Here is a 72,089-nt window from a genome sequence, read left to right on the forward strand (position 1 = left end):
AAGTGTGGGCATCCAAAAAATATCTGACATACAGTGTAATTTTTCCATAGACGGTGTCCGCTGAGGACAGTGACATTAGCTGCGCCACATCTACAGTGTAAAGTGTGGGCATCCAAAAAATATCAGTGACATACAGCGTTCTTTCTCCGTGGACGGTGTCCGCTGAGGACAGTGACATTATCTGCACCACATCTCCTGTGTAAAGTGTGCTCATCCAAAAAATATCTGTGACATCCAGTGTACTTTTTCCGTAGACGATGTCCGTTGCGGACAGTGACATTAGCTGCGCCACATCTCCTGTGTAAAGTGTGCTCATCCAAATAATATCTGTGACATGCAGTGTTCTTTTTTAATAGACGGTGTCCGCTGCAGACAGTGACATTAGCTGCGCCACATCTCCAGTGTAAAGTGTACGCTTCAAAAATGTATCTGTGACATACAGTGTATTTTTTCCGTAGACGGTGTCTGCTGCGGACAGTGACATTACCAGCGCCACATCTGCAGTGTAACGTCTGCGCTTCAAAAATGTATCTGTGACATACAGTGTACTTTGTCAATAGACGGTGTCTGCTTCTGACAGTGACATTACCAGGGCCACATCTACAGTGTAACGTGTGCGCTTCAAAAATTTATCTATAACATACGGTGTACTTTTTCCTTAGACGGTGTGTGCTGCGGACAGTGACATAACCAGCACTACATCTGCAGTGTAAGGTGTGTACTTCCAAAATTTATCTGTGACATACAGTGTACTTTGTCCGTAGGTGGTGTCCGCTGCGGCCAGTGACATGACCAGAGCCACATCTGCGGTGTAACGTGTGCCCTTCTAAAATTTATCTGTGACATACAGTGTACTTTTTCCGTAGACGGTGTCTGCTGCGGATAGTGACATTACCAGGGGCACATCTCCAATGTAATGTGTGCGGTTAAAAAATGTATCTGTGACACCCAGTCTACTTTTTTGCGTAGCCGCTGTGTACAGTGACATTACCGGTGGTACCTTTCCTGTATAACGTTTCCTCATCCCAAATACCTGTGACATTCATTTTTCATTAGCTGCTGGTGACAGCATTGATATTTTCTGCGGGATATCTCCTGTGTGATGTTTCCACATCCCAAATACCTTTTTAAATTTGTTTGCTCACACATTTCCAAATCCTACACTACTGTACGTGTGACAGACTTTAAATCATACAGTTGTGTTCAAAATAATAGCAGTCAGACATCGCTAACCGGATCAATCACTGTAGAAATAATATTCAACATGGCAAATAATTTACTAGCAGGTGTAGTAGAGTAATAGAAATCCAACAGACCGAACAGTCATGACATGCATGCTGCTGATTCTGTGTAATTGAATCATTAATTAAAAGGGGCATGTTCAAAATAATAGCAGTGTGGAGTTCAATGAGTGAGGTCATTCATTCTTTGAAAAACGGGTGGCAATTATTGCCCTTATTTAAGGAAGGAAGGCAGCAAATGTTGTACATGCTGGTTACAGTGCATTTCTCTCTAAAATTCTGAGGAATATGGGTTGTTCCAGCCATTGTCCAGAAGAACAGCGTACCTTGATTAAAAAATGTTGATTGGAGAGGGGAAAACATAAACAAGTGCAGAAAATGATAGGCTGCTCAGCTAAAATGATCGCAAATGCTTTAAATTCTGAAAGACATGGAAGAAAGTTAAAAACTACCATTCAAATGGATAGAAGAATAGCCAAAATGCCAAGGACTCAGCCAACAATCAGCTCCAGCAAGATGAAAGAAGGTCTAAAGTTACCTGTGAGTACTGTTACAATTAGAAGATGCCTATGTGAAGCCAAGCTATCTGCAAGAAGCCCCCGCAAAGTCCCACTGTTGAAAAAAAGACATGTGCTAAAGAGGTTACAATTTGCCAAAGAGCACATTGACGGCCTAAAGAGACATTTTATGGACTCATGAAAGTAAGATTGTTCTTTTTGGGTTTAGTGGCCGGAGACAGTTTGTCAGACGACCCCCAAACACTAAATTTAAGCCACAGTACACTGTGAAGACAGTGAAGCATGGTGGCGCAAGCATCATGATATGGGGATGTTTCTCATACTACGGTGTTGGGCCTATTTATCGCATACCAGGGATCATGGATCAGTTTGAATACATCAGAATACTTGAAGAGGTCATGCTGCCTTATGCTGAAGAGGAAATGCCCTTCAAATGGGTGTTCCAACAAGACAACGACCCCAAACACACCAGTAAACGTGCAATATCTTGGTTCCAAACCTACAAGATTGACGTTATGGAGTGGCCAGCCCAATCCTCGGATCTTAATCTCATAGAAAACTTGTGGGGTGACATTAAAAATGCAGTTTCTGAGGCAAAACCAAGAAATAGAGAAGAACTGTGGAATGTAGTCCAATCATCCTGGGCTGGAATACCTGTTCACAGGTGCCAGAAGTTGGTTGACTCCATGTAACACAGATGTACAGCAGTTCTCAGAAACACTGGTTATACAACTAAATATTAGTTAAGTGATTTAAAGGAAAGCAAAATCTTCAAACATTTTTCAGTTTATATAATGAATACTTAAAGGGCTTCTGTCACCCCACTAAAGTCATATTTTTTTTTTGGGCTAGTTACATTCCTTATAGCGCGATATATGAGAATATAATGTTGTCACTTACTTTCATTCGGCCGTTTCTTAAGAAAACAAAGTTTTATAATATGCAAATCAGGTCTGGTAGCCACCGCAAAAAACCGCCCCCTCGTCGTGTTGATTGACAGGACCAGCCGCGATCTCCTCCTCCGGCCGGCCCTGTCAGTATTTCAAAAATCGCGTGCCTCTGTTCATTCGGCGCAGGCGCTCTGAGATAAGGAGGATCGTCTCCTCAGAACTCCCTTAGTGCGCCTGCGCCGATGACGTCTTCTCTTTCGGTGATGTCATCGGCGCAGGCGCACTGAGGGAGTTCTGAGGGGACGAGCCTCCTCATCTCAGAGCTCCTGCGCCGAATGAACAGAGGCGCGCGATTTTTGAAATACTGACAGGGCCGGCCGGAGGAGGAGATCGCGGCTGGTCCTGTCAATCAACACGACGAGGGGGCGGTTTTTTGCGGCAGCTACCAGCAAGTAGACGCCCTACTTGCTGGTAGAGACCTGATTTGCATATTATAAAGCTTTGTTTTCTTAAGAAACGGCCGAATGAAAGTAAGTGACAACATTATATTCTCATATATCGCCCTATAAGGAATGTAACTAGCCAAAAAAAAAAAAAGGACTTTAGTGGGGTGACAGAAGCCCTTTAATTTTGTAAAGAAGAATACAAACACTGCTATTTTTTTGAACAGTCTAATATCCACTTTTCTTCAATTTTGTTTTAGAGGAACAACACAAATTTGATAGATTTTTCTTCATGTTTTGATTTGGAATAGAATGTGTAGTGTTCCCAATGCATTTGTGTGTATGGAAATAAAAGCTATTAGAAGGATTTTGAGCTTTATTCACTTTTTTGAACACACTGCTATTATTTTGAACACAACTGTTACATACTGTAGTTAATAGAGATGTCGTGAACATAAAATTTTCCGTTCGCGAACGCGAATTTCTGCAAATGTTCGCGAACGGGCGAACCGCCATTGACTTTAATTGGCAGGCGAATTTTAAAACCCTCTTTCTAGCCACAGTAGTGATGGAAAAGTTGTTTCAAAGGGACTAACACCTGGACTGTGGCATGCCGGAGGGCGATCCCATGGAAAATTACATAGTTGACGCAGAGTTGGATTTTAATCCATAAATCACCTAACAATCCTAAATTTATTTGAACAACATGGTTTAAAACATCTAGTTTGTGTATACGATCAGGTATGATGTTGTATCGGTCAGGTAGTGTAAGGGTTACGCCCGCTTCACAGACATTGACAGACCAAACTCCCCTTTTAATGCACCGCAAACAACTGCAAACAGTCCATTTGCCCAACCGCAAACTTCCCATTTGCACAAGGTTGAATACCAAGCTAGCCATGTCCCGTTGATGTCATTGAAGGTTTCTTCCTCCACCCAGCCACGTACAACACCAAGGGTCCCGGAAAGGTGAATTGAATTGATTTTTAGAACAGGGAGATGGTTAAAAAACGCTGGCTCCCTCCCCTTTGTTTGAATCCACACCACGGTCACTGCGTCTGCGCCGTGCAATTTACTGTCACACCCGATATGAGTGGTATTTTCTGTAGTACTGTTCTCATCAGTTTAATCCCTGTTACGTCCCATAACAGGGATTGCCTTTTGTGAAAAAATAATTAGGCCGGGTACCTTCGACTGCCTTCACAGTGACAGACCAAACTCTGATACACCAAACTGAATTGATTTTAGGAACAGGGAGATGGAAAAAGCAGCTTGGTCGTTCCTCTTACTCCCAAGTTGGGGCACTGCGCGTGCACGGAGCAATGTGCTGTGACACCCTATATGAGTAATATCTTAACTAGTACTATTCCTATCAGTTTAATCCCTGTTATGTCCCCTGTCTGGGGACGTGTGTCAAATTTATTAATCATTGTCGAATAAACGACATCCTGAAATAATTTTGTTCTGAGCTCTGTACTTGCTTTGTATTGGAATTAATGGGGATTTTTTAAATTGTCTGCATTATTTCTAATAAACTATTAAGAGACTTTATTATGATTTTTTTATTTTATGTATTAAAAACCCATACAACTAAAAAAAAAAAAAATAATAATGTTTTTTCTACGAAAAATTATCCAGCCGATTGCTTTTAGTCTGATCATAATGAAGCAACGGCCTTATCTGGGGTGTGGCAACATTGCCAACACACTCATAGAGGTGATGATTGCTTCATTGTGATATGCAAGCCCCTTCAACACAACAAGGTATCTATCACGAAGGGGAATTGACACATGTATGTGCCTTTTTTTTTGTTTGTTTTTTGCAGCCACAGTGCAGCACTAGAGGCCAGAAAAATTAGGCATGTACACATGCCTGAAAAAACAGGTATTGTTGCATCCACAACAATTGATGTTTTCCAGGCAGAAAGGTGACTAAAACATTGCGGCTTGAACCCTAGTTGGTGGCGGAGAATTCACGAAAGTCATCCGGTATGCAGACATTAAATACAGCAGCGTGGGGACCATTTTGAGGCCAAGGCATGTCATCAGGCCTTTTGTTAGTCAAACGTATCCCCCACTGTCAGTCCCTTTGGGATCTATGCCTCATTCATCTTAATAAAGGTGAGGTAATCAACACTTTTTTGACCGATGCGACTTCTTTTGTCAGTGACAATGCCTCCTGCTGCACTGAAGGTCCTTTCTGACAGGACACTTGAAGCGGAGCAGGCCAGAAGTTCTATCGCAAACTGGGATAGTTCAGGCCACAGGTCAAGCCTGCACACCCAGTAGTCAAGGGGTTCATCGCTCCTCAGAGTGTCAATATCTGCAGTTAAGGCGAGGTAGTCTGCTACCTATCGGTCGAGTCATTCTCTAAGGCTGGATCCTGAAGGGCTGTGGCGATGTGTAGGACTGAAAAAGCTCTGCATGTCCTCCATCAACAACACATCTGTAAAGCATCCTGTCCTTGCCGCCGTGGTCATGGTAGGAGGAGGATTACTTTCACCTCTTCCCCTTTTAGATTCCCGTTGTGCTGTGACATCCCCCTTATAAGCTGTGTAAAGCATATTTTTTAGTTTGGTTTTGAACTGCTGCATCCTTTCTGACTTTTGGTAATTTAGTAACATTTCCGCCACTTTCTGCTTATACCGGGGGTCTAGTAGCGTGGCCACCCAGTACAGGTTGTTCTCCTTCATCCTTTTTTATACAAGGGTCCCTCAACAGACATGACAGCATGAAAGACCCCATTTGCACAAGGTTGGATGCCGAGCTACTCATTTCCCGTTCCTCGTCCTCACTGATGTCATTGACGGTCTGTTCTTCCCCCCAGCCACGTACAACACCACGGGTCCCAGATAGGTGACAACAACAAGCACCCTGGGATGCCTGCTATGGTTGGTCTTCCTCCTCCTAAAAGCCACATTCCTCCTCTGACTACTTTTCCTCATACTCCTCTTCCAGCGTTGCCGCAGGTCCGGCAAGAGATGATGACAAGGCTGTTTCTGGTGGTGATGGTGACCACAACTCTTCCTCTTCACGCTCATCTGCAGCCTGATCCAGCACTCTTCGCAGGGCACGCTCCAGGAAGAAAACAAATGGGATGAGGTCGCTGATGGTGCCTTCGGTGCCACTGACTAGCTTTGTCACCTCCTCAAAATGACGCATGAGCCTACAGGCATTGCGCATGAGAGTCCAGTAACATGGCAAAAAAATTCCCAGCTTCGCAGAGGCTGTCCTAGCACTCCGGTCATACAAATACTCGTTGACGGCTTTTTCTTGTTGTAGCAGGCGGTCGAACATTAGGAGTGTTGAATTCCAACGTGTCGGGCTGCCGCAAATCAATCGCCTCACTGGCATGTTGTTTCGGCGCTGAATGTCAGAAAAGTGCGCCGTGGCCATGTAGGAACGCCTGAAATGGCCACACGCCTTCCTGGCCTGCTTGAGGACGTCCTGTAAGCCTGGGTACTTAGACACAAAGCGTTGTACGATGAGATTCAACACATGTGCCATGCACGGCACATGTGACAACTTGTCCAAATTCAATGCCACCAACAAATTGCTTCCATTGTCACACACCACTTTGCCGATCTCCAGTTGGTGCGGGGTCAGCCACTGATCCACCTGTGCGTTCAGGGCGAACAGGAGTGCTGGTCCGGTGTGGCTCTCTGCTTTCAGGCAAGTCAACCCCAAGACTGCGAAGCTGGAAATTTTTTTGCCACGTTACTGGACTCTCACGCGCAATGCCTGTAGGCTCATGCGTCCTTTTGAGGAGGTGACAAACCTAGTCAGTAGCACCGAAGGCACCATCAGCGACCTCATCCCATTTGTTTTCTTCCTGGAGCGTGCCCTGCGAAGAGTGCTGGATCAGGCTGTAGATGAGCGTGAAGAGGAAGAGGAAGAGTTGTGGTCACCATCACTGTTGTATCCGGGATGTGGAATAGCCCCTGGGGAGCTAAGGGGATTCAGTTGATGTACAGCCAGACGCCGCTGCAGAAGAGGACTCAGCCGAGGAGGTTATGGAAGAGGATGGAGTAGGAGGCGTAAAGGAGGTGGCAGTAGGCCTGCCTGCAAGTCGTGGCAGTTTCACCAACTCCGCTGCAGAGCCACGCATTCCATGCTGCAGCCGTCAGCAGGTTGACCCAATGCGCAGTGTAGGTAATATACCTGCCCTGACCATGCTTTGCAGACCAGGTATCAGTGGTCAGATGGACCCTTGCCCCAACACTGTATGCCAGAGATGCCATGACTTCCTTTTCAATCACTGAGTAGAGGTTTGGGATTGCCTTTTTTGAAAAAAAAAATCGTCTGGGTACCTTCCACTGTGGTGTCCCAATAGCGACAAATTTTTTGAAGGCCTCAGACTCCACCAGCTGGTATGGTAAAAGCTGGCTGGCTAAGAGTTACGTCAAGCCAGCTGTCAGACGCCGGGCAAGGGGGTGACTCTGTGACATTGGCTTCTTACGCTCATCATTTCCTTTACAGACACCTGACTGTGGGCAGATGAGATGGAACTGCTGAAGGTGAGAGGCGGAGTGGCAGGTGGTTGAGAGGGGGCAAGGGGAACAGCAGTGGTTGACGTGGCTGAAGATGCTGGACCAGGAGAAGGATGGTGGCTTTGAGCTTGTGTGCTGCTTCTACTCGTCTCCTCCTTCTCTCTGTCTCCCCTTCTGAACTTTCCCCCTTCTTCTTCTCTTTGACCAGGCACCCACGTGGCATCCACGTACACATCGTCATCATCAACCACTTCACTGGTATCTGACACCTCAGCAAAGGAAGCAGCAGCGTGTACAACATCATCATCATCATCACACTGTACGTCCATGTGTGTAATGCTGCCTGACTGAGACATATCCCTGTTATCTACATCCTCTGGCAATAATGGTTGCGCATCACTAATTTCATCCAACTGATGTGTAAATAACTCCTCTGAGGGATCAAGTGAAGCGGCTGTGGTGGCTGTGGTGCTAGTGGTGGTGGTGGTGGCGGGCGGGAGAGTGGTAACTTGAGAGCAGGTGACCAAAGATGAGCTGGAGGAGGATGGTGCGTCAAGGTTCTTGGCTTACACAGGACACCCAATCTTTGGTGGCACACTGTGCCACCAAAGATTGGGTGTCCTGTGTAAGCCAGTCAACTATTTTCTCTGAATTTTTTGGGTTTAGGGTACGTGGCCTCTGAACACTGGGCATTATTCCAGGGCCAGTGGAAATCACAGCACCACAATCACGACGGCCCCTTCGGGGTGGTCTGCCTCTGCCTGTCATTTTTCTTTTAGATATGTGGTACTATGCGTGCAAGGTACTTTGCCACCCTATATAAGTGGTGGGCAGTGGGCACAGTACAGTCTGTGTGGGCCTGACACACACAGGCTTGCAACTGTGATTATATCACAGAAAATTTGTAAATATATTTTTTTTTTATCTGCAAGGTATTTGAGTGAATGACACTCTGTAACGGTATGAGTGGAGGCCTAGCCAGTGGCCACAGTACAGTCTGTGTGGGCCTGACACACACGGGCTTGCAAATGTTATTATATCACAGAAAAGTTTTAAATATAATTTTTTTTATCTGCAAGGTATTTGAGTGGATGACACCCTGTAACGGTATGAGTGGAGGCCTAGCCACTAGCCAGTGGTCACAGTACAGTCTGTGTGGCCCCGACACACACGGGCTTGCAAATGTGATTATATCACAGAAAATTTTAAATATATTTTTTTATCTGCAAGGTATTTCAGTGAATGACACCCTGTAACGGTATGAGTGGAGGCCTAGCCAGTGGTCACCGTACAGTCTGTGTGGGCCCGACACACACGGGCTTGCAATAGTGATTATATCACAGAAACATTTTAAATATAATTTTTCTGTGAAAAAAAAATATTAAAAAGATATTTTTTTTATCTGTGAGGTATTTTCTGTCACACCCTGTATGAATGGTGTGCACATAGTGCTGTCTGTGACTGAGCCTGCAGCCTCTCACACATGGGCAGCCAGGCAACTGCAATATATATATATAAAAAAAATATAAAAAAAAGCACACTGATGTACCAGCCCTGAAAAGGGCTTTTTGGGGTGCTGTCAGGACACTGTCCTTACAGCAGATGAGTCTGTGGACATAGAACAATGCCCTAGCTAACGTTTTCCCTATTGAATCAGCAGCAGCAGCACTGTCCCTCCTCTCACTGAGAATGCAGCTTCCGAATGAATCTAAAATGGATGCTGTCCAGGAGGTGGGAGGGTCTGAGAGGGAAGGCCTGCTGTTGATTGGTTGAAATGTGTCTGCTGACTGTGAGGTACAGGGTCAAAGTTTACTCAATGATGATGTATAGGGGGCGGACCGAACATCGCATATGTTCGCCCCGCCGCGGCGAACGCGAACAAGCTATGTTCGCCGGGAACTGTTCGCCGGCGAATAGTTCGGACCATCACTAGTAGTTAATACGGTTGAAAAAAGACATACTGTAAGTCCATCAAGTTCAACCAAGGCATAGGTGGGGACGCGAATCCCAGAAGGAAGTGAAAATCACTGCAAAAAATGCACCAAAATGATACGCAACTGACAATACTAACTAATTCCTCAGACCGATGTTAAAAACTGAGAACTTTGCCAATATCTTCCAGTCAGGAACATATCGGAGCCCCTCATGCACCACGTCACGGTGTCTCAGTGCACATGGGGTCCTACCACTCAACTGCCCGTGGGGTGTGAATGGTGCATGAGGGGTTAAAAGTCCAAATAGTGTTTTATTTTCCACTCAGTACAGCACAATACAGGGCATCCAAGTTAACCATCACTTGTGTGAAGACAAAGCATGTTAAAGGAGTTGTCCGCTTTTTACTATTGATAACATAATAAATCATCAATGTCAGATCGGTGGCAATCCGACTCCAAGCACTCCTGCCGATCAACTGTTTGAATGGAATGCATACGGAGTACATTCAGGTTTTTTTGCGGACCCATTGAAATGAATGCAAAAAAAAAAGAATTTGAATTCCAAAGTGACTTAGGCCTCATGCACACAACAGTATTTTTTCACTGTCCGCAAAACAGGGTTCCATTGGTCCGTGATCCGTGACCGATTTTTCATCCGTGGGTCTTCCTTGATTTTTGGAGGATCCACGGATATGAAAAAAAAGTTGTTTTGGTGTCCGCCTGGCCGTGCGGAGCCAAACGGATCCGTCCTGAATTACAATGCAAGTCAATGGGGACGGATCCGTTTGACGTTGACACAATATGGTGCCATTTCAAACGGATCCGTCCACATTGACTTTCAATGTAAAGTCTGGAGTCCCTTTTATACCATCGGATTGGAGTTTTCTCCAATCCGATGGTATATTTTAACTTGAAGCATCCCCATCACCATGGGAACGCCTCTATGTTAGAATATACTGTTGGATATAAGTGTGCGCCCCCCCCAGCCCCTCCTTCCTCCCTCTATTGTAATAATTCGTTGGTGGCACAGTGTGTGCCCCCCCCGGCCCCCCCCCCCTTCCTCCCTCTATTGTAATAATTCGTTGGTGGCACAGTGTGCACCCCCCATCGGCCCCCCTCCCTCTATAGGATTAACAACATTGGTGCCCCCCCCCCCCATCATTGGTGGCAGCGGATTTCCGATCGAAGTCCCAGTTTAATCGCTGGGGCTCCGATCGGTAACCATGGCAACCAGGACGCTACTGCAGCCCTGGTTGCCATGGTTACTTAGCAATAGTACAATAGTAAAAGATTCATACTTACCTGGGAGCTGCGATGTCTGTGTCCGGCCGGGAGCTCCTCCTACTGGTAAGTGACAGTTCATTTAGCAATGCGCCGCACAGACCTGTCACTTACCAGTAGGTGGAGCTCCCGGCTGGACACAAACATCGCAGCAGCCAGCAGGTAAGTATGAATCTTCTACTATTGTACTATTGCTAAGTAACCATGGCAACCAGGACTGCAGTAGAATCCTGGTTGCCATGGTTACCGATCGGAGCCCCAGCGATTAAACTGGGACTCCGATCGGAACTCCGCTGCGACCAATGATCGGGGGGGGGGGAGATGGGAGGCTGCACACTGGCCACCAATGTTGTTAATGCTATAGAGGGAGGGGGGGCCGATGGGGGGCGCACACTGTGCCACCAACGAATTATTACAATAGAGGGAGGAAGGGGGGGCGGGGGGGGGGGCGCACACTGTGCCACCAACAAATTATTACAATAGAGGGAGGGAGGGGGGGGGGCGCACTGGCCACCAATGATATTCAAACTGGGGAGGGGGGGGGTCTGCCCCCTGCTGCCTGGCAGCCCTGATCTCTTACAGGGAAATATGATAGTACAATTAACCCCTTCAGGGGCCGCACCTAAAGGGGTTAATTGTGCTGATCACGGCCCCCTGTAAGAGATCGGGTGCTGCCAGGCAGCAGGGGGCAGTCTTGTACACAGTTTGTAGTGTATTCTAACTAGAGGCGTCCCCATCACCATGGGAACGCCTCTGTGTTAGAATATACTGTCGGATATGAGTTTTCACAAAGTGAAAACTTAGATCTGAAAAAGCTTTTATGCAGACGGATCTTTGGATCCGTCTGTATGAAAGTAACCTATGGCCACGGATCACGGACACGGATGCCAATCTTGTGTGCATCCGTGTTCTTTCACGGACCCATTGACTTGAATGGGTCCGTGAACCGTTGTCCGTCAAAAAAATAGGACAGGTCATTTTTTTTGACGGACAGGATACACGGATCACGGTCTCGGCTGCAAAACGGTGCATTTTCCGATTTTTCCACGGACCCATTGAAAGTCAATGGGTCCGCGAAAAAAAAATGAAAACGGCACAACGGCCACGGATGCACACAACGGTCGTGTGCATTAGGCCTTAATTATATAAAAGTGGTTAAACAGGAAAAAAAAAACAATGCAAATTTGGTATTGCCATAACCGTATCAACGCACAGATTAAAATTATCATATTAAATATACCACATGTAGGACCCCATAAAAAAATAAAATAAAATAAGCTGTGACAGAATTTCAATATTTTCACACTTCACCTCCCAAATAATGAAATAAAAAATGATCAAAGCATCATCTGTATCCCAAAATGTTACCAATACAAACTACAAGCCCTCACACAGCATTCCAAATTTATTACCACATAAAGTGATATTTATAAGATTTGAAAATTATGCTTGGCCAGGAAGGTGAAAAATGGTTTTGTCCTGAAGGGGTTAATACTCCACCTTTTATTTCTTTGTTGATCTACATAGAATCTAGATAAACTGCAAAAAGCATTGCTTTATTTGTATCTGCTTATAAAAGCTACATCTTGGCTGATCTAGTCAACAATTGCAGCGAAACAATAACCATTAAAAAGCACATTGTAACTTGCTGCAATGCTTATTTATTTGAGGGCTTCATCTGTAATTGGTACTGACCAGAGCTCCAGCTGTAGGTGCTGTTTCCCCCAGGACATAGATCAGGGGAGGGCTGGCAGCCTTAGTCCTGGGGGGGCAAATCCAGTCAAGTGTACCATTTTTATTTTGCAGACTTTTATTTTATTTTATAGAGAAACACATTGCATTTACTGCCCCCCAATGTGGCACATGTAGTGCGCTGCGCCAATTATTTTGCCTGCCCATTTTTCAAAGCCCCCTTCATATTTAAAAATGCGGCACTGCGTAGCGTGCTGCAGCGATTCTGTCGCCTGGCCATTTCTAAAAGCCCTGTAGAAATGCGGCACACAATTTATTGTAGCCCCGCCCATTATTAAAAGCCCCTCTTACATATAATAGGCCACTCCCAACAAACACTCACTGTACAGCTAAAATTCTATTGTTGAGGCCTGCCTCTACGCATCATACGGAGAGGGGAGGGTCTGTCCTGGCTGCACTGCCTGCTTCACGTTATACAATAAACAGCAGGCTACAGCCAGGAAGCTCCTCCACTCTCCTCCCTCCCCAGACCCTGCTCAAGGCCTGTGGTTCCCCCCACCATTGGCCACCTGCACAGCTGTATTCTACTTTGCCCATATTTCAAGCTGGAAAAGGCATGTGTAGGATATAGCTAGGTGCTACTTTGCCCAGATTGTAGGCTGTAAGCCCAGGAGAGGCATGTTAGAGTAGGACCCATCTGATTAGAAGTCACCTTGTTGTCTGGTAGATAGGCCCGACATATGTTTGATCAATTATATGCGCAAAGAGCTTCTAACTGCCCTTGCAGTAAGTATGGCCACCAAGCAGCTATTTTTTATTCAGTGTTTGCTTATATCTTTGTGCAATTGACTAGCAGTGTGCTGTTACTTGTAGTTCTACTCATCCAATTGTGTTTCAGCCAAGGTAGCGTGCACCTGCGTTCTCAAATTCACTTATTATGGAGGTGCTGGTTCGTTTGTTTTTCTTCCCTATTGTCACTGCCACTGGGGGGTGGTGCCTCCTGGTGGTGAGTTTGAACCATGCACCACCGCCCATTTACCATGTGCTTTTAATTTGATATATTGTACAAACCGGATTCCAAAAAAGTAGGGGCACTAAACAAATTGTGAATAAAAACTGAATGCAATGATGTGGAGATGGCAAATGTCAATATTTTATTTGTAATAGAACGTAGATGACAGATCAAATGTTTAATCCGAGTAAATGTATCATTTTAAAGGAAAAGTGCGTTGATTCAAATTTTCACGGTGTCAACAAATCCCCAAAAAGTTGGGACAAGTAGCAATAAGAGGCTGGAAAAAGTAAATTTGAGCATAACGAAGAGCTGGAAGACCAATTAACACAAATTAGGTCAATTGACAACATGATTGGGTATAAAAAGAGCTTCTCAGAGTGGCAGTGTCTCTCAGAAGCCAAGATGGGTAGAGGATCACCAATTCCCACAATGTTGCGCAGAAAGATAGTGGAGCAATATCAGAAAGGTGTTACCCAGCGAAAAATTGCAAAGACTTTGCATCTATCATCATCAACTGTGCATAACATCATCCGAAGATTCAGAGAATCTGGAACAATCTCTGTGCGTAAGGGTCAAGGCCGTAAATCCATACTGGATGCCTGTGATCTCCGGGCCCTTAAACGACACTGCACCACAAACAGGAATGCTACTGTAAAGGAAATCACAGAATGGGCTCAGGAAAACTTCCAGAAATCATTGTCAGTGAACACAATCCACCGTGCCATCCGCCGTTGCCAGCTGAAACTCTACAGTGCAAAGAAGAAGCCATTTCTAAGCAAGATCCCCAAGCTCAGGCGTTTTCACTGGGCCAGGGATCATTTAAAATGGAGTGTGGCAAAATGGAAGACTGTTCTGTGGTCAGACGAGTCACGATTCAAAGTTCTTTTTGGAAATCTGGGACGCCATGTCATCCGGACCAAAGAGGACAAGGACAACCCAAGTTGTTATCAACGCTCAGTTCAGAAGCTTGCATCTCTGATGGTATGGGGTTGCATGAGTGCGTGTGGCATGGGCAGCTTGCATGTCTGGAAAGGCACCATCAATGCAGAAAAATATATTCAGGTTCTAGAACAACATATGCTCCCATCCAGACATCATCTCTTTCAGGGAAGACCCTGCATTTTTCAACAAGATAATGCCAGACCACATTCTGCATCAATCACAACATCATGGCTGCGTAAGAGAAGGATCCGGGTACTGAAATGGTCAGTCTGCAGTCCAGATCTTTCACCTATAGAGAACATTTGGCGCATCATAAAGAGGAAGGTGCAACAAAGAAGGCCCAAGACGATTGAGCAGTTAGAGGCCTGTATTAGACAAGAATGGGAGAGCATTCCTATTTCTAAACTTGAGAAACTGGTCTCCTCGGTCCCCAGACGTCTGCTGAGTGTTGTAAGAAGAAGGGGAGATGCCACACAGTGGTGAAAATGGCCTTGTCCCAACTTTTTGGGGATTTGTTGACACCATGAAATTCTGATTCAACATATGTTTCCCTTAAAATGGTACATTTTCTCAGTTTAAACTTTTGTTCCGTGATTTATGTTCTATTCTGAATAAAATATTAGAAGTTGGCACCTCCACATCATTGCATTCAGTTTTTATTCACGATTTGTATAGTGTCCCAACTTTTTTGTAATCCGGTTTGTACAGCTGTATTCTACTTTGCCCAGCTGTATTCTACTTTGCCCATATTGGAGGCTGACAGCCTGGGAGAGGCATGTGTAGGATATAGCTGGGTGCTACCTTGCCCAGATTGTAGGCTGTAAGCACAGGAGAGGCATGTTAGAGTAGGCTCCATCTAATTTGAAGCCACCTTGTCGTCTGGTAGATGGGCCCGACATTTTGTTTGATCAATTATATGCGCAAAGAGCTTCTAACTGCCCTTGCACTAAGTATAGGCCACCAAGCAGCTATTTTTTATTCAGTGTTTGCTTATATCTTTGTGCAATTGACTAGCAGTGTGCTGTTACTTGTAGTTCTACTAATCCAATTGTGTTTCAGCCAAGGTAGCGTGCACCTGCGTTCTCAAATTCCCTTATTATAGAGGTGCTGGTTTGTTTGTTTTTCTTCCCTATTGTCACTTTTGTTCTAGACATTCTCTTTCTTTATCTTCTTCATACAGACCAGACCGCCATGATGATTATTCAGCAATCTCCCGTCTCTGCAGAGATTGACAAACACACATTAGTTTCCCACATTTCCATCAGCTTCACATCTTCTGAACACCATTTTTCTGCCACCCCCAATACTATACTGCAGAAACAGTCCCCCTGGAAATACTACTACCACACAGATAGTGCCCCCTTCAACAATTATTGCCATACAGTGCTCTAAACAATAACTGCGCCCAGACACTAAAAGTATATAGATAATGTCCCCAAAAAATAATTGTGCTAAGCTGATACTGTGCCAGGGAGCCCCTCCCCCCCCCCCCAAAGTAACAGTGCTCCCCAAAATCCCTCCGATAGAAGTAATTCTCTGCCAGAGTACATTTAGTAGTAATAATGCCCCTATAGTGCCCATACTAGTAATCATGTTCCTCATAGCCCCCCAGTGGTAGTAAAGCTCTGTGTAATACCCCCTAGTAGTAATAATTCTCCCTATAATATTACAGTACATGAAATACCCCCTCTTAGTGCCTGCAATTGAGCTAATGTCCCCATAATGTATGCTACTATAAAATACCCCTATAAAGTGCCCCAGTAAATGCCCTCATAGTGCTCCTCTCCCCCTTCCCCATAGTGTCCCCCATAATATGCCAGTAAAAAATGCCCCTTCTTAGTGCTCCCAGAAGATGCTCCTATAGTGCTTCTCTCCCCCATAATGTGCCAGTAAAAAATGCCCCTTCTTAGTGCCACCCGATGCCTCAATAGTGCTCCACTCCCCCATAGTGCCGCTCTCCCCTATAGTGCCTCCCATAATGTGCCAGTATAAAATGCCCCCTTAGTGCCCCCAGATGCCATAGTGCCCCATAATAGGCCAATAAAAAAGGCCCCTATATTGCCCCCACTTCCTCATAGTGCACCCAAATAATGCCCCTATAGTGCCAACAGATGCCCCACAGTGCCGCTCTCCCCTATAGTGCCCCCCATAATGTGCCAATTAAAAAAAAGCCCCTTTAGAGCCCCCAGATCCCCCTATAGTGCTTTTCTCCCCCATGGTGCCCCCCCCCCCCATAATGAGCCAGTAAGAAATTCCCCCATAGTGCCCCCCAAAATGGGCAAGAAATAAATGCCCCCAGAGTGCCACCCCAAAAAAAATGGTGCTGTAAGAAATGCCACATGCCCGCATAGTGCCAGCTCCCCCCACAAATAAAAAAAACCAAAAACATTGACATTGATGATAATGACGTCCTTGCGCCGCCTGAGCCGGCCTCTCCCTCTCCTGCCCCGCCGCAGCACAGTCATCTGTATCGCTGTCCTGAGGACAGCGATACAGAGGAATATGGAGATGAGCGTTCCACAATAAAAGTGCTCATCTCCTACTGCCCCCCACCGCCGCCGGAAACTAGAAGCAGGGCTGAGCCGCCTGTGGTGATCGGTGGTGCAGCCCTGAAGAATAAAAAAAAATAAAAAATATTCGGCAAGGACGGCCCAGCAGCAGTTTTTAACATGCTTTAGGGCAGCCTGGGAGGCAATTGCCTCCCTGCCCCCCGTCCTAGCCTGCCCCTGACATACATTCAGCCTGCGACTCCAGCTCTGAATCTAAACACCCTGGCCAGGTCAAAGTGACTTGCAGGAATCAGGCACCCTAGACGCTTGTCCTGTCAGCCCTCCCCTGGTACATGCTGACATTTTGTTCCCTTGTAAAGAGGAACTAATATTTGTTTATTATTACATTTATTTTCATTACATTTTCCTGGATTGTATCCCTTAAATAACACAATGGAGGTTGGCTCATTTTTTATTCTTAGTTAAATATTGGCACCACATTCACTTTATGCCAGGCTTGTGCAATAAATCCTTCTATAAAATAGCTGATTATTATACCCTATTTTTAAAGTAGATGTGGATAGCGTTGAGTGAATTGAAGCATTCGAAGTGGAATTCGATCCGAATTTCAGGAAAAATTTGATTCGCTACGAATGCAAATTTCCTTGCGCCTTATGGTAACGAATCACAATTTTTCCTAAAATGGTGGCTAAAGTGTCAGCTACATGTGTGAGGACATGGGGAAAGGAACTCTGGGAAGGCGGGATGACCCATAATTCTATGCATGCAGCCAATAAGCAGCCAGCCAGACCTGTGATGTCACAGCCCTATAAATAGCCTCAGCCATCTTGGATTCTGTCATTTTCTGAGTGCAGGGACAGATGTGAGAAGGCGCTAGGGACAGCAATAGGAAAAACCTCATTGTGAAGAAAAAACTGAAAAAAAGATTTATAAGTGCAGGGAAAGGATAGGGAGGAATCAGTTGTCTGTTGAAAAGCCTTTAGTGGCGTATATACGTGGAAAAAGAAAAATATACTCGGCGTTCACTGTTCCAGTTATATGTGGTAAAGCTTTTAGTGACGTATATCAGTAGAAAAAAAAAAGACATTCGGCGTTCAGCGCTGCAGTTATATGTGGTAAAGTCCTTTTTGCAGTATGGACCAAATTACATTGTAGTGAAATCTCAAACATGTTTTTTTTCGGGAAAATTGATGGGTGTTTGAAGAGCTCTTTTTTCTGTGAGGACGAAATTATGTTGTCATGAAATTTTTATTAAAATTTTATTTTTTTGGTAAAATTGATGGGTGCCCTTACCATCTATTTATAATTAAATCAAGCAGATTCAGAAAGTTGAAAATATTCATGTGCTGCCATCTCCACACTATCTGTTTGGGGGACAAACCCCAGACCACGCAGGAGCTGTGGGTGGGCCTTGAACAACAGACCGATGAGTGGTTGGTGCCAGTGAGCCTCAGGCCCGGCCTGGTGGTGTGTGATAACGGGCAAAATCTTGTAGCAGCTCTGGGCTTAGCCGGTTTGACGCACATCCCTTGCCTGGCGCATGTGTTGAATTTGGTGGTTCAGAGGTTCCTTAAAAATTACCCCAATATGTCAGAGCTGCTGCAGAAAGTGCGAGCCGTCTGTACGTGCTTTCAGCGTTCTCACCCTGCTGCTACTAGCCTGTCAGTGCTGCAGTATAACTTCGGCCTTCCCCCTCACTGCCTCGTATGCGACGTGCCTACAAGGTGGAACTCCACCTTGCACATGCTGGCCAGACTGTGCGAGCAGCAGCAGGCGATAGTGGAGCTTCAGCTGCAGCACGCACGGGTGAGTCGCTCTGCGGAACAGCACCACTTCACCACCAATGAGTGGGCCTCCATGCAAAACCTGTGTGCCTTGTTGCGCTGTTTGTTGCCTTGTTGCGCTGAGTACTCCACCAACATGGCCAGTGCCGATGACGCCGTTGTCAGCGTTACTATCCCACTTCTATGCCTCCTTGAAGAAACGCTTTGGGCGATGATGGAAGAGGATGTGGCACAGAAGGAGGAGGAGGAGGAGGAAGAGGGATCATTTCATAGGGTTTCAGGCCAGTCATTCACAAGTGGCTCCAAGGGTGGGTTCCTGCACCCACAAAGCCAGGTACACAATTGTCCAGCCAGGCCACAGTTTTGGAGGATGATGAGAAGGAGATGGAGGAGGAGGAACCGTGTTCACAGCAGGGTGGCACCCAAACCAGCTCATGGCCATCACTGGTGTGTGGCTGGGGGGATACAGAGGACATTAACGATACACCTCCCACAGAGGACAGCTTTTCGTTGCCTCTGGGCATCCTGGCACACATGAGCGATTACATGCTGCAGTGTCTCCGCAACGACCGCCGAGTTGCACACATTCTAACTTATGCTGATTACTGGGTGGCCACGCTGCTGGACCCCCGTTACAAGGACAACGTACCGTTCTTAATTCCCTCACTGCAGTGTGATCATAAGATGTGCAAGTACAAGCGCGCGCTGGTAGATGCGTTGCTGGTGGCATTCCCACGTGACAGGGGGGCACAGTGGAAGCACAAGGCGAAGGCAGAGGAGGAGGAAGAGGTCGCCAAAGCAGCTGGGGCACCACTGGCACCTCAGAAGGCAGGGTTAGCATTGCCAAAATGTGGAAAAGCTTTGTCAGCATGCCACAACAACAAGCACCACCAGCTTATAGGGAATGTCTTAGCAGGAGGCAGCATTTCAGCAACATGGTGGAGCAGTATGTGTGCACACGCCTACAAGTACTGAATGACAGGTCTGCCCCCTTCAACTTCTGGGTCTCCAAATTGGGCACATGGCCTGAGCTTGCCCTTTATGCCTTGGAGGTCCTGTCCTGCCCTGCAGCCAGTGTATTGTCTGAATGTGTGTTTAGCACGGCAGGGGGCGTCATCACAGACAAGCGCAGCCGTCTGTCCACAGCCAATGTGGACAAGCTCACGTTCATTAAAATGAACCAGGCATGGATCCCTCAGGACTTGTCCGTACTTTGTGCCATATAGACATGTATACCGGCCTTACCCAGCCATTGTTGTACTCCAGCGCAATTACTCATTGTTGTATTCTTTATATTTCCCACTCTTTTGGGGTGTACCCTAATTTAAACAAACAATTTTTAATAAAAATTAAAACCAAAAACCAGTGTTGGCTACCTCCTCCTCCTCCACCGCCGCTTCCACCTACATCGCCACGTCCACCGCTTCCTCAACCTCCTACTCCATATGGACCTCCACCTCATAGATCAAGATTATTATTTTTAATTTTTACGTATTTTATTTTAAGTAATTTCACTAATTTGTCTGATACATTGTTTTGTGACATATCCAACATTTTTGGCTGTGATATACCCCTTCTCTACATTGTGGACAGGTGTAGTGTCCCACTAGGTAAATGTGGGCACTACACAAGGGTCAATTGGGCCATGTGGTACTCCTAAGGGACAGTGGCAGTGTATTTTGCAGTCCATTTTAATATATTTCCATATGCTTTTATGTGCATTCTTCCCTGTGATGTGTGTAGCAGGCCTATTAGGGTGCAGTTATTTATCCTAGACACTAGAGGGAGATAGGGAGCCCCTAGTATGAATGTCCAGGCCCAGACGGGGAGGGGAGAGATCATAGTCAGCAGTCTGTGGAGAGACAAAAGTGAGAGGGCCTCAGCCAGAGACATGCTGAGGGCCTCCTGACATGCAGCTAGACAGCCCAGGCTTCTAGTTGCCACCAGGAGGCTAGTGAAGGATTCCAGCCTGCCTGAAGTTTTCCTGAGCATCAGTTAGCTCAGAAGATTCACCCCAAGAGAAGAGTTTACCTCCTGGGAGAAACCTGCAGTTCCCACAGAGCAAAGAGCGGAGCAGAAGAGTATTTCAGCCAGACAAGTAAGCTGAAGGGCAGAAGGATTATTAACTCAAAGAAAGGGAGATATACCTGAGGAAGAGTGTTACCAAGGATAAAAGCCAGCATTAGGGCATATGGGCCTTGGGACACAGACAGACAGGAGTTCTGAGGAATAGTGCACAGGATTTCTAAAGAAGAGTGCAGCCTGGTCTGTGAGTGTTGTCTTTACCCTCTGAGTATCTTGCAAAGAACAGTGTACCTGCCATTATTGTGTAAGCCTGCTTATTAACTGCTGCTGCAAAGTGGAACTGAACTCAAACTGTATAAAGTTGAACTGTTTCCAGTAAAGAAAGTTTGGTTCACCACAACACCATGTTCCTCACTTATTACTACTACCAATCGGTGTGCCACCGTTACAGGCACTGGCGTCACAAACCTTAAAGGGACCTTGCCCTAGGCACATTAAACACCTGCAACATCCAGGGCACCTCATCCGCCATCAGGCCTGATACCTAAATACAGAGAGTGCCCCAAAGGACCCCTGTGCCAGCCTCTCTATCACTGCTGTACGCCTGCCCAGGGTTTTCCTACAAACTGAGTAAACCTCGCTTGCCCATTAACCGTGACCTCACATCGCAATACCCTGCAGGTCTGCGTACTGCACAGGGAAATACCTTTCACAAATTTGTCTGTTACATTGTTGGGTGACACTGACATTCCCAAATATGTGGCTGTGATATACCCCTTCTCTACCTAGTACACAGGGAAATACATTTCACTAATTCGCCTGTTACATTGTTGGGTGACAAATGCTCATCTTTTGCACTTGAAAGTACATTTGCGGCTTACACTGCATTTAGGACAGTACGAATCAGGTGAAGCCAGAACATGTACAGACTATAGTAGATTGGGGGGCTGACAGTGCCTACAGTTCCTTCGCATTGTCTCCCACCCAGTCCCCTGCTGAAAGATGAGAGTTGGCACCTACAGGCCATTGCCATCTGTATTTCAACAGGCCCCCTTGCAAATCAGGCAAGCAGTCTGAGCCCGAAGTCATGCAGAAGTCTGTTATGCTTTTTGATGACTCTGCTGGCAGGGTTTCCGTGCGGCATCCACATAGCCCTGCACCAGAAGTGGAAGAGATTGAGTGCACTGATGCCCAACCACTTATGCTTCAGGATGAGGACATTGGAAGACGACCACAGAACATCTCTGATGATGACAAAACTCAGGTGCACACGCCTACACGTACTGACTGATGGGTCTGCCCTCTTCAACTTCTGGGTCTCCAAATTGGGCAGATGGCCTGAGCTTGTCCTTTACGCCTTGGATGTGCTGGCCTGCCCTGCAGCCAGTGTATTGTCTGAATGTTTGTTTAGCACGGCAGGGGGCGTCATCACAGACAAGCGCAGCCGCCTGTCCACAGCCAATGTGGACAAGGTCACTTTCATTAAAAATAACTAGGCATGGATCCCACCGGATTAGTTCGTACCTTGTGCAGAATAGACATGCATACCGGCCTCACCCAGCCATTGTTATACTCCAGCACACTTTCTCTTTGTTTTATTTTTTATATTTTCCAATGTTTTGGGGTCTACCTAAATTTAACCGCCTCCGGACTGCCTAACGCAGGATTGCGGTCCGGAGGCGGCTGTCTCAGGCAGAGTCACGCATATATGCATCATCTCGCGAGATGCGAGATTACGCTCACAGCCGGCCCACGCATGCGCATCGCGGGCCGGCAAAAGTTAGAGGAGTATTTTGTCATCAGCCTGCCAGCCAATGATCTTGGCTGGCAGGCTGATGATTTAAAAAAAAAAAAAAATCAGAAGCCGGTTAACACTTTATATTTATAAATTTAAGGTGTTAAATGTTAAAAAAGTTAACATTCTGTTCAAAAAGTTAATGTTTATATGTTCCGTTCAAATGTTATTATAAAGTTAATAAATTTATTGCGTTGTGGCCTGTTTTTTTTTTTTTTACCTTCCAGGTGGACCAACCGATCGACTAGCTGCAGCACTGATGTGCATTCTGACAGAAGCATTGCGCTTCTGTAAGATTGCACAAAAGTCGGTGTATGCGGCGCTGCAAGACGAGATTTCTCCTCTGCAGTAAAAGATACGTTTGCCGAGGCATATGAGCTGAGGGGGCGGCGGTGTTCATATGCTTTGGCAAACACTTTGTATATAAATAAAAATAAAAACATCCCGGCAATGATTTATTCATCCACATCGATTGATGTGAATGGAGAAATCGGGTTTGCCAGGGCATACGAGCTAAGTGGGTATGGATGTTGGGCGGAGCTCCTATGTCCTGGGAGACGCCTTTCCCCTCCTTTTTTTTTTTGGGCAGAGATTTTTTCGTCCACATTGATCGATGCGAATGAAGAAATCTGTGCCGTTCATTTTTTCTTTCAGCCCAGAGGCTGAACGGAAAGAAATATATATATATATCTCATTACCCGTATGCTCAATATAACGAGAATAGCAGAAACTCCTAATGCTGGCCATACATGTAATGATTGCGGAGACCCTCAAATGCCAGGGCAGTACAAACACCCCACAAATGACCCCATTTGGGAAAGAAGACACCACAAGGTATTCGCTGAGGGGCATATTGAGTCCATGAAAGATTGAAATTTTTGTCCCAAGTTAGCGGAAAGGGACAAAGAGGAGGACGCTCGCTCGGCCGCTCTTTCCTCAGTGAGCCTGCGCCGGTTGTAGATGTGACGTCATCGGCGCAGGCTCACTGAGGATGGAGCGGCCGAACGATCGGCCTCCCCTCAGTGCACATGCGCCGACTGAATAAAGGTACGGCTCAGGCGCCAGATTTTGAATGCAGACAGGGCCAGCCAGAGAACGAGTGCGTTCGCTGGCCCTGTCAATCAACATGAGGAGGGGGCGTCTTTAAAAAGGAGGATGCGGCTGCTACCAGCAAGTAGCCGCCCTACTTGCTGGTAGACAGGTAATTTACATATGATAAAAGTCTGTTTTTTAATTAACTACTGAACCAAAATGATTAATAACATTATGCATTGATATATCGGAGTATATATAAGTATAAGTAGCCCAAAAAAATAAATAAAAGACTTTAGTCGGGTGACAGAAGCCCTTTAAACAAAAAAATCTAATAAAAAAATAAAACAAAAAAACAAGGTTGGTTACCTTCTCCTTCTCCACCAGTGCTTCCACTTACACTGCCTCCTCAACCTCCTACTCCATATGGACCGCCTCCTTCTTAGATCAAGATTAATATTTTTTATTTTTACGTATTTTGTTATTTTAAGTCATTTCCCTATCCACATTTGTTTGCAGAGCACTTGCCATGCTCTTAACCACATTTTGCTGCCATTTGCAGCCCTCTAGCCCTTTCCATGACTTTTTTTGAGCCATTTTAGTGTTCAAAAGTTAAGGGCCCGATTGACTTCAATGGTGTTCAGGTTCAGGTTCGGGTTAAGTTCGGGTCCTGAACTCAAACTTTTTTGTGAAGTTCAGCCGAACCCGAACAACCAGGTGTCCGCTGAACTCTATTCACTGTCACTAGCGGAGTACCTCAGGGGTCAGTATTGGGCCCTAGTCTCTTCAATATATTTATTAATGATCTTGTAGAAGGCTTTCACAGTAAAATATCTGTTTGCAGATGACACTAAACTGTGTAAAGTAATTAACACTGAAGAGGACAGTATACTACTACAGAGCGATCTGGATAGATTGGATTCTTGGGCAGATAAGTGGCAGATGAGGTTTAACACTGACAAATGTAAAGTTATGCACATGGGAAGGAATAATGCAAGTCACCCGTACATACTAAATGGTAAAACACTCGGTAACACTGATATGGAAAAGGACCTAGGAATTTTAATAAACAGCAAACTTAGCTGCAAAAACCAGTGTCAGGCAGCTGCTGCCAAGGCCAATAAGATAATGGGTTGCATCAAAAGGGGCATAGATGCCCATGATGAGAACATAGTCCTACAACTTTACAAATCACTAGTCAGACCACACATGGAGTACTGTCTACAGTTCTGGGCTCCTGTAAACAAGGCAGACATAGCAGAGCTGGAGAGGGTTCAGAGGAGGGCAACTAAAGTAATAACTGGAATGGGGCAACTACAGTACCCAGATTATCAACATTAGGGTTATTCACTTTAGAAAAAAGATGACTGAGAGGAGATCTAATTAATATGTATAAATATATCAGGGGTCCGTACAGAGATCTATCCCATCATCTATTCATTCCCAGGACGGTGACTGTGACGAGGGGACATCCTCTGCTTCTGGAGGAAAGAAGGTTTGTACACAAACATAGAAGAGAAGTCTTTACGGTAAGAGCAGTGAGAATATGGAACTCTCTGCCTGAGGAGGTGGTGATGGTGAGTACAATAAAGGAATTCAAGAGGGGCCTGAATGTATTTCTGGAGTGTATTAATATTACAGGCTATAGCTACTAGAGAGGGGTCGTTGATCCAGGGAGTTATTCTGATTGCCTGATTGGAGTCGGGAAGGAATTTTTCCCCCCTTATGCCTCATGCAGACATCCGTGTCCGTGCTCAAATCCGTGACCAGGTGGTCAGTGTCAGTGATGCATTCATGAAGCTGTCCATGAAGGATCCGTGTTGGGTCCGGGTGTCCATTTTTTGTTGTCCATGTTGCATCCGTGTTTCACTGACACTGAACAGCTGAAAAATAATTTTCAAAGCATCTCTTCTTAATGATCTGTGAAACACAGATGCATCCGTGTTGGATCCGTGTTTTTCACGGACTCATTGACTATAATGGGTGTGAGGGATCCAAGAACACAAACCAAGTTAGGACATGCATCCGTGCTGAAAACACGGACCCACGGACCGTGCTAAAACGAATGGGGATGTGTGCTGTCCGCAGAGAACACGTACAGCACACGTCTGTAAAACACTGACGTGTGAATGAGGCTTTTTTTGCCTTCCTCTGGATCAACTTGCAGGATGAAAGTCCGAACTGGATGGACAGATGTATTTTTTCAGCCTTATATACTATGTTACTATGTTAGATGGTTCCGCAAAACGAAACGAATACGGAAGACATACGGATGCATTCTGTAACCGTTCCATTTTTTTACAGCCCCATTGACTTGAATAGAGCCATGAAACGTGATTTGCAGGCAATAATAGGATATCTTTGAACGGAACAGAAAATTGGAAATACGGAAACGGAATGCATACAGAGTACATTCCGCTTATTTGCGGTCCCGTTGAAATGAATGGTTCCATATACGGAACGCAAAAAAAGGAACGTAAGGCCTCTTGCACACAAACATAGTTTTTTTCCGTTTCAGTTCCATTTCTGCGGATTCCCTTTGCGGTCCATATGCGGAACCATTCATTTTAATGGATCCTCCAAAAAAAAAACGAAAGGTACTCCAATCCGTTAAAACATAGAACATGTCCTATTATTGCCTGCAAATGATCCGTGGCTCCATTCAAGTCAATGGGTCCCCAAAAAAAGGAATGCATATGGAATGCATCCGTATGTCTTCCGTATCCGTTCAGTTTTTGCAGAACCATTTATTAAAAATGTTATGCCCAGACCAATTTTTTATGTACTTACTGTTTAAAGGGGTTATCCCATCTTAGACAATGGGGGGATTATCGCAAGGATATGCCCCCATTGTCTGATAGGTGCGGGTCCCACCGCTGGGACCCGCACCTAAAAGGAGAACGGAGCAGAGAAAGTGGAGGAGGGCGCACTGCGCATGCGCAGCCGCCCTCCGTTCATTTCTATGGAGCCGCCGAAAAAAGCCGAGCGCTGGCTCGGCTATTTCCGTCGGCACCATAGAAATGAATGGGAGCATTGGCCGCGCATGTGCGGTGCGCTCCCATTCACTTCAATGGGAGAGGCGGGGAGCTGCGCCTTCGTGGTGGTCGGACCCGCACCTATCAGACAATGGGGGCATATCCTAGCGATATGCCCCCATTGTCTAAGATGGGATAACCCCTTTAAACATTATTGTATGCTTCCTTTTCTGTTTGCGATCAGCAAAAAACAGATCACAAATGGAAATTAAATGGAAAAAACGGAACAGAAAAATGGAATGGAAGCGTAAACACTACTGAAACAAAAAAACAGAAAAATAGATCCATGAAAAACGGACTGCAAAATACTGAAAATGCCATACGGTCGTGTGCAGGAGGCCTAAGCCCTGAGGGTCTGATCAGGCTTAGGGCTCCTGCACACGAACATGTGTTGCCTATTGCCGTATTGCGGACCGCATTTGCGGATCTGCAATACACGGGCGCCATTCCGTGGGCATTACGCACCACGGATGCGGACCCATTCACTACAATGTGTCCGCAAATCCGGAGATGTGGAACGGAAACGCGGAACGGAAACCCACGGAAGCACTACGGAGTGGTTCCATGGGTTTTCGTCCTGTACTTCTGTTCCGCAAAAAAACTAAAACATGTCCTATCTTTTTGTTGAATGGGCGGATCACGGACCCATTAAAGTGAATGGGTCTGCAATCCCCTGCCTGCTGCCCCACGGTCGGTGTTCGTGCATTGCGGGCCACAATTTGCGGGCCGCAGCACGGCCACGGGGTGTCAGTGTAAGGCCTCTTGCACATGACCGTATGGCTTTTTCAATGTTTAGCGGTCCGTTTTAAACTGAGCCGTTTTTCATTTTTTGGGGGTTCAGTAATGTTTCCGTTCCGTTTTACTGTTTTGTTTTTCCATTTGGTTTAATTTTGTGATCCTTTTTTTGCAGATCACAAACGTAAACGGAAGCATACAATAATGTTTAAACAGTAAGTACATAAAAAAATAGGGCTGGGCATAAAATTTCCAATAGATGGTTCCGCAAAAAACAAAACGGATACAGAAGACATACGGATGCATTCCAAATGCATACATTTTTTTTGCAGAACCATTGACTTGAATGTAGCCACGGAACGTGATTTGCGGGCAATAATAGGAAATGTTCTATCTTTGAACAGAACGGAAATACGGAAACGGAATGCATACGGAGTACCTTTTGCTGTTTTTGCGGACCCATTAATGTGAATGGTTCCGCATACGGAAAGCAAATGGAATCCGAAAAAGTGTAACGGAAACGGAAAAAAAAAAGGTCATGTGCAAGAGGCCTAAAAATGACCATACCGTGCATACAGTGCATTGCAATAGGTGACTATTGCAATGCACGGTATAACCATCAGGCCCTCTGGAACTCTGGAACTGCAAGATCCAAGTGGGACTTGATAAAAAAAAAAAATGTAAAAAATATAAATTATAAAAACATAAATAAATAAAAAATTCCATATCTACTCACTTATAATTAAAATAAATAAACTACACATAATTGGTGTAAGGACTTTATCTATAAAGCGATCACATTACTTATCCCGAGTGGTGAACGCCGTAAAAAAGAAAAAAAAAATGGATGATGGAATTGCTGTCTTTGTCTCCTCACCTCCCCCAAAAAATTTAATAAAAAGTGATCAAAAAGTCATATGTACCCCAAAATAATACCAATAAAAACTACAGCCCGTTTTACAAAAAAATAAGACTTCAAACAGATATGTTGATGGAAAAATAAAAAAAAGTTATAGGGTCTTAGATATGGCACTGCAAAAAAAATAAATAAGGATTTTTAAATAAAAAAGTGATTTAAAGATGTAAAAGATTTAAATTATCATATTAAATATACCACATGTAGGACCCAATAAAAAAATAAGGCTACTTTCACACTAGCGTTCGGGTTTCCGTTCGTGAGCTCCGTTTGAAGGAGCTCACGAGCGGACCCGAACGCAGCCGTCCAGCCCTGATGCAGTCTGAATGGAGGCGGATCCGCTCAGACTGCATCAGTCTGGCGGCGTTCAGCCTCCGCTCCGCTCGCCTCCGCACGGACAGGCGGACAGCTGAACGCTGCTTGCAGCGTTCGGGTGTCCGCCTGGCCGTTCGGAGGCGTGCGGATCCGTGCGGATCCGTCCAGACTTTCAATGTAAGTCAATGGGGACGGATCCGTTTGAAGATGCCACAATGTGGCTCAATCTTCAAGCGGATCCGTCCCCCATTGACTTTACATTGAAAGTCTGAACGGATCCGCGCAGGCTACTTTCGCACTTGCGCACTTGCGAATTTTTTTAAAGTTATTAATGCAGACGGATCCGTACTGAACGGAGCCTCCGTCTGCATTAATATGAGCGGATCCGTTCAGAACGGATCCGCCCGAACGCTAGTGTGAAAGTAGCCTTAAAAAGCTATGACACAATTTCAATATTTTCACACTTCACCTCCCAAATATTGAAATAAAAAATTATCAAAACGTCATCTGTATCCTAAAATTATACCAATACAAACTACAAGCCCTCACACAGCATTCCAAATTTATTACCATATAAAGTGATATTTATGAGATTTGCGAAATTGTGCTTGCCCAGGAAGGTGAAAAATGGCTTCGTCCTGAAGGGGTTAATGATCCACCTTTTATTTCTTTGTTGCTCTATATAAAATCTAGATAAACTGCAAAAAGCATTACTTTATTTGTATCTGCTTATAAAAGCTACATCTTGGCTGATCTAGTCAACAATTGCAGCAAAACAATAACCATTAAAAGCACATTGTAACTTGCTGCAATGCTTATTTATTTGAGGGCTTCATCTGTAATTGGTACTGACCAGAGCTCCAGCTGTAGGTGCTGTTTCCCCCAGGACATTAGATTCAGAAGTAGCAGGCTGAATCTAAACACCCTGGCCAAGTCAAAGTGAGGCCCCATGCACACGGCCGTGTTTCACAGCCGTGTGCGGGCCGTGGAACCGCGGCCTGGATCCCTCCTGAGAGCGGGAGCGCACGGCGTCACTGGTTGCTATGACGCCGTGCGCTCCCTGCTGCCGCCGCAATACAGTAATACACTGGTATGATCTATACCAGTGTATTACTGTACTGTGCCGGCAGCAGGGAGCGCACGGCGTCATAGCAACCAGTGACGCCGTGCGCTCCTGCTCTCAGGAGGGATCCAGGCCGCGGTTCCACGGCCCGCACACGGCCGTGAACAACAGCCGTGTGCATGGGGCCTGACTTGCAGGAATCAGGCACCCTAGACGCTTGTCCTGTCAGCCCTCCCCTGGTACATGCTGGAATTCTGTTCCCTTGTAAAGAGGAACTAATATTTGTTTATTATTACATTTATTTTCATTACATTTTCCTGGATTGTATCCCTTAAATAACACAATGGAGGTTGGCTCATTTTTGATTCTTAGTTAAATATTGGCACCACATTTACTTTATGCCAGGCTTAATAGATCATTCTATAAAATAGCTGATTATTATACCCTACGTAGATGTAAATAGCGTTAAGTGAATCAAAGCATTTGAAGTGGAATTGGGTCAGAAGTACAGATGAGCAAATCGAAGCTGACAAAGTGGAATTCGATCCGAATTTCAGGAAAAATTTGATTCGCAACGAATGCGAATTTCCTTGCGCTTTGTGGTAACTAATCACAATTTCTCCTAAAATGGTGGCAAAAATGGAGGCTAAACATGTGAGGACATGGGGCAATGAACTCTGGGAAGACGGGATGACCCATAATGCCATGCATGCAGCCAATTAGCAGCCAGCCAGCTCTGTGATGTCACAGCCCTATAAATAGCCTCAGCCATATTGTATGTCTTCCGTATCCATTCCGTTTTTGCGGCACCATCTATTGAAAATGTTATGCCCAGCCCAATTTTTGCTATGTAATTGCTGTATACTGTATATGCCATACGGAAAAACGGAACGGAAAAATGGAACAGAAACGGAAACACAACGGAAACAGAACAACGGATCAGTGAAAAATGGACCGTAAAACACTGAAAAAGCCATACTGTCGTGTGAAAGAGGCCTAATACAGTGCAGTCGTCCTGTCCCCTTCGCAGAAAAGCACCCTCAAAGCATGATGTTATCACCCCCATGCTTCACAGTAGGGATGGTGTTCTCGGGATGCAACTCATCCTTCTTTTCCCTCCAAACACGACGAGTAAAATTTAGACAAAAAAGTTCTACTTTGGTCTCATCTGACCACATGACTTTCTCCCATGCCTCCTCTGGATCATCCAGATGGTCATTGGGATGGGCCTGGACATGTGATGACTTGAGCAGGGGAACCTTCCGTGCAATGCATGATTTGAAACCATGACGGCATAGTGTTCTACCGACAGTGACCTTTGAAACTGTGGTCCCAGCTCTCTTCATGTCATTGACCAGCTCCTACTTTGTAGTTCTGGGCTGATTACTCACCTTTCTTATCATCAGTGATACCCCACAAGGTGAGATCTTGCATGGAGCCCCAGTCTGAGGGAGACTGAGTCGTTATTAGCCTCTTCCATTGTCTAACAAATGCTCCAACAGTTGATCTATTTTCACCAAGCTGCTTGGCAATTGCCCCGTATCCCTTTCAAGCCTTGTGGATGTCCACAATTTTGTCTCTGGTGTCTTTTGACAGCTCTTTAGTCTAGCCCATGGTAGTAGTTGGCGTCTGACTGTGGGGTGGACAGATGTCTTTAAAGAGACCAGACAGGTGCTACTAAGTTAGATTAATGAGTGGAGTAGAGGTGGACTTTTTAAAGGCACAGTAACAGGTCTTTGAGAGCCAGAATTCTTGCTGTTTCTCAGGTGTTCAAATACTTATGTTCAGCAGTGCAAGACAAATATATTATTTAAAAATCATACAAAGTAATTTCCTGTTTTAAAAAAAAAAAAATATCTGTCTATCAGAGTGGAAATGTACCTACAATGTGAATTTCAGACCCTTCCATGATTTCTAAGTGGGAGAACTTTCAAAATCGCAGGGTGTTCAAATACTTATGTTCCTCACTGTATATGTAGTAAAGCTTTTAGTGACGTATATTAGTAGAAAAATAAATATATATTTGCCATTCAGCACTGCATTATATGTGGTGAAGTCATTTTTGCGATATGGACCGAATTACGTTGTTGTGAAATTTTTTATTTCAAAATAGTTTTTATTCAGTAAAATTGATGGGTGCATTTACCATCTATTTATAATTAAATCAAGCAGCTTCAGATAGTTGAAAATATTCATGTGCTGCCATCTCCACACTATGTCACCTTGCCACTCTGTAGCCTCCTGATGCTGCCACCACCTCCAGACTCTGTCATTGTGCCACTCTGTGGCCTCCTGATGCTGCTGCCACCTCTAAACTCTGTCATTGGGCCACTCAGTGGTCTCCTCGTGCTGCTTCAACCTTACCACTATGTCATAGGGTCACTTTGTGGACTTCTCATGCTGTTCCCACCCTCCCACTTCATGACTGTGTTTTTTGCAGATCACAAATGGAAGCATGGCATATAGAGTATACAGTAATTAGAAAGATTGGGCTGGGCATAACATTTTCAATAGGTGGTTCCGCAAAAACGTAACAGATATGGAAGACATATGGATGCATTCTGTATCCGTTAAGTTTATTTACACCCCCATTGACTTGAATGGAGCCATGGAACGTGATTTGCGGGCAATAATAGCACATGTTCTATATTTAAATGGAAAACGGAAATACGGAAATGGAATGCATGCAAAGTACATTTAGTTTTTTTGCGGACCCATTGAAATAAATGGTTCCGTATATGGACCGTATACGGAATGAAAAAAATGGAAGTCCTCTTGCATACAAATGTTTTTTTTTTTCCGTTTCTGTTCTACAGCCTGTCCTGCAAAAAATAAGCCCTCACACAGCATTCCAAATTTATTACCACATAAAGGGATATTTATGAGATTTGCGAAATTATGCTAGGCCAGAAGGTGAAAAATGGCTTCGTCCTGAAGGGGTTAATGCTCCACCTTTTATTTTTTTGTTGCTATATATAAAATCTACATTCTAATCTAAGCATTACTTTATTTGTATCTGCTTAGGCTACTTTTACACTAGCGTTCGGGTGTCCGCTTGTGAGCTCCGTTTGAAGGCTCTCACAAGCGGACCCGAACGCATCCGTACTGCCCTAATGCATTCTGAGTGGATGTGGATCCACTCAGAATGTATCAGTCTGGCAGCGTTCAGCCTCCGCTCCGCTCAGCAGGTGGACACCTGAACGCTGCTTGCAGCGTTCGGGTGTCCGCCTGGCCGTGCGGAGGCAAACGGATCCGTCCAGACTTACAATGTAAGTCAATGGGGATGGATCCGTTTGAATATGACACACTATGGCTCAATCTTCAAGCGGATCCGTCCCCCATTGACTTTCAATGTAAAGTCTGGACGGATCCGTCTGAGGCTACTTTGACACTTAGAATTTTTTTTACAATATAATGCAGATGGATCCGTTCTGAACGGATCCACCGTCTGCATTATATGAGCAGATCCGTCTCAGACGGATCCGCTCTGAACGCAAGTGTGAAAGTAGCCTTATAAAAGCTACATCTTGGCTGATCTAGTCAACAATTGCAGCAAAATAATAACCTTTAAAAAGCACACTTTTTAACTTGCTGCAATGTTTATTTATGAGAGGGCTTCATCAGTGATGGCCATTTCGCCGTGTTTGCACACTGTAACGGATCACCTGGCACCCCGACTGAGTACCTCCGTTGACGGATGCTCCTAGCGTTTTCCTGAGGTTTCCAAGCACTCTGGCAGACACCACAATCACCGAACCGAAGCAGCATATAAATCCTCTTCAAGCATATGAATGCTGTAGACAGTTGAATAGGAAACCATACGAATAGGTTTACACTCCTAGCAGTCAAACTGGGACAGCATGCAATAAATCCTCCCCCAAGAATGAGACGACACTTCACCTTGAGGGTTAAAACAGGAACTCACTTTATTTAGACATAGCACACCTACTTTAAACCCCCCCCCAACAGCCTAATTTACATACAATAGGGCACATGGAGGGCTATGGTACAAGGAAGGGTGGGAACCGACAATAGCAAGGGCTGATGGGAGATTTGAGGGGGGACAGAGCAGCTGGTTCAAACTGGTCTCCCAGTGTCCCTGAGACAACAACTAGCTGGGGGAACAATGGGACAGGAAAAAGGGGGAGGAGAAGAGGCACAGAATAGCAATGCCTCCAACATAGCAAACACCACAGTAAGATACATACAGTCCACAACACATAGCAATACAATTCAACCGAACCCATAATAACATACACAATATCTAAGACAGCCCGAATGCAATCCGCTACACAGTCTTAAAAGGGCATTGTTCCCAAAAGTCATAATATGTCCACGGATGGCCCAAATTGCATTCAAACGTACAAATTTACCAGGGGCCATAGTCAGCAGGTAGGAGGCGGGCAGCCAGGCCTCTCCAAGGCCCAGTGGCGAGGCGGGTTCCGCCACACACACAAACACATGCGAGCTACCATCTTAACTGACAAGTCCGATGAGGCACAGGTAAGTTCTTACCTGTGCCTGTGCATGAGCCGGTCTGAAATGAAATGTGGTTACCGGGAGCAGGTAGTTCCGAGAACAGCCTCCAGGGCCCTTCATCTGGCTGTTCTAGGAACTGCCTGCACCCGGAGACCGCATTTCATTTCAGACCGGCTCACGCACAGGTAAGGACTTACCTGTGCCTCGACGGATTTGTCAGTTAAGATGGCAGCTCGCATGTGTTTGCTGGTGAACACGGCGAACTGGCCATCACTGGGCTTCATCTGTAATTGGTACTGACCAGAGCTCCAGCTATAGGTGCTGTTTCATCCAGGACATACATTCAGCCTGCTACTCCAGCTCTGAATCTAAACACCCTGGCCAAGTCAAAGTGACTTGCAGGAATTTGGCACCCTAGACGCTTGTCCTGTCAGCCCTACCCTGGTACATGCTGGAATTCTGTTCCTTGTAAAGAAGAACTAATATTTGTTTATTATTACATTTATTTTCAATAAATATTCCTGGATTGTATCCCTTAAATAACACAATGGAGGTTGGCTCATTTTTGATTTGTAATTAAATATTGGCACCACATTCCCTTTATGCCAGGCTTGTGCAATAAATCCTTCTATAAAATAGCTGATTGTTATACCCTATTTTTAAAGTAGATGTGGATAGCGTTGAGTGAATTGAAGCATTTGAAGTGGAATTGGGTCAGAAGTAGAGCTGAGCAAATCGAGGCTGACGATGTGGAATTAGATCCGAATTTCAGGAAAAAATAGATTTGCAACAAATGCAAATTTACTCGCGCTTTGTGGTAACGAATCACAATTTTTCCTGAAATGGCGGCTACGTGTGTGAGGACATGGTGAAAGGAACTCTGGGAAGATGGGATGACCCATAATACCATGCATGCAGCCAATCAGCAGCCAGCTGTGATGTCACAGCCCGATAAATAGACTCAGCCATCTTGGATTCTGCCATTTTCCAGCGTTCTGAGTGCAGGGACAGCAATAGGAAATAACTAGAGTTGAGCGGACACCTGGATGTTCGGTTTGGCCAAACTTCAGAAAGAAGTTAGAGTTCGGGACCCGAACTTGACCCCGAACCACATTGAAGTCAATGGGGACCCGAACTTTTGAGCACTAAAATGGCTGTAAAAATGTAATGAAAAGGGCTAGAGGGCTACAAATGGCATCAAAATGTGATTAAGAGCACGGATAGGGAAATGACTTTAAATAAAATAAAATACATAAAAATTAAAAATAATAATCTTGATCTAGGAGAACGAGGTCCATTTACAGTAGGGGGTTGAGGAGGCGGTGGATGTGGCGGTGTAGGTGGAAGCGGCGGTGGAGGAGGAGGAGGTAGTCTACACTGCTTTTTGGTTTTAAATTTATTTTTATTTTTTTAATTAGGGTACACCCCAAAACATTGGAAAATATAACCTGGGATAACCATCTCCAGTTGAGCTAAACACACGTTCAGACAATACACTGGCTGCAGGGCAGGCAAGCACCTCCAAGGGGTAAAGGGCAAGCTCAGGCCATGTGCCCAATTTGGAGACCCAGGAGTTGAAAGGGGCAGACCAGTCAATTAGTACGTGTAGGCGTGTGCACACATACTGCTCCACCATGTTGGTGAAATGCTGCCTCCTGCTAAGACGTTCAATATCAGCTCGTGGTTCTGGTTGTTGTGGCATGCTGACAAAGCTTTTCCACATTTCGGCCATGCTAACCCTGCCTTCTGAAGTGCTGGCGGTGCCCCAGCTGCGTTGGCGACCTCTTCCTCCTCCTCTGCATTCGCCTTGTGCTTCCACTGTGCCACCGCTGTCAGGTGGGAATGCCACCAATGTCTACCCACGTGCGCTTGTACTCGCGCATCTTACGATCACGCTCCAGTGAGGGAATTAAGGATGGTACGTTGTCCTTGTGACGGGGATCCAGTAGTGTGGCTGAAGAGAAATGTGACTCCATCTTGTCTTCTCTTACATGTACAGAATTGTTATAATATCTCACCCATGCACTGTTTCACATATTCCCCCCCCCCCGCTGTGATTTAGGTTCACTTATCTGTCTCAGGACAGATTCTGGGAATATCCTAGAACTAGAACAAACGTTCTGTTTCATTCAGGGTTATTCGGCACAACTGCTTACATTCTTATATGTAACTGATTAAAATCTATTATTTCTACTAATTGCACATATATATACCATAAAAGGATGTTCTGGTAGTATGTGTGTGAGCACCAATGTTTATCTTTATGACTTTTCTACTGCCTATATAAGGCCACGCTATGGTACAATAAAGGTAGTGTTTCTCAGTGATACTTGTGTGTGTCTGTTATTAGCAACTGAGAAACATCTCTCCTGAGTAGAGTTGAGCGAACACCTGGATGTTCGGGTTCGAGAAGTTCGGCCAAACTTCCCGGAAATGTTCGGGTTCGGGATCCGAACTCGACCCGAACTTCGCCCAGAACGCGAACCCCATTGAAGTCAATGGGGACCCGAACTTTTCGGCACTAAAAAGGCTGTAAAATAGCCCAGGAAAAGGGCTAGAGGGTTGCAAAAGGCAGCAAAATGTAGGTAAATCCCCTGCAAACAAATGTGGATAGGGAAATGAATTAAAATAAAAATAAAATAAATTCAAATTAACAAATATCAATTGGAGAGAGGTCTCATGGCAGAGAATCAGGCTTCATGTCACCCACCACTGGAACAGGCCACTGTCAGATATTTAGGCCCCGGCATCCAGACTGAGGAGAGAGGTCCCATAGCAGAGATTCAGGCTTCATGTCATAGCAGAGAATCAGGCTTCATGTCACCCACCACTGGAACAGGCCATTGTCAGATATTTAGGCCCCGGCACCCAGACTGAGGAGAGAGGTCCCATAGCAGAGATTCAGGCTTCATGTCATAGCAGAGAATCAGGCTTCATGTCACTCAACACTGGAACAGGCCACTGTCAGATATTTTTAGGCCCCGACACCCAGACAGAGGAGAGAGGTCCCATAGCAGAGAATCAGGCTTCATGTAATAGCAGAGAATCAGGCTTCATGTCACCCAACACTGGAACAGGCCACTGTCAGATATTTTTAGGCCCCGGCACCCAGACAGAGGAGAGAGGTCCCATAGCAGAGATTCAGGCTTCATGTCATAGCAGAGAATCAGGCTTCATGTCACCCAACACTGGAACAGGCCACTGTCAGATATTTTTAGGCCCCGGCACCCAGACAGAGGAGAGAGGTCCCATAGCAGAGATTCAGGCTTCATGTCATAGCAGAGAATCATGCTTCATGTCACCCAACACTGGAACAGGCCACTGTCAGATATTTTTAGGCCCCGGCACCCAGACAGAGGAGAGAGGTCCCATAGCAGAGATTCAGGCTTTATGTCATAGCAGAGATTCAGGCTTCATGTCATAGCAGAGAATTAGGCTTCATGTCATAGCAGAGAATCAGGCTTCATGTCAGCAGAGAATCAGGCTTCACGTCACCCATCACTGGAACAGGCCATTGTCAGATATTTAGGCCCCGGCACCCAGACTGAGGAGAGAGGTCCCATAGCAGAGAATCAGGCTTCATGTTATAGCAGAGAATCAGGCTTCACGTCACCCACCACTGGAACAGGCCATTGTCAGATATTTAGGCCCCGGCACCCAGACAGAGGAGAGAGGTCCCATAGCAGAGATTCAGACTTCACGTCATAGCAGAGAATCAGGCTTCTGGTCACCCATCATTGGAACAGGCCACTGTCAGATATTTTTAGGCCCCGGCACCCAGACAGAGGAGAGGTTCATTCAACTTTGGGTTGCCCCGCAATATAATGGTAAAATTAAAATTAAAAAAGGATTGAATGAGGAAGTGCCCTGGAGTACAATAATATATGGTTAAGGGGAGGTAGTTATAAATTTCTAATCTTCACAAGGGATGGACAGGTCCTGTGGGATCCATGCTTGGTTAATTTTTATGAACGTCAGCTTGTCCACATTGGCTGTAGACAGGCGGCTGCGTTTGTCTGTAATGACGCCCCCTGCCGTGCTGAATACACGTTCAGACAAAACGCTGGCCGCCAGGCAGGCCAGCACCTCCAAGGCATAAAAGGCTAGCTCTGGCCACGTGGACAATTTGGAGACCCAGAAGTTGAATGGGGCCAAACCATCAGTCAGTACGTGGAGGGGTATGCACATGTACTGTTCCACCATGTTAGTGAAATGTTGCCTCCTGCTAACACGTTCCATATCAGTTGGTGGTGCAGTTAGCTGTGGCGTGTTGACAAAACTTTTCCACAACTCTGCCATGCTAACCCTGCCCTCAGAGGAGCTGGCCGTGACACAGCTGCAATGGCGACCTCTTGTTCCTCCTCTGCCTTCGCCTTGGGCTTCCACTTGTTCCCCCGTGACATTTGGGAATGCTCTCAGTAGCGCGTCTACCAATGTGCGCTTGTACTCGCGCATCTTCCTATTAAAATGTGGGCAACTCTGCTGTCGTTGCGCAGGCACTGCAGCATGTAGTCGCTCATGTGTGCCAGGCTGCCCAGAGGTAAGGACAAGCTGTCCTCTGTGGGAGGCGTATCGTCATCGTCCTGCGTTTCCCCCCAGCCACGCACCAGTGATGGGCCCGAGCTGCGTTGGGTGCCACCCCGCTGTGAACATGCTTCATCCTCATCCTCCTTCACCTCCTCCTCATCCTCGTCCTCCAGTAGTGGGCCCTGGCTGGCCACATTTGTACCTGGCCTCTGCAGTTGCAAAAAACCTCCCTCTGAGTCACTTCGAAGACACTGGCCTAAAAGTGCTAAAAATGACCCCTCTTCCTCCTCCTCCTCCTGGGCCACCTCCTCTTCCATCATCGCCCTAAGTGTTTTCTCAAGGAGACATAGAAGTGGTATTGTAACGCTGATAACAGCGTCATCGCCACTGCCCATGTTGGTGGAGTACTCGAAACAGCGCAACAGGGCACACAGGTCTCGCATGGAGGCCCAGTCATTGGTGGTGAAGTGGTGCTGTTCCGCAGTGTGACTGACCCGTGCGTGCTGCAGCTGAAACTCCACTATGGCCTGCTGCTGCTCGCACAGTCTGTCCAGCATGTGCAAGGTGGAGTTCCACCTGGTGGGCAGGTCGCTTATGAGGCGGTGAGCGGGAAGGCCGAAGTTACGCTGTAGCGCAGACAGGCGAGCAGCGGCAGGATGTGAACGCCAGAAGCGCGAACAGACGGCCTGCACTTTATGCAGCAGCTCTGACATGTCTGGGTAGTTGTGAATGAACTTCTGCACCACCAAATTCAGCACATGCGCCAGGCAAGGGATGTGCATCAAACCGGCTAGTCCCAGAGCTGCAACGAGATTTCGCCCATTATCGCACACCACCAGGCCGGGCTTGAGGCTCACCGGCAGCAACCACTCGTCGGTCTGTTGTTCTATACCCCGCCACAACTCCTGTGCAGTGTGGGGCCTGTCACCCAAACATATGAGTTTCAGAATTGCCTGCTGACGTTTACCCCGGGCTGTGCTGAAGTTGGTGGTGAAGGTGTGTGGCTGACTGGATGAGCAGGTGGAAGAAGAGGAGGAGGAGGCAACAGGAGGCAAAGAATGTTGCCCTGCGATCCTTGGCGGCGGAAGGACGTGCGCCAAACAGCTCTCCGCTGGGGAAGTCTTCCACCGCTGGGGAAGGGCTGGGTGGATGCCCTTGGGAAACCCTGCCAGCAGAGTCTTCAAACAGCATAAGAGACTGCTGCATAACTTGAGGCTCAGACAGTTTCCCTGATATGCATGGGGGTGATGTGACAGACTGATGGGCTTGGTTTTCAAGCGCCATCTGTGCGCTTTCTGCAGAAGACTGGGTGGGAGATAATGTGAACGTGCTGGATCCACTGTCGGCCTTACCATCCTTAGAACGGCATTGGGCCCCACCAAATATCTCTGTAAATTCTGGCGGCTACTGGGACCTGAGGTAGTTGATTCACTAGGACGTGTGGCTGTGGCAGAACGGCCACGTCCTCTCCCAGCACCAGAGCGTCCCTTACTAGATGTTTTCCTCATTGTTACTGTTCACCACAATAAGAAAAAATTATTTGGCCCAATGTATTGAATTCAAATTCAGGCCTTTTTTTACAGACACCTAACACTATCTGGCTATCTATTTAGGTACCGTATTACACTAATACAGGCTCATCAGTAACGACAGATTTAGCTGAATATAAATTGTAGGCCTAGTATTTAGGTGCTGGATGACAGGTATACGTTTACGGACAGAATTTGACTTGGAAATGCACAGTAGCGTGTGAAGTTATTGTGGATGACCCTATCCGCACCTTCAATCTAATATACCCTTTTATGGATTTATTTAAACTTGGCCTGATACAGCAGAAACCACTGATTTAGGGAATTGCTAAGTTGGGAATTGTATTTCAACCCAGAACAAAAACTGTGCTTTGGCAGACACTAAATTAATTGACCCGCCACAGCAATAACCACAGATTTAGCAGAATATAAATTTTAGGCCTATTATTTAGGCGCTGGGTGACGGGTATACGTTTGCGGACAGAATTAAACTTGTAAATGCACGGTAGCGTGTGAAGTTATTGAGGATGACACTATCCGCACCTTCAATCTAATATACCCTTTCATGGATCGATTTAAACTTGGCCTGATACAGCAGAAACCACTGATTTAGGGAATTGCTAATTTGGGAATTGTATTTCAACCCAGAACAAAAATGTATCCTTTGCCAGACAGCAGACAGTATTACAATTGGCTAGCCACAGCTGAAACACCAGATTTAGGGTACTGCTATTTTGGCAATTGTATTTCACCCCTCAATAAAATGGCAAGCACAGCCAAGCCCCTGATGTAGGATATAGCAAAAAAAAAAAAAAAAAAAACACACTATTGATGGTTAAATGGACTTGGTGGCAGCTTGTGCTGGCGCACCACAAGACACAAAATGGCCGCCGATCACCCCAGAAAAAAGTGACAGAAAAACGCTCTGGGCAGCCTAAAAACAGTGAGCAATTGAATAGCAGCAGTTCAATGATCCACAGCTGTAGATCGATCACTGACTTAAGTGTTTTGGAGAAGTTAATTAGTGCCTAATCTCGCCCTAACAGTCGCAGCTGCAACCTCTCCCTACACTGTTCAGAGCAGAGTGACGTGCGGTGCTACGTGACTCCAGCTTAAATAGAGGCTGGGTCACATGCTGCACTGGCCAATCACAGCCATGCCAATAGTAGGCATGGCTGTGATGGCCTCTTGGGGCAAGTAGTATGACGCTTGTTGATTGGCTGCTTTCCAGCCTTTCAAAAAGCGCCAAGAAACGACGAACACCGAACCCGAACCCAGACTTTTACGAAAATGTTCGGGTCCGTGTCACAGACACCCCAAAATTCGGTACGAACCCGAACTATACAGTTTGGGTTCGCTCATCCCTAATCATGACTAAAGATTTCTTCACTTTTGCAATGAAGGCAATATCTTGGTTGGGCAGAGTTGCATCATTTCAGATGATGACTCTTCCTAAACTTATATACATTTTCCGGGCCCTCCCCATCTCTGTCCCAAATGCATTTTTCAAAAAAGCCCATTCCATCTTAAACGCCTACATTTGGGGTTCGTCCAGACCCAGAATAGCCCAAACATTAATGTTTAGAAAAAAGAGAGAAGGAGGCCTAGGCCTTCCGTCCATTAAAGACTACCACAAAGCGATAGGACTCTCCTTCACTCACGAATGGTGGGCACCTAACAGCTCTAAGGAATGGGTCCAAATAGATTCTCAATCTATAGGCCGATGAACATTACAGGATTACCTGATACAGATGACCTGGGACTCACGTCCCCCACAAGCCAAATTACTAATAGTAGCACTATACTATATAACTAAGAAATACGTAACTATCTTACCACACTCCTCTAATCTCCTCCTCTGGTCAATATTGATATTCTTAGACTGTACCAACACCCCTAAGTTTTCTAGAAGCACACTACAAAACATATTTATGATCTCCTTGGGGACAAAACTACTTTTGTTAAATCCCCTCCCATTAAAAGATGGGAATTTGAATTGGGACATAACTTTAAATGTTTAAATGTGTTACTATTTATGAGGCAGGAGTAAAGACTCTCTTACAATGGTATTTCACTCCCCAAAGACTAAGTAAAATATACCTTAGTGCTCCGCCCTCATTGCTAGAGAGAATATGGTAACAGTGGCTCCCTGTATCATATTTTGTGGACCTGCCCCAGGCTACCCTTATTCTGGCAACAGATTTTTTAGCTATCTGAACTAACCCCAACGAGTGCAACTCCATCTCCGGAGCTCACACTACTGTTCCTGGGTATACAGTCAATTAACCCTAAACAAAGAAGACTTGTGGGTCATGTGCTACTTTGCACCAAACTGATCATAACTCGACACTGGAAAAAAACAATCCGCACACCATATCAGAAGTAATACAAGAACTGAACATAACCTGTCGATATGAACGACTATTGCCTGACACAGAGATTTCCCCCAAAACCAAGAATTCTACCTGGGCTCCCTGGCTAACTCGCCCTAAATACGCCCCTTAGGAATCGCTACCTGATCAGAGGAAGTTTATCTATATGGTCCTGCGGACAGTGTGAGCATTGTTAGTTTCAAGTACAGTCATTTGTGACAAAACCTTCTAATTTTCTTTATTTGTTTATTTATTTATACTTTACAAAGTGATTCATGATTGATGTTCAAATATATCTGGTCAACTATAAACAGCACTGTGGATGTGAGATCACAACAAAATATTTATATTTCCAAGTGACATTGTCCACTGTATCTTCATTATGTGAACAATTCAATAAAAAAGTTTATTAAAAAAAAATTATTTAAAAAAATAAATAAAACATTTCTGCCATAAAAGCAGAGAAATAATTATTTAGAAAATAGTGAATACTTCGAAATTTTCTCAAATTTTTGGGATGTTTTAATAAATCAAGGTAAAAAAAAAAGACTGCTACTGTGAGGAGCGTTTGTGGTGAGCTACCAGTTTGCAAGTGCAATACATTCCACTTGTGTAAAGAGACTATAATAAGATATCTCTACCAAACATAGTTGCTGCAAAAAGTAAAGCCTACAGTTCTCCTTTACTCTGGTGTGGCCTCAAGCTCTTTCTCAACAAAGCTTTATGTGTCCCTTATATGGGCAAAATCATCCCAGTGTATGTGGGCCCGGTTCCAAATTAAGCAATATTATGGATTTGAGCAGCTCAGAGAATCACACAACACAACAGGAAGTGTGTTTCAACTTGATTCTAACTTTACTGAAGTTAAAGGAAACCTGTCACCATGAAAATGCAATATAAGCAACAGGCAGCATGTTATAGAGCGTGAAGAGCTGAGCAGATTGATATATAGCTTTATGGGGAACGATTCAGTAAAACTTGAAATTTATACATTTAACCCCTTAAGGACTCAGCCCTATTTCACCTTAAGGACTTGGCCATTTTTTGCAAATCTGACCAGTGTCCCTTTAAGTGCTCATAACTTTAAAACGCTTTGACTTACCCAGGCCGTTCTGAGATTGTTTTTTCGTCACATATTGTACTTCATGACACTGCTAAAATTGGGTCAAAAAAGTTAATTTTTTTGCACAAAAAAATAAAATTTTTACCAATTTTTTTGAAAAATTAGCAAATTTCAAAGTTTCAATTTCTCTACTTCTGTAATACATAGTAATACCCCCAAAAATTGTGATGGCTTTACATTCCCCATATGTCTACTTCATGTGTGTAGCATTTTGGGAATGATATTTTATTTTTTGGGGATGTTACAAGGCTTAGAAGTTTAGAAGCAAATTTTGAAATTTTTCAGAAATCTTCAAAATCCCACTTTTTATGGACCAGTTCAGGTTTGCAGTCATATTGTGAGGCTTAGATAATAGAAACCTCCCAAAAAAAACCCATTCTAGAAACTACACCCCTCAAGGTATTCAAAACTGTTTTTTCAAACTTTATTAACCCTTTAGGTCTTCCACAAGAGTTAATGGCAGATGGAGAAACAATTTAGAAATTTCTATTTTTGGGAAAATTTTCCAATATAATCAATTTTTTCCAGGAGTAAAACAAGGGTTAACTGCCAAACAAAGCTCAAAATGGGTTGCCCTGATTCTGTAGTTTGCAGAAACACCCCATATGTGGTCGTAAACTACTGTTTGGCCAAACGGCAGGACATAGAAGGAGGGGAACACCATATGGGTTTTGGAAGGCAGATTTTGCAGGACTGGTTTTGTTTATACCATGTCCCATTTGAAGCCCCCTGTTGCACCCCTAGAATAGAAATTTCAAAAAAGTGACTCCATCTAAGAAAGTACACCCCTCAAGGTATTCAAAACTGGGTTTACAAACTTTGTTAACCCTTTAGGTGTTCCACAAGAGTTAATGGCAGATGGAGAAACAATTTAGAAATTTATATTTTTTGGAAAATTTTCCAATATAATCAATTTTTTCCAGGAGTAAAACAAGGGTTAACTGCCAAACAAAACTCAAAATGGGTTGCCCTGATTCTGTAGTTTGCAGAAACACCCCATATGTGGTCGTAAACTACTGTTTGGCCAAACGGCAGGACATAGAAGGAGGGGAACGTCATATGGTTTTTGGAAGGCAGATTTTGCTGGACTGGTTTATTTACACCATGTACCCTTTCAAGCCCCCTGATGCACCCCTAGAGTAGAAAATCCATAAAAGTGACCCCATCTAGGAAACTACAGGATAAGGTGGTTGTTGTTTTGGGACTATTTTAGGGGTAAATATGATTTTTGGTTGCTCTATATTACTCTTTTTTGAGGCAATGTAACAAAAAAATTAAATTCTAAAAATGTTTCTAGATTCGCTATTTAGTTTTGTGGAACACCTAAAGGGTTAACATAGTTTGTAAAGTAACTTTTGAATACCTTGAGGGGTGTAGTTTCTTAGATGGGGTCACTTTTTTGGAGTTTCTAGTCTAGGCTACATCAGGGGGGCTTCTAATGGGACATGGTGTCAAAAAAAAAACTGTCCATCAAAATCTGCCTTCCAGAAACCGTATGGAGTTCCCTTCGTTCTATGCCCTGCCGTGCGGCTATATAGCCATTTACGACCACATATGGGGTGTTTCTGCAAACTACAGAATCAGGGCCATAAATATTGAGTTTTGTTTGGCTGTTAACCCTTGCTTTATTACCGGCAAAAGGGATTCAATTGAAATTTTGCCCAAAAATGGGTGTTTTGGCACCGTTTTTGTTTTATATTTTTAACACCGTTCATTCGAGGCGTTTGGTCAAATGTTATTTTTATAGCGACGACTTTTACGCACGCGACGATGCCCAATATGTATGGCTCTCAGACTTTGGAGACACTAAGCAGGCATCCTAAAAACTGCGGCCCTCCAGATGTTGTAAAACTACAATTCCCACCATGCCCTGCTGATGGCTGTAGGTTGTCTGGGCATGCTGGGAGTTATAGTTTTACAACATCTGGAGGGCCGCAGTTTGAGGATGCCTGCTCTAAAACTAATATTTTTTTGGGGAAAAAAAATTGTTTCTGTGTCTCCAAAGTCTAAGAGCCATAGTGTTTTATGTTCTCTAGTGGACTGTTGGGGATTATAAAAATTTAGTACTCCATGGAAGTGTGATACTCCCTGAAGCAATCGATAACGCAGAGGCCCGGATGATCGGGGCACGTGTCACATTGAGTGGTGGTGTCCTTCCGTATCCCCCTCTTGTGACACACTCTGCATCTTTTTTGGGTTCGTCCCTTCTTTCCAGTATGGGGGACCACACCTGGAAAGTGTTGGCCAGGGACGATCCGGGCGCCTCCAGTTCCCGAGGTACTCCGGCCTGCTCTTTCCCGGTCCGAAAAGATCAGGTCTTTGAGGACTGCCTCATAGAATTGGAGGAATGTCCCTGTGCTGCCAGCGCTTCGGGATAGTACAAAAGAGTTGTACATGGCAACCTGCACCATGTAGACCGTAACTTTTTTGTACCATGCCCGGGTTTTGCGCATGGCATTATATGGCGTGAGGACTTGATCAGAGAGATCAACTCCTCCCATATACCGATTGTAGTCGACGATACAATCGGGCTTGAGGACCGTTGCCGTGGTACCTCGCACAGAGACTGGGGTGGTGCTGTTACCGTGGATTGTGGACAGCATAAGGACATCCCTCTTGTCCTTATACCTGACCAGCAACAGGTTTCCACTGGTAAGTGCACGGGTCTCACCCCTGGGGATAGGTACCTGGAGGGGGTGGGCAGGGAGGCCGCGCTGATTTTTCCGCACGGTCCCACAAGCGAACGTGGATCTGGCGGCAAGGGACCTGAACAAGGGAATGCTGGTATAAAAGTTATCCACGTACAAGTGGTAACCCTTATCCAGCAGTGGGTGCATAAGGTCCCACACGAGTTTCCCGCTAACACCCAGAGTGGGGGGACATTCTGGGGGTTGAATACGGGAATCTCGCCCCTCGTACACACGAAATTTGTAAGTGTACCCTGAGGTACTCTCACAAATTTTGTATAGCTTCACGCCATACCTCGCCCGCTTTGTGGGAATGTATTGGCGGAAACTGAGTCTCCCCTTGAACGCAACGAGAGACTCATCAACCGCGACCTCCCTTCCAGGTACGTAGGCCTGCTGAAATGTGGCCCCAAAGTGATCGATGACCGGCCGTATCTTATACAGCCGGTCATAGGCAGGATCACCTCGGGGTGGACATGCTGCATTATCGGAATAATGCAGACATTTCCGGATGGCCTCAAACCGGGGACGTGTCATGACCATACTGTACAGTGGGGTCTGGTATAGGACGTCCCCACTCCAGTATTGCCTGACACTGGGTTTTTGGACTAGACCCATATGCAGCACGAGGCCCCAAAATGTCCTCATTTCGGCTGCACTGCTGGTGGCGTCCAGCCACCGGGTCTAGCCAAAAATGAGCCTGGGTTTTGAGCGACGAACTGTTGGGCGTACAGATTCGTCTGCTCCACCATCAAATTCACCAGTGGGTTACTGAAAAAAAAACTAAAAAAGTCTATTTCAGTAAACCCCACTGTGGGAATCTGGATTCCAGGATTGCCAGCGAAATCCGGAATCTCAGGCTCAAAGTCCACTGGGGGACACCAGCTAAGTTCATCGGCAGGGGGCTCCGGTGAACTTATTTGGTGGGCCGGGAAACCAGTACGAACCCCAGTGGTGGTGGTGGGGGGGTGGTGGTGGTGGGGGGGTGGTGGTGGGGGGCAAGTGGCAGGGGGGGCTCTGGGGTCTGATAGATGGATCAAAAAAGTTTTGTGTAAAAGTTCTTTTTTTTTTTTTCCTAACTAACTTTTCCCTTCTTTCCCTTCCTAATGGTGCCTCTCCCTCACTGACCCTAACCTACCTGAGTGGCGATGGGTGCAGGAGGGTGATGGATGCCGATTAGGGGGACACAGGAGCTGGTGCTGGACGATGCTGCACGGTCAGGGTGCTGGACAGGAAGAGGAGGGGAGAGAGGAGCGCAGGAAGTTTGAATCTCGCGCCTCTCTCCCCTGCACCAATCAGCACCCTGGACAGCAGTGTTCAGCACCAGGGCCAGCACCGCCTCCTCAAATCCTCGGACTGCGATTGGTGGTGTAAAATTACGCCACCGATCGCAGTCTTTTTCCGGTTCATCGGGTCACAGCACACCCGAATGGACCGGAAACGCAGAAAACCGCAGGTCTGAATGGACCTGTGGTTTTCTGCGATCGTCTATACGGGGGGGTCAAATGACCCCCCCCCCTGCGTTGTTACGGGATGCCGGCTGAATGATTTCAGCCGGCATCCCGTTCCGATTAACCCCCGCGGCGCCGGAATCGCGAATTAAAGCCATGATGTACCGGTACGTCATGGGTCCTTAAGGATTCGGGAAACATGCCATACCGATACGTCATGGGTCCCTAAGGGGTTAAATCATTGCTCATTTTTGGCTTTGAAGTCCTATCAGTGATTGACAGCTATTTATGTATACACAGTCATAGGGAGAAGGCTGTCAATCACTGATAGGACCACATCCTTGACTTCAAAGCCCAAAATGAGCAGGAATACAAATGTATAAAATACAAGTTCTACTAAATCTTTCCCCATAAAGCTATACATCAATCTGCTCAGCTCCTCCTGCTCTATAACATGCTGCCTGTAGCTTACATTGCATTTTTATGGTGATAGGTTCTCTTTAAGGAAAAGTTTACAGTTACAAAGATAAGCTGTGTGTATAATAAAGAGAGTTGTGTATAAAAGGGGTTAATAATTGTCTTGGAGAGTCATTTGTAAAAGTGGTGCTGGCCGATTGTAAGTAAAAGCTTGTTTTTCACAAGAAGTTTCGTAGTTACTAACCTTCATCGTAGCTGGCAAAGATCCTGGGACATAAGTATAATCACATACACACATTCCAAAGGAAATGAACATGAACGAGTTTCTATTGAAGACCCTCACAGAACACAGAAACAAATGGAGTCATAATGACTTCTCTCACACTTGTGTGGATGATAGGGACCTACAAGGTCTAACAGTGAATCCCCGGTGGCAGGCTGTCTTTAATTAACAAATGAAGATAATTGAAATGATTTGTCAGGTTCAAGAGTCACAAATAACCAGGATAACCTTTATTCCTTTATTTAAAAAAAGGGGGAAAAAATACACTACTAGTTTGTGAAGAACTTAGTTTCTGTAACAAATCTGTGACTATGGTTGGGTTCAGATATAAGTGTCCTACCAGTTGTTTCATCCCTGAGTTGGGCACATCTGGCCACACAGAAACCTAGGAAACTATGGGTTTTAATTTCCAGAGTTTTTGTTCTCTGCCTAAGGGTATGATGGCAGGAGAGCAGAACATATGTGAAGATAAACTGAGGCTGAGATCGCACTTAACTAATTTGATCAGTTATTTCTATCAGGTATTGTGAGCAAAAACCAGGTGGGGTCAAAAACAAAGAACAGGTGTAAATTATTCCATTATACCTTATCTCTGTGTAAGCTTCAGTACTGATTTTTGTTCACTGATGGAAATAACTGACCAAATATTGAAAGTGTGATCTTACATTAATGAGCCTTCCAAGGGTGGCCCGCCTGCCAAAGAAACAGCAAAGGTCCAGCAACAACATAGTCAGAAGAACATCTAATTGGTTTGAAGATCACATACAGTATAGGGCAGGGGCGGACACAGGCAGCAAAGGGCCCCTATGCAAAGGATGTGCAAATAAAAAACATCTTGTGAATATGTTTACACTATGTATATATATTCTTTTCATACTAGGTCACATCTCTAACTCCCAAAGCATAACTATACACACCCAGTCCCCTTAACGCCCTCACATAGTAATTATTCCCCATTTGTGCCAGTACATAGTAGTAATGGTCAGTTATGTGCAGGGCCGGCTCCAGGTTCATGTGGGCCCTTGGGCGATAAATCCCAGTGGGCCCCCATGAGGCATTTTTTTACATTGACATGTCCCCCTGTGGCTCCCACACGGTATAATGACCCCCAGTGGCCCCTATACAGTATAATGACTACTAGTGGCCCTTCACACAGTATAATGACTACTAGTGGCCCTTCACACAGTATAATGAACCCCCAATTCCCCCCCCCCCACTGTATAATGACCACCTGTGGCCCTGCATTCAGAATAATAACCCCCAGTCGCCCCTATTCAGAATAATGACCCCCAGTAGCCCCCACACTGGGGGAATACTGTATGGAGAGGGTTCTGGGGGTCATTATACTGAATGGAGGGTCATTGGTGATCATTATACTAAATGGGGGACACTGGGGGTCATTATACTATGTAAAGGGCCCTCACAGTATAATGACCCCACAGTGACCCTCTATTCAGAATAATGACCCCCAGTCGCCCCCACACTGGGGGTTATACTGTATGGAGGGGGCACGAGGGGTTATTATATTTAATGGGGGCTCTGGTGGTCATTATGCTAAATGGAGGGTCAATGGGGATCATTATACTAAATGGGGGGCACTGGGAGTCATTATACTGTGTAAGGGGCCCTCACAGTGGCCCTCACATACCTATCATTGCTGGAGAGCAGGGGAGCTGGTGGTCCTGTCCATCACTAACCGCAGCTCCCTGTGCTCCTTCTCTCCGGCCCTCTGCAGCAGTGAGCCAGGCCTGGAGGAGAGAAGGAGATGTGCAGTGATGTAGCTAGAACTGACTGGGCCCCACAGCAAATTTTAGTACGCCCCCCTCCCCCCCAATGTGTGTTCACATCACATTTTTCCTATCGGTTTGATGTGTACAAATGTGCAGCACTCCACGTTTTTGTATCCTGCAGAGTCAAGTAAAAAATGCATACGTTAACGTATATGTTTTTTCTACCATGGAACTGTACGGTGAACGGACGCCACTGTACGGCATCAGTCTGAGGCATCTGTTAACACATACATTTTTGGTATACATTAAATGGATGGCACAAATGGGATGTGAACCCAGCCCTAGTGTCAGAATAAGCACCAGTACACAGCGTGGCAGAGAGTGGAGGCCGCCATGTACTGACAGAGCGCTGCCTGGTCCTGGTGGTCAGGGATGAGGACTGTGCTTCCCAAGGATCATTTTCTACTGGGAAATACAGGGCACAGTATAATACACTAGAATCTATATACTATAAAGATATTAGCCCTACCCCCGAATAATAATACAATTAGGGGGTCATTTATTATATAGAAATACGTCTATATTAGGCGTATTTCTGACACAGATTGTGGCGCAAAGGTCCTTAACACCGCAATCTGTATCTTTTCCCGCTCATGCCAGGTCTAAAAAAAGTGGTGTGGGCATGGAAGGGGATACAGTTATGGCCATGCAGTTATTGGATACCACCGCCATATAGTGATAACACCGCCATACAATGATAAAACCACCATACAGTGATCGGATAAAAGGGTATAAGAGGGCACAGTACAGGGAATGACTATGGGCACTGCACAGGGTGTGGTAAGAGGGCACAATGCAGGGTATAAAGGGGGTACAGTACATGGGTGGGGGGCACAGTCACATGACCCTGTGACGTTAGAAGGTCCTTATGGTGAATGCTGTTCAGATGCCACCATAATGAGAGGCAGAGGAGTGAGACAGGGGCCCTGGATGGACAGGAGGGGTGGACACAGCAAGTAGGTGGAAGGGGCTCTGAGGGGGATTCATACAAGAAGTAGGGGCAGGAGGTCTGTGCAGGGCAGCAATAGGAGATAGGAGGGTGAAACAGGAGCTCTGGATACATGAGGGAGGAAAGGAGACAGCAGGGGCCCCATGAGGATGAGATAGGACAGGATATGTGGGGGGGGGGCAGGTGTCATGGAGACAAACTGCTTAATGAAACAGTAACACAACTAAATAGAATGAAGCAGCAGCAGATCGAAGAGTCCCCCCCCCCTTCTGTCCCACAGACAAGAGACAGTCACAGTGCAGACTCACTCACAGACTGTCTTCACACTTCTCTGCTCCAGCTCCAGCCCTGCGGTCTCTCTCCTCAGGCAGCATGTGTCCTGTGTAGAGGGGGCGTGTCCTGTGTAGAGGGGGCGTGTCCTGAGTCTCTGCAGCTCAGAGGGCCCACCAGGGGGGTACTGCGTAAGTGAAATGACAGCAGTGAGAGCTCCCATCTGTATTGATGGAAGTGCTTATAGCAGCTCAGTGGGCCCCCCCCAGGAGCATTGGGCCCCGGCACTTGCCCGGGGATGCCGGGTTATGACGCCGGCCCTGGATATGTGCCCCCTCATAGTAGTAATGGTCAGATATGTGCCCCCTTCACAGGAAGTAAAAAAATATATACTCACCTAGTTCCTCATGATCACAGTTCAGACACTGACGCTCCACAGCAGTAGCAGGATGTAGTGTCACTCATTGCTCTTCTGGTCTGTGTAGGAGGAGGAGCACAGCAGATTCCCGGCCGCACCGCTCCTCCTCCTACACAGACCAGCAGTGTGATGTGTGACACTACATCCTGCTACTGCTGTGGAGCCAGGGCCATATTTAGGTTTGATGCTGCCCTGGGCACTTTAGTGCCAGCTTTCTCCCCCTAAGTCCATAGCTGATGGTAAAATGCTCCCTAGGCCTTCAGCTATCCCTCAGGACTCCCTCATACACTTGGACATTTAAAGGACTGACCTGTTACATCTGCGCTTGGCAGCTGAAGACATCTGTGTTGGTCCCATGTTCTTATGTGCCTGTATTGCTGAGTATAATTATGTTTTATTATATACAAGTGGGGGTGTTACCATTATACCTAGAGGCTCCGCTCTCTCTGTAACTGCCGCACCCTCTGCACTTTAACATGGCCTGGTGGGATGACATTTTAACTGCCAGGCCCTGTCAAAGTAGACAGGGAGCGGCAGTTGAGGAGACAGCACAGCCTCTAGGTGTAATGGTAACACCCCCGTTGCTCCTAGAGGATCATTTGCATATATTCAAATATTCATTTTTTTCTCAATAATGCAGGCATATATGAGCATGGGCCCAACACAGACCAGCACTGATGGGTGGCTTTAGTGCTGCTCTAGCCATTCTACAGGCTAAGGCAGCAATAAAGCATGTCCATAAGTGCCAGTGACATCACCAGGCTCACTGCCAGGCGGAAGCCACCCCCAAATAGTATCCCCAGTGGTAATAAGGCTCCCTACAGTGCCCTCAGTACTAATAAGGCCACATCTCCCAGCATTTCTCTGACACTTACATTAATTCCATGGCATCACAGGTCTCCACTGCTGAGCGCTGCCTCTTTCTGCACTGGTCACATGACGGTGACCTCATCACAGGTCCTTACACCAACTACCACATGATTATAATGCCATCGAAGGTCCTTAAGCTATGGTGTGTAGACACAAACGGGCAGCAGAATCGCAGTAAGTGCTAATCAGGCACCCCCCCCCCCCAAAAAAAAATAAAAAATAATCCGCCCCCTCCCGGCCTCCATACCAAGGTGCCCAGGTTACCCTGTTGGCAGAGGTAGGGAATGAAAAATATAAGATAAAAAAATAAACGCCTCTGCTGGCACTGGAATGGGCCCCCTTCCCTTGCTGGGCCCTTGTGCAGCTGGTTCAGCTGCACAGGCGGTATGTCCACCCCTGAGGGATCCTAATTATAATACCTCCTACCATACACCTTGGAGTTATAATCCTCTCTGTAGTGCCCCCATAAATTATAATGCCCGTCCTCGCCCTCCAGTCTTCTATACCATGCAGTCCCATGTAAATAACACCAGTCGTCTCCCACCAGTCTTCTATATGATACAGTCTCATGTAAATAACCTATCTTCCGTACAGTCTTCTATAACATGCAGTCCCATGTAAATAACTTCACTCCTCTCCCTTCTATACCATGGAGTCCCATGTAAATAGCACCAGTCCTCTCCCTCCAGTCCCATGTAAATAACTTAAATCCCCTCCTTCACCCCCCTCAAACACATAGTCCCATATAAATAACATCACTCGTTACCCCCCAGTCTTCTATAACATACAGTCCATGTAAAAAACATATCTTTCTTATAGTCTACTATACCATACAGTCCTATGTAACTGACACCCCTCCCTTCAGCCCCTCTAACATACAGTCCCAGTTAAATAACATATTTCCCTCCAACTAAGAAGGGAGGCAGTATAATGTGGAGAACCAGCATTTCTCTGACCCTTACAATCATTCCATGGCATCACAGGTCTCCACTGCTGAGCTTTGCCTCTTTCTGCACTGGTCACATGACGGTGACCTCATCACAGGTCCTAACACCAACTACCACTGCTGAAAAGATCACATGACTATGATGTCATTGAAGGTCCTTAAGCTATGGAGTGTAGACACAAACGGGCAGCAGATTCACAGTAAGTGCTAATCAGGCCCCCCCCCCCCCCAAAAAAAAAAAAAAAAAAAAAACTCCTGACTTCCACACCAAGGTGCCCAGGTTACACTGTTGGCAGAGATAGGGAATGAAAAATATAAGATAAAAAAATAAACGCCTCTGCTGGCTCTGGAATGGCACCCCCTCCCTTGCTGGGCCCCTGTGCAGCTGGTTCAGCTGCACAGGCGGAATGTCTGCCCCTGAGGGTTTGATGTCTGTAAACATTTGACTTCACTTACCGAAACTAACAGGAAAATTTGCCTTGTTGACCATGGCAAGAAATAAATGTTTCTTATGCTACCCACACAAAGTGTTTTTTTCTTTTGCTGCATTTTACAATGCATGTCCCATGTTCAAATTGTATTTTTAATATATTCTATATTTGTGTTTAATGATTAGAGATGAGTGAATCAAAGTTGATGAGGTGGAATTCGATCAGAATTTTCAGGACAACTCGATTTGCACCAAAGTCGAATTTTATCACGCTTCGTGGTAACGAATCACATTTTATCAAAATGGCTTCTGCACATGTTAGGACATGGATCAAAGAACTGTGGGAACAAGGGATTACCCACAATGCCATGCATGTAGCAAATCAGCAGTCAGCCTGCCCTGTGATGTCACAGCCCTATAAATAGCCTCAGCCATCTTGGATTACATCTTCCAGTGTACTTAGTGCAAGGAGAGACGTCAGCGGGCGCTAGGGACAGTGCTAGGAAAGACTTCATTGTGCTAAAAAACTGTTTACAAGTTCAGGGAAAGTTTATTCATAGTGTAGGGAAAGGATAGAGAGGCATCATCTACACTATAAAAGGAGAACAGGGTCCAATAGGGAAGTGTACAGCCTGGGTAATAGGAGTGATTCTAATATACCTTGTTTCACTAATTGGGGATCCAAATTGCACTAAATAATAGCTCAGTAATTCCAGCAAACCTTGCTTATTATTAGGGTGCAAGTTCTGTGTGATACAGTGTTGAGGGAAGTGTTGGATTTAAATATATATGTATATATGCCCTTTCATATATGCATATATATTGGCCCTTTTGCATGGGCCGGTCCCGGTGGTATGGGTGTATACATGGAGATGTATGTGTTCCCCCTTGTCAGCATACATCTCTATGTATATACATATATATATATATATATATATATATATATGCAGGTGGGCTTATTGCTGCCCATTTATGCCCCAGAATTATATTGTGTATATATACTTACATGTAGATGTGCCCCAAACATCTATATGGATATATATACACCTAAATGTGGGCCCAGTATATGGATCTGTCCAGGTTGTGTGTATGTCTATGCATGTATACCTAAGTGCCCCCAGGTTGTGTGGGTATATATGTGTGTATATATATATACTGATATGATCCCCAGGTTGAGTAATGTATATATGTGTATATACAGGTCCTTCTAAAAAAATTAGCATATTGTGATAAAGTTCATTATTTTCTGTAATGTACTGATAAACATTAGACTTTCATATATTTTAGATTCATTACACACCAACTGAAGTAGTTCAAGCCTTTTATTGTTTTAATATTGATGATTTTGGCATACAGCTCATGAAAACCCAAAATTCCTATCTCAAAAAATTAGCATATCATGAAAAGGTTCTCTAAACGAGCTATTAACCTAATCATCTGAATCAACCAATTAACTCTAAACACCTGCAAAATATTCCTGAGGCTTTTAAAAACTCCCAGCCTGGTTCATTACTCAAAACCGCAATCATGGGTAAGACTGCCAACCTGACTGCTGTCCAGAAGGCCATCATTGACACCCTCAAGCAAGAGGGTAAGACACAGAAAGAAATTTCTGAACGAATAGGCTGTTCCCAGAGTGCTGTATCAAGGCACCTCAGTGGGAAGTCTGTGGGAAGGAAAAAGTGTGGCAGAAAACGCTGCACAACGAGAAGAGGTGACCGGACCCTGAGGAAGATTGTGGAGAAGGACCGATTCCAGACCTTGGGGGACCTGCGGAAGCAGTGGACTGAGTCTGGAGTAGAAACATCCAGAGCCACCGTGTACAGGCGTGTGCAAGAAATGGGCTACAGGTGCCGCATTCCCCAGGTCAAGCCACTTTTGAACCAGAAACAGCGGCAGAAGCGCCTGACCTGGGCTACAGAGAAGCAGCACTGGTGCCAGAGTCTGGAGGAAGACTGGGGAGAGGGAAATGCCCAAATGCCTGAAGTCCAGTGTCAAGTACCCACAGTCAGTGATGGTCTGGGGTGCCATGTCAGCTGCTGGTGTTGGTCCACTGTGTTTTATCAAGGGCAGGGTCAATGCAGCTAGCTATCAGGAGATTTTGGAGCACTTCATGCTTCCATCTGCTGAAAAGCTTTATGGAGATGAAGATGTCATTTTTCAGCACGACCTGGCACCTGCTCACAGTGCCAAAACCACTGGTAAATGGTTTACTGACCATGGTATTACTGTGCTCAATTGGCCTGCCAACTCTCCTGACCTGAACCCCATAGAGAATCTGTGGGATATTGGGAAGAGAAAGTTGAGAGACGCAAGACCCAACACTCTGGATGAGCTTAAGGCCGCTATCGAAGCATCCTGGGCCTCCATAACACCTCAGCAGTGCCACAGGCTGATTGCCTCCATGCCACGCCGCATTGAAGCAGTCATTTCTGCAAAAGGATTCCCGACCAAGTATTGAGTGCATAACTGAACATAATTATTTGAAGGTTGACTTTTTTTGTATTAAAAACATTTTTCTTTTATTGGTTGGATGAAATATGCTAATTTTTTGAGATAGGAAATTTGGGTTTTCATGAGCTGTATGCCAAAATCATCAATATTAAAACAATAAAAGGCTTGAACTGCTTCAGTTGGTGTGTAATGAATCTAAAATATATGAAAGTCTAATGTTTATCAGTACATTACAGAAAATAATGAACTTTATCACAATATGCTATTTTTTTTAGAAGGACCTGTATATATATATATATATATATATATATATATACACACACACATATATATCAGCCTAGTTCTGTTTAGGGATTGTTATGACATAGGGATATGGTGTGGTGCTATGGTGTGGCATCTGGGGGGATGCTCTCATTTACACCTTGGGCAGAAATTCCTTTGATTCCTTTGTCTTTATAGATCCTGAGCCTCAGGTGGCCAACTGGCAGTTCAAGCATTCCGTCACACGTCCATGATGATGTCATCACCCTCCTGTTAAAGGGGATGGGGGCTGCTTTTGGGCTTATATTAGCCCTAGTCAGGACAAAGGGGCACTCTCTTGGAACTGGACTACAAACAGACACATGGTTACAGCTCCCTGAAGGAAGAGAGGCGGAGTCCCACATGCCCCTGGAGATGGCTGAGTAACCCTTTCCCTCCAGCATTGCAGTACCCCTAATACCCTTGCCCTGATTTACCCCTATTCACCCCTGGCCTGACCACCAATAACCCCTGCTGATTAACCCCTGCTCCACCAACCAGCCCCTAACCCCGGCTGCTGAACTCCTGCAGTCAGTATTTACACCTGCTGCTGACCTCCTGCCGCATTAACCTCAGCCGCTGCAATAACCCCAATACCCCTGACCCAGGTAACCCCTGGCGCCAACCCTGGGTTTACCCCTTTATGTCCATCATCCCCTGCACTGTGATTACCCCTACATTGCAGTGATTGTGTTGTTTACAGCCCCGCTTTAACCCTTGCATTTCTGGGCTGTATTGACCCTGTATTCCCTGAACCTATACTCATGGCTACATCCCTGGCCTGCAAGTATTAACCCTGCAGTGTCACCATTTACCCTTTCTACCCCGTAGGGGCAGTGAGTAGCCAGACGCGTGGGCTGGTATTTATATTTGTGTGAGTGTATTGTATAGATAGTGTGTGTTGGGTGCAATGTGGAATTTGGAATTTTGTATTGTGTAGTGTAGTTAGGTTTGTATTGTGTAGCGTAGTTAGGTTTGTATTGTGTTTAATAATATTGTTTACTGTAGTGTTATTGCTGTACTGTGGTGTGTGTGTCTATATGTATATATATATATATATATATATATATATAAAACCATATCTATAAATATATATAGATATAGCGTATAATTAGACTTGTATTATTGTATTGTTAATAAATACTTTATTATTCATAGTACAGGGTATGGTCATTAGTGGTCGCCGCCGTAGTAGTAGCAGTAAGTCACATGTAGTGTAGTTCAGTGTAGTGTATATGCAATCAGAAGTAGTTAGCTAGTTAATTAGCTAGAGAGTATAGCTAGCTAACATAGTTAGTTATAATTTAGGCATAAATAGGCAGAGTCATCACTAGACAACTCACGCCTATTTATGAATATTAATTATTGAGATTTACATGAATTCTAATAATTAATATTTCCTTTAACATACAGCCATTTAGGGGGTGTATTAATAGGAATGATACATACATCCTATTGGCAATTCTGCATTGAATTTTGATTGTTATTCTTTTTTTGGGGGGTGTATTAATAGGAAAAAGAAAACGTCTTAATTGCCATTCTGCGGTGAAGTTACATTATACTATAACCATTTACGGGGTGTATTAATAGGAAAGATACGTACGTCCTATTAGCCATTCTGTGGTGAATTTTGATCATTATACTTTTTTGGGGGTGTATTAATAGGAAAAAGAATACGTCTTAATTGTACATTGTACTACATTTACTGGGCGTATTAATAGTAAAGATATGTACGTCCTATTAGCTGTTCTGTGGTGAATTTTGATTGTTATACTTGTCATACAGTTATACAGTACTTGTTTGGGGGGTATATTATAGAAAAAAGAATACATTTTAATTGCCGTTCTGCAGTGAAGTTACATTGTACTACAGCCATTTATGGGCTGTATTAATAAGAAAATACATACTATCTGCAGCCAGGAAATAGCTGTTTTTTAATGAGATTCACCATAAATATATTCAGATCGAATCAAATCTTTTTGGAAAATGCGGCAAACCGACCAAATCGAATCTCTATTAATGTTTTTTTAAAAATATGGTCCATTTAAAATAAGCATTTTTCAAAGTTCTATTCAGAAGAATAAGGTTCTAAATTTTATTGATAAAAACACAAATGACCCAAAAGATTTCACTAAAACACCACAAACCAAAACGTTGTGTATGTAAATATTCTCTTATTTCACCAACTTTTAAACTAACATTTGACTGCTATGCTTTAGCCACCCCCAAAAAAAATATATCCAGAACTCCCCCTCCCATAAAACCAGCGGCTACTTAAAGAGTATATGCCATACTGGCCTAAGGGTGATTTCACTTATACAGCGTTGTTTGGAAAAATGCTGCAATTTATATTATTAACTTATTTGGTATAATTTTATAAATGTTTTACACATGTTTTATAACAAAACAGAACCTTGTCATCAGTAGTAATCAAATAGATCAAAATAAGAACTAAATAAGCCATAAAAAAATACAGCAATTAAATCAAAACATAAAAAAAATACTAATTAAGAAAAAAGAGAAAGTAAAAAAAAGGAGAAGCCATACCGCTTTAAGCAAAAGAGAGACTGGTGGAAACCTATAAAACTCTTCATTACAAAATATGGAGGAAAGAAAGGAAAACAGCGCTTCAAAAATTAAGACCATTTTTGCCACCAAACTGAGTATGGAGGAAGCTGGTTCAATCTTTTAGCTATTATGAACTTTTTGAGCCACAACCAGTAGTGGATTCAAATGTTATAGGAAATATAAACTAATGAGGAATTATATATCTCCTTCCTATAAAATCCACTTATGGCTTTTACAAACAAAAAAAAAAAATATGCAGTGTCACATGTTCTATACACAACGTTTAGCAATCAAAACTACTATTTGAAACATTAAAATTTTTGCGGTGGTGATCAAATTTCACCACAGGTTACAGTATTGCAAAACTTATATTTTTAGTTAGAAACAAAAAAAAAGTAATAAATGTAAGACTCTGTCCCCTATGTAGTAGCCATGCCGTGGTAATGCAGCTCAACTCCCATTCAAGTGAATAGGAACTGAGCTGTAGTATGCTGCACTCCAGACCATGGTGCTCACAAAATTATTTAGTTTTTTTAATGTTATGTCATTTTATGTCATGCGTCTTTTCAGTATGGAAGTGAAGAAGTTAACCAACTTCAACACAGCCCCTGCAGGAAGTTAAGGTGTGTTTCTGGGTCTGCCCCTAGCTCAGTCTAGTGAGTCTAGAGCTGGAGGAAGAAGCAGCTACATGTGCTCCACTCCTCACAGGAGTTTCAGAGAATCCCCTTCTCTGAGGATTATCTGCTGAAACACCTTGAGAGACAGAGACAGAGACCCAAGAACCAAGAAGGTTCAGAATCTGCATGGCCAAACATTGGAGTAAAAAAGTTAGATATTTACCGATCAAAGCTGTCACTGCTATGAGATGGAGATAGTTTAGACACCCTTCACACTTGGACACAGTGGTATCTTTAACCCTGTATACCTCAGTTGGAAATTATAACCACCTTTGCAAGGGTAATATTGCCAACCATAGATTCTTCAGAGAGATTCTGGGAAGATATACCTTCTTCCCAAAACGCCAGAGGAACAATGTCTGGTCTATAAGACATCTCACACCGATTAAGACGGTATAGTACTACTCAAATCCATACATTGCTATCTGGAATGATTTGCACTGCAAATTGTTGGGACTATGTTTTGATGCCATTAGATGTCATATAACTCCCATTCTGTACTTTAGTAAAGAGAGAAATTTGTTTTCTATTTCTGACCTGGTTACTGACTCCTGTACCATTCTCTGGCCATTGCACACTACACCTCCTGTCTTGGACCTACACCAAACCTACAACATCAAAAGCATACTACCATCAGGCAGAAGTCCTAATATCAAGGTGTGCCACGAGCAAAGGCTGTGCACTCCTTTCATTACTCTAGGTCCCTAGTCCACTGGTGTTAGGATTGCCACCGTGATCGACTGTTACAGACAGAGCCACTATGACTCCCAACCTCCACTCTGCTTGTCCCAGGCTGCGGCACCAACTCTGGAAACTACACAGTGGAAGAAGCCTTCTACTTCTGGCTCTGTTCACTGTATAATGAAAACCAATTTAATACTGATGACCTATCCTAAGAATAGATCATTTTTATCTAACTTTTGGAAACCCCCCTATTCTTGAACAAAGTAATACCTTATAGTAGATACTTGTTAACAAATGCATGTGCATTTTACAAGTAAAGGCATGAATGCACTCATGTACCCATGTATTTCAAACAGACATAATAAAAAAATAATCAAAACTTTTGACTCTTAGGGTTCTTCGCATTGAAATGTGCTTATAGCTGCGCTCTACTCTTGCCAACTCATGTCTTCTTAAAGGGCCAGTGTGTGTCAAATGTCTCCAATGTATGTGTGTCCCAGAGTTTAATAAAGGGAACTTGTCACTATGTAATGAAAATTAATCTGCACACAGCTTGTTACAGAGCAGGAAGAGCTAAGCAGATTGATAGCTTTGTGGGAAAAGATTCAGTATAACCTGTATTTCATTCATGTAAATTCCTATTCATTCTGGGCTTTGATGTAAAGAATGTGGTCCTACCAGTGATTGACAGCTCTCTCTGTATACACAGTCATAGAGGGAAGGCTGTCAATCACTTGAATTTCAAAGGCCAGAAGAAGTATAGATATTAATGATACAAATTATACTGAAACTTTTTCTATAAAACTATACATTAATCTGCTCAGCTCCTCTAGCTGTGTAATAAGTTGCATTCAGTTTAGACATCATGTTCAATGTGACAAGTTACTTTTAAGGTCTTCCTTCATCTACTTGAGGCCTGAGTAGTTAGGTCCATTTGTCTGGTCCAAGGTCCAGCAAATGCTTAAGCTATCCTCAGTAAACCCTGCTCCAAACCTTCGACTTTGTGTTGATTTATGGCTCCAGCATTATTCCAGCTTTGTCCTACATGCTACAGCAGCAGCTCATACCTGCTTCTGCTCTGTTTACCCGCTCCGGAGTTACTGGTGGTATGAGCCCACTGTCATCTACTCTCCCGGCAGTGTGCAGTCTGACATTCAGCATAAACCATTCCCATCTTTCAAATAAGAGGACTGTTCTTTGCAGTATAACTTGTTTATTGGTGAGTGAGAGATTGTACAACTGTGGTAAAACTACAAGAATACAAATAGCATGTATAAGTATAAGGCATAGCATAGCATGCACTATAACATTTACATCCATCAGTGAAGGCACATGGTAAAATGGCTGCCTGTACATAAGACTGCATGGCTAGATAACAGTAATAATAACTCCCTGAGTAACAATTACAACTAACTGAAAAGCTCTGAAACACACAATATCTCTGAAACAAAAGGTGGATCTCTTACCAGATATGCTTTTACAAGGATGGTGAAGTTTAAGAAGGGGATGTTTAAAAGGACAGCTCTGCTGATGTGTCCTGGAGACTGGAGACCACCACTAGGTCCCTCAGGTGAAAACAACAAAACAAGCTCCGCTACTGGCCTGAGGAATAGCTTCCAAACCTTGACCTCAGCGTACGTTCCCATCCTTGCTTGAGAATGTGTTGGTGATGAGGCCCAGTGGACACTCATTCCGGTGCAGCTGGCTGTCTTTCATCAGCACGACATCCCCAGGTCTAATGTTCAGCTTGTTAGCTTGCCATTTCCTTCTTGATTGCAAAGTACTGCTTCCTTCACCTGTCCCAGAAGGCATTAGAAAGACTTTTCACCTGCCTCTGTTTTTGTCTATAGAGGTCTTAGTCATTAAATTCTCCAAGAGAAGCATTCGGGGTACTGGTCTTCTGTGTGAGTAACATGGCAGGAGAGAGGATAGTCAAATATTGAGGGTCGCTGGAAAGGGTAGTCAACTGTCTTGCATTCATGATGGCTGAGACTTGCGGCAAGAATGTGGTCAACCTTTCATGTGTGAGTCTCGTACTCCCAACTTACAAAAAGATTGAATCCAAGGTTTTCCTTGCTATCCCTATCACCCTTTCCCAGACCCGCCCATGTGCGAACAATGCGGTGGATTAAATGTCCAGGTGTATCCTTGCTCATTTAAGTATCTTTCCATGTTTGTAGTGTCCACGTTGGAAGGAATTTGAAGTTCTTTTACTGCCCCAACAAAATTCATGCCTCTGTCTCAACGAATATGCTTCACGGGCCCTCTAATGGCAATAAACCATCAAAGTTTTTTTATGAAACTTGAAGTGTCCATGGATTTAATCACTTCTATATAGACAGCTTTGCTGGACATACAAGTAAACATGACCGCCCAGCACTTTGCATGAATACCTCTAGTGTGCCATGTAGCCACTGACCAAGGACCGAATGCATCCAGACCAATGTTGGTAAAAGGAGGATCTGTACTAAGTTTCTCAGTTGGGAGACTGGCCATCTTTGGGTTCTGGAACATGCCACGAAGTTTGCGACAGGTAACACAGTTGAAGATGATCTTTCTCACACACCTCTTTGCCCCAACTATCCATAGTCTGGAAGCTTGTAGATTCCCTTTAGTAAACAATTGGCCCTGGTGTTTCACTTAAACGTGGTGATGTCGCTCGAGCAGGGTCGTGACGTGATAATGTCCGGGAAATATTACAGGATGTTTCTCTACAAAATGCACTTTGGCTTCTTGAAGACGGCCACCTATTGTTAGCAAATCTTTTGGTCAATGATGGGATCAAGCTTCTTCAAGGCGCTATCCTTGGAGACTGTTGCTGAGGTAGTCTATTTCCTTAGCATAAAATTAATGTTGTATAGTGCGAATTATTATGTTTTTGGACTTTTCCAGATTAGCAGTGGTAAAGGCGTGTTTGCAGTGATGCCAACCTTTGCAGGGCTTCTGGCTCACAGGTAATGTCGATTTGTAAGACTGAGCTATATGAACTACACAGGCTATAGCACGAACGAGCGACATCCAGGTGGAGAACCTGTCGAAACGATGAGATTTGAGTTGGTGGTCTGAAGTCACTATACCTAGAACAGATACTTCAGGTCAGATTTCTTCATCAGCATCTGGGTCTACCAATTCAAACACATCAGATCCGATACTGCAAAACATTGAACAGTACAGGAATGCAGGACTTGTAAACCATGTTGTGTCCTTAAGGTGGCTGGGTGCGATGGATCTAGTTGCGGGTTCTGCAGGATTATGGTGTGGGCACATAGTACCACTGCCTAGGACAAGTGGATCTCCTGATCCTTAGCACCCAATTGCTGACATAGACGTAAAAGCGTCTGGTTTTGTGGCAAATATATCCTAGGACTACCTTGACTTCAGTAGATGGCACAAAAGCATATGGTCATGCCATGAAGGCTGGACAAAGCTTTGAAAGACTTCCGTCAACCTGTCCACAGGTATTTTTTATCCATGGGAAGTGGATCATCCCAATCAGACGTCTCTGTGGTGTGGATAGTAGCAGGCGCTACAAATCTCAGAGAATCATATAAGCTGTTTATGGTGGACAGAAATCCTCTAAGTGTGAAGGGCTTTTTTTCCTTGCTGATTTGGAAGGTGAATGTATCTTCCTTTAAATTCCAGAGAAAACCGACGCTCTGCTGCATGAGAAGGGAATAAGTGCTAAGATCCAAGTCTTTAAGATCACTTGAATGGTCTTGGGGTTGATATGGCCTCCATTAACGCATGGCTGTTGGAATGCGATTTTGTGCAACCTCAGGTTAGATAGAGTGAGCATCTCTTGAGCCCTTTTCAGAAGACTGATTGCAGTCTCGTTCACGGGTGTGAATTTCAGGCAGTCATCCACATAAAAATCTTTTTTCACAAAGGTCCTGACATCTGACCCATACTTTTCTTCAGAAAAGTGAAGGAGGTGGAGGTGGAAAGTGCTGGACCTTCCAGCACCGTCCCATCTCAGGACTCAGAGAAAGAGGAGGCGATCACCAGCCGCCGCCAGGAGGGTAAATATGTGCACATAGCGATATGATTATGTATCCATAACATGTACATAAACATTAAAAGGGCCAAAAGTGAGGGGACAACATACACTATAGTAATACAAACAAAGAACACTGGACAATAACTCTTTAATCTACATTAAAACCATTAAATTAACAAATAAATAATATTAAACTCTATAGAACTATCACTAACAAACAAAATAAAATTATACTGTACTGAAATATCACAAATAAACTATATAATCATCATAAATATCACTAACATATTGAGATTGAAATCGTCAATGTGTATAAAGACTTAAAAAAAAAAAAGGGGCAAAAATAGATAGACATATTTTGTACTGCCGTGTACATATCGACCGTCTCTATAAAAATATCCTATGATCGATGAACACTGTAAAAATAAAAAAATAGAAACAATTAAAAAATAATAATAATTTAGTCAACTAACATCACTAAAAGTGCAACACCAAGCTATCAAAAAAGGCATATGCCCCCCAAAATAGTAACAATCTGTCATTTTATTCGGCCAAAAATGAGACCCTACCATTAGACAATCGGAAAATTAAAATAATAATATGGCTCTCAAACTATGGAGACACTAAAACATGAATTATTTTTGGTTCAACAATGCTTTTATTGTGTAAAACAGAAATAACTAAAAAATAAGGAAACATATAAGGTCTTGCTGCACCTGTAACAACCAGCTGTATAAAAATATCATAGCAAGTAACCCCTCAGGTGGACACCTTTCAAAAAAAAATAATTAAAACTCTCCAAAAAAGCATTTTTATCACAAAAAGGTGTAATGGCAAGCGATCATAAAGTGATATGCACCACAAAATAAAGGTTTAAAAGTTTAATAAGAATTGCAAATAATGTTCATATATATTTTTTTCCAAACAGTAATGAAGACATTGAAGGCCAAATTGGCCAAAATTCAGAAGGAGCACCACCAGGATATGCGGGCCATTCAGGAGCGGATGAAGGCCATGGAGGAGAAGCAACGCCAGTTCATGAAGGGGGTGCAGGAAATGCTCCTGTTATTGGAAAAGTTGCCTTAAAAATTCATTTATTTTTTCTAATAAGTTATATAAATTGTTTATACAGTTATAACGTTTATTTTGGTTTTTGAAATATTGCTCTGTTTTAGTGTAATAGCTCGGTCTAAATCAGCCAGAACTGACAGCAGCCTGTAAATACATGCCAAATACATATAGGGTCCATTTACACGTCTGTAAAATGGGTCCGCATCCGTTCCACAATTTAGCAGAACGGTTACAGACCCATTGATTTTCAATTCCAGTCAGAAAAATTAGGCATTCGCAGGATAAAGAAGTAAGTGTCAGTCACTACAGGCCCCAAACATTTGCCAACAGGCATTTACCTGACAGCAAAGAACTTTGTATTCTGTGTCTGGAGGTACATTAGCCATTCACAGGATAAAGAAGTAGTTGTCAGCCAGTACAGGCCGCAAAAATTAGCCAATAGGCGTTCACCTGACAGCAAATAATTTTGTATTCTGTGGCTGGAGGTACATTAGGCATTCACAGGATAAAGAAGTAAGTGTCGGCCACTACAGGCCCCAAAAATTATCGAACAGGCGTTTGCCTGACAGCAAAGAACTTTGTATTCTGTGGCTGGAGGTACATTAGGCATTTACAGGATAAAGAAGTAGGTGTTGGCCACTACAGGCCCCAAAAATTAGCCAACAGGCATTCACCTGACAGCAAAGAACTTTGTATTATGTGGCTGGAGGTACATTAGGCATTCACAGGATAAAGAAGTAATTCTCGGCCACTACAGACCCCAAAAATTAGCTAACAGGTGTTCAACTGAGAGCAAAGAACTTTGTATTCTGTGGCTGGAGTTACATTAGGCATTCACAGGATAAAAAAGTAAGTGTCAGCAACTACAGGCCCCTAAAATTATTTGCCACCCAGTACTGGTCCTTGCAACCCAGTACTGGTCCTTGCCCTTTATGCTTTTTATACGGGGGTCCCACTTAATACACTAGAGCATGAAGGCCCCCATTTGAACTAAACTGGAAGCGGTGTAGTGGCCTGGCTCCTGCTCATCATCCAGGATAATGTTGTTCTTGTTCTCCTCCCCCCATCCACGGACAACACCAGGGATCCCAGAAAGGTTTAAAGCATGCTCTTCTTGCTCCTCCTGATCTGCCCTGGCACCATCATCCTCTGACTCCTCTTCAGACTCTTGTTGTTTACTTATTTCAGATGGAGTAGCCCCCCCCCCACTGGGAATTCATCCAGCATTGCGACTTCCTCATCTTCCTGCTCCTCGACGGCTTAATCAATGACACAACGCAATGCATACTCCAGAAAGAAGGCGTAAGGTACGATGTCACTGATGGCGCCCTGGCTGCGACTGACCAGTTTGGTGATCTCATCAAATGGTTGCAGAAGTCTGCATGCAGACGCTCCCCAGAACCTGTCCTGCCGCAGAGTTCGTACTGGTAGTCGTTAACTGCACGTTTATGCTGGAGCAGCCTATCAAACATATACAAGGTTTAGTTCCATCGCGTCGGGCAGTCACAAATAAGACATCTGATGGGCAGGATGTGTCTCCGCTGAATGTCAGCAAGGCGAGTCATGGCCGTGGAAGATCTTCTGAAATGGGCAGAGATTTTCCTGGCCTGCCGCAAGATGTCCTGGACCCCAGGGTATTTGACAACTAATCGCTGCACGACCAAGTTCAAGATGTGTGCCATGCTATGCACTCAGCAGATTGGCACCGTTGTCGCACACCACTTTACCAACTGTCAAATTGAGCGGTGTTAGCCACTGGTCTGCCTGTGAACGCAAAGCTGAATTCAGGAATTCAGTTCAGGAACGGTGTGGCTCTTGGCTTCCAGGCACAACAGACGCAACACAGCATGGCAACGTCTAATCTGGCATGTCGAATAGGTTCTGGGGATCTTGGGGGCGCAGCGGAAGAGACGGTAGCAGCGAAAAAGGAGGAGTCAGCCGAGGAGGAGAGGGAGGATGGAGTAGAAGGAGAAGAAGAGGCAGGCCTGCATGCAATCCATGGTGGTAAAACCAAATCTACACGGGTGCCACGGGTTACATGCTTGACTGCCATCAGAAGGTTCACCCAGTGGGCAGTAAAAGTTATGTACCTTCCCTGCCCGTGTTTGCTAGACCACGTGTCTGTGGTCAGATGTATCTTGGCACCGACACTATGTGCCAGAGATACATTCACTTGCCACTGAACGTGGCCATATAGCTCTGGGATGCCCTTCTGGGAGAAATATTTTCTTACTGGGACCTTCCATTGCGGTGTTCCAATGGCCACACATTTTCTAAAGACCTCCAAGTCCATGCGTTTATATGGCAGTAGTTGGTGGACTATCAGTTCCGACAAGCCAGCGGTCAACCATTGGCCAAGAGGGTTATCTAGCGCCACAATCTTTTTATGCTCGAACATTTGGGCCACGGAAGCCTGCCTTTTGCTAGATAAACGTGAGGATGGCATAATGGAAGGTGGACTGGAGGACAATTGGGAGGAGAGAGAAGAAGAAGCTGGACAGTGAACGCCTGGAGTGTGGCTTAGTGGGTTCTGATCCCACTGGGCTCAGTGATGGAAGGCCAGGTGCCTTCTTAAGGCGGTCGTCCCTAGGTGAGTGTTGGGCTTACCGCGACTTATGCGTTGACTGCAAAGGCTGCAGATGGCAACACTATTGTCGGCAGCGGACACGTTAAAAACAACACACTGCGGAGCCATATGCCGGCGTCCTGGGAGCGCCAGATGTGACCGTGCATGGTAGATGGCTCGCTCCTGATACATTAGCAGTCTGGTTTTTCCCTCCTGTGCAATGTAAGTTCTGCCTGCTTCTTCTCCCTATCTGCTGGTCCATCTCTCCCTATGAACTCTTCTTCTCTTCCTCTCTTGTGGGCACCCACGTGAAGTCCATAGACACATCATCATCGACGTCACCTTCCCCACCACTAACATTAGAGATCTATGAGTAGGCAGCAACAGCGGGGACCAACCTCCTTGGGCTGATCTGGGTAATGTCATCAGACTGCTGAGTGGCGGCCGTTGCTACCTACTCTTTCTGATCCGATGCAAAAAATGGCTGCAAATCGGAAATGTCTTGTAATGGATAGGGCGGAAGGTATATGGTGGTGGTGGTATCTTTGAGGGTGCACACAGCAGAGAGTGGAGAGGTGCAGATAGAGAGGATGAGGAGAGTGCAGAAGCGGAAGGCTGATTGAGGCACTCAACCAAGTCTGGTGCGTCCTTTGACGTAATCGAATGCATCTTCTGCAACTTCCGACTTTGGCTCCAGCCTGGTGCTCCTGCTCTACCCCTACCACCCCTGCGGAAGGGTCTGACTCTTCCTCTGCCTGTCATTTTTTAAATGACCCTGTGCCAAAAGTCTCTAGAGAAGCGCAGTGTATGTGGAAGAAGGTATATAACACCCCGCTTCAATCTGTTGTTTTGGGGGCCACTGGTATATCACAAAAGTTATAATACTTTTTTTCCAGTACCATTTGTCACTGTGTGTAGCAGAAGGAACACAGCAAAACAGGCAAAAAATTCTGTAGTACCCAAATAAACTATTATGAAAGTATGTTGGTATATAACACCCCGCTTCTATCTGTCGTTTTGGGGGGCCACTGTTATATCACACCAGTGATAATAATTTTTTTCCAGTACCGTTTGTCACTGTGTGTAGCAGAGGGAATGCAGCAAAACAGGCAAAAAATTATGCAGTACCCAAATACACTATTATAAAAATGTATATTGGTATATAACACCAGGCTTCTATGTGTTGTTTTGGGGAACGACTGGTATATCACACCAGTTATAATACTTTTTTTCCCAGTACTGTTTGTGATTGTGAAAAGCAGAGGGAACACAGCAAAAAATGCAAAAAATTCTGCAGTACCTAAATACACTATTATCAAAGTATATTGGTATACAACAGCCATTTCTTCTGACCTGATAACTCAGAGACATGTTCAGACTGTCCTCCAATGGCTTCTGAAGAACTGCTTATATGCCACATTTGAGAAGTGTCTTTTTTGAGCAAGCCTCCCTTGCTTGTTTCTAACATTATCTCCAATCACAGTATTCAGGTGGACCCAGAGAAGCTGTCTTTGGTTCTGGACTGGTTGCATTTTGCTACAATGAGAGCCATCCAAAGGTTCTTTGGTTTTGCAAATTACTACATATAATTTATTCCTCACTTTTCTTCTCTAACCACCTCTAAAAACTATTATTTGTAGAGGTGGATACGTCCTCTTTGGGAAATAGATCTGTCCTCATCCAGAAAGGGTACTCTGCTAAGTTGGTTACCTGTGTTTTTTTTCTCCAAGTCCATCTCCCCTACTATTTCATTTGGGGCAGAGACCTATTTGCCATCAAGTTGACTCTTGAAGAGTATATACATCATCTTGAGGGCCTGCCTTCCTGTTGTGGTTAAGACAGACCACAAAAAACTTGTCTTCTGTATGCTAAGCATCTCAATTATTGGGGATGGGAATCCTAGAAGAAAGTGAGACTCCTGCTACACATTTTAATAAGCATTAATGTCTTCATAAGCATTATTGTCATAATTATTTCCATAACTAGTGTTTGCTGTTCTTTTGTTTGGTTTGACTCTGTTCCACATTTCCACCCAGCAAAATGAATACCAATGTTGGTGCTCTTTCTCGCTTGTTTGACTTGGTGTAACCCCGTCAGATCTATACATCCTCAGTCCCCTCAGCAGGATAGTGTCTATCCAAACAGACGGCAAGTCTGTACTTTTAATATGGTAGGGGTCCCTGAGGTATGTTGTCCCAATCACAATGCAGGGGAGTCTGTTGCCTCAAATGTATGTGTTACCTTCCTTGATACATAATCTACACTTTCCCCCATGAGGCCGCTGAACGATCTGCTGAATTCCGTAGCTCTTTACTCAAAGGCTGCACATACACGTATTCTATCAGTTTGCTGATTTCTATCCACAGAGCAGGCATTTTTCCTGCTCTCTCCATTTACAGCCTTTGGGCGATACAGTGCATAAAATACAGGAATATAAACCCTTTGCAGTGGGGCACTGCATAAAAGGGGGACGTTGCAATCGATACTACCAACATCACTTCTGTTGCTCCAGTTCAGCTAGAGGACATTCCACCTTGCAAGACATATGTCCCAGTGACTAAAAGGAAGTAGGTCATGCACTGGGGACATCAATCCACACTTGTCAGCCATCAAGGTCTTCACAAAACCGCTACCTTTATCTCTCATTATTTGTGGTCCAATATAGTCTTTAAAGACTATGTAGCTTCCTGTACTACTTATAACCAGAATAAGACTAATAAGCAAAAACATGTAGTTTTTTTGCTTCCTCTGCCAGTACCTAATGACCCATCTCAGCACATTGCTATGGGTTTTATTACTGACATTCCTCATGATGCACAGTATTCTAGTTGATGGCCAACCAGTTTTCAAACATGGCCCATTTTGATGGCTTCCCTTCTGCTAGAGACTAACTTGTTCATAAAACACATTTTCTGGCTACACAAGTGCCCTTACACATTGTTTCTGATGGAGAAGTGCTATTTTATTCTAAGTTCTGGAAAGCTACGGTATCTGTAAACAGCTGGATGTTACATTGGACTTTTCTTCAGCTTGCTACAAACAATGTAATGGGCAGGTGAAATGCAAGGTGACGTCATCGGCGCTGGCGCACTGAGGGAGTGCTGAGGAAGCGAGCGTCCCTCTCTCAGAGCGCCTGCGCCGAATGAAGACACGTAAGGTGCAGGCGCTGGATTTGAATTGCAGACAGGGACAGCCGGAGGAGGAGAGCGCTCGCTGGCCCTGTCAATCAACAGGAGGAGGGGGCGTTTTTTTTAAAGGAGGATGCGGCGGCTACCAGCAAGTAGATGCCCTACTTGCTGGTAGTGAAGTCATTTGCATATTTTAAAAGCTCGATTTTTAGTGAAACTTAGCCACAGAACAAGTTAAGAGCCCTATATAGGGAATAGTCGTCCAATAAGATTTTAATATGCCCAAAAATGAAAAATGAGTTTTGGGGGTGACAGAAGCCCTTTAATTCAAATTAGTTTGAAGGTGTCTTGTAGAATTACAATGTAGACCACAGTCCTATGCTGCCCTCTAGTGCCACATTTATTACTTGCAAGCAACTTACATAACAACATGTAATAAAATATGACA

The sequence above is a fragment of the Bufo gargarizans genome, chromosome 4 (assembly GCF_014858855.1).
Source record: "Bufo gargarizans isolate SCDJY-AF-19 chromosome 4, ASM1485885v1, whole genome shotgun sequence".
NCBI lineage: Eukaryota > Metazoa > Chordata > Amphibia > Anura > Bufonidae > Bufo > Bufo gargarizans.